At 35.0% G+C, this 72,089-nt stretch overlaps 1 protein-coding gene, 1 long non-coding RNA gene and 1 pseudogene across 3 annotated transcripts; 1 reads left to right on the forward strand and 2 right to left on the reverse strand.

The window, feature by feature from the left end:
• Nucleotides 1-15,961: 15,961 nt before the first annotated feature.
• On the reverse strand, nt 15,962-43,757 carry LOC141695893 (uncharacterized; annotated as a pseudogene).
• Nucleotides 43,758-46,616: 2,859 nt separating this feature from the next.
• LOC141695894 (uncharacterized) lies at nt 46,617-47,138 on the forward strand. The gene has a single exon (XM_074500100.1). It carries the CDS (start codon nt 46,617-46,619, stop codon nt 47,136-47,138), a length of 522 nt encoding a protein of 173 aa, XP_074356201.1.
• A 7,462-nt stretch (nt 47,139-54,600) lies between these two features.
• On the reverse strand, nt 54,601-56,584 carry LOC141698248 (uncharacterized). Of its 2 annotated transcripts, XR_012565019.1 has the most exons (5): nt 56,241-56,584; nt 55,919-56,033; nt 55,679-55,845; nt 55,509-55,578; nt 54,601-55,374 (listed from the first exon to the last, which is right to left on the reverse strand). It is a non-coding gene; the product is annotated as an uncharacterized LOC141698248 (long non-coding RNA). The 2 variants fall into 2 exon arrangements; XR_012565018.1 differs by having other exon boundaries at nt 55,679-56,033.
• Between the last annotated feature and the right edge of the window lie 15,505 nt (nt 56,585-72,089).

Consider the following 72,089-nt stretch of genomic DNA (forward strand, 5'->3'; position numbering starts at 1 on the left):
CACACAAATCTCCTTACCATTTCTGTAAATTTTAGCAATTCTCCTATTAAGCACTGAATCAGTTGGATCCTTGTAGAATGCAATAGACCTAGCCATCAGCTTCTTCTCATCTGGCCTAGGTGTTCCAAACACCGTATCCATAAGATTCTTGTCTGAAAACTTAGAGTAGTTCCTTTTGGCCTTCATGATGAGATCTTTCTTTGGAGATTTGATGCAGGAAGTTTGACCTCTTTCCAGATAGTTCATACTTATGTCATTCACAAAAATTTTCATGACTTTAGAGTGATGATTGAAGACTTTGTCTGGCTTCTGTGTTGGACCAAATATCTTCTAGATGTTCTCATCAATTTTCTTCCAGTTGATTGGACTCAATTGCTTCTTCTTAGCTGCTCTCAAATTGGTTGCTGCTTCTTTAATTAGATCTATGTTATCTTTAGCAGGTGGCTTTGTGAAAGAAATTTTTGGCACAATTGCTTTACTTATTTGAATATTGAGCACTTTTTGCTTCCCCTAACTCCTTGAACTCTCCTGACTGACTGGGATAATGGAGCTTTCTTTCTCCCCCTTTTTGTTATCAGCAAGTTGAGTAGAGGAAGAAGTCTGTGTAGCCACTAGCTTCTGAAGCAATTCTGTTTGTTGTGCTTGGTGTAGATGAATTGCTGTAAGAGAAGCTTCCATAGCAATCATTCTTTTGTCCAGGAAATCCACCTTGGTAGCAAGATCAGAGTTATTCCCTAGCTATCTTTTAATGTCTATCAGTGTAGTTTCTGGAAGTCTAGCTTCCAATCTCTCAAAAATGTCCTTCTTGAGTTGACCAACCTCATTTTTGATGGAAGTGACATTTTGACTTTGTTGATAGCCTTGAATTTTCTGTAGTTGGAGAGAAGCAAGATGTGCTTGCAGAAGCTTCTTGGTGCTAGCATTTTTGGATGATTGAAGAGCAGATTGTGTTTGATTGATAAGTTGGATGAGTGTGGTCTTGAAATGATGTTCATAACATTTCTTGGAGAAGGCCCATGATGGCATGCCTGATCTGGAACTGGGACCTACTGCCCCCTATGTCCAATGGCTCTTCTTCACTTTCTTCATTCTCACCACCAAAGAAATCTTCTGAACCACCAGTCTCATAGTCAATATCACCAGCTGTAGAGGGAAAAGCTGTGATTGTATCCTTTGCTCTTTGCATAGACTGTGTAGTGTTCACCACATTTAGCATCCTTTCTGCATTGTCATTGCCCTGTCCAGCTAGAAGTTGATATACTGGAACAGGGTGAGTAAATGTCTCAGCATCCAAAGAGGTAGAATCTATAACAGCTTGACTTTGCTGAGATAGTCCCTCCCTGTCTACATCCTGGACATTCATTAACTCACTTACAATGACATCCACCCTTATTTCTCCTATACCTGCATATCTCTCATTATCTCTCTTTTCTTGCATCAAGGTCTCACCTTGGCTTCCCACCCTCACACCCTCACTTTCACCATCTAAGGTGGGACTCCTCTCACTCACTTTTACCAGTCCTGAAGAAATGGACTATATTAGATTACTCTTTTCCTCTCCTTTTTCCTGGGAGCAACCCTGACTCTCACTCAAATCACTACCTTCCCTCAATCCTAAAAGTGATTGTACAATTACTAAGTCATCTGCACTTGTAACTATAGTTGAACTTTGAAGTTGTGCAGAGACTCCCGACGGATGAGAAATATCCATCGGGGTAGTAATTTGACAATCCGACGGATGACTGCAGTTAGGCACATCCGTTAGGATACAATCACTACTCCACGGATAAACAATATCCATCGAGTAAGTATAAATGAATGAGTGTGGAGTGGAGACTATTGTAGACTCTGTGCAGATTGATGAAAATTTTGGCACAGATGTCTCAACAGTCTCCGAAAGAAATGGCAAGTGAGTCAACAAATCATCTAGAAGATGATGCTCACTTGCATGGATTTTTGGCTTCTCTAACAGAGTTAAAGATGGAGAATTTGGTTGAGATGTATGAATCATATCAATATACAATGAGTGTGTGGGAGAATTTGGTGTTGCAGGTGCTTCAACTATGAGAGATTTTGGCTGTGACTCCACATTTATTGGAGCCACGTCAACTTGACTTTGAGAAGGTGTAGTGACTGTATCTTTTGCACCAGTTTGCACAGTGTGTGAGCCCTGTGCATCCCCAAGGGTTTTTGTTCTTTTCCTTCTAGCATAGGTTTGTGGTGAGCTAGTGTCCCTACCCCTCTTGGCCTGTGCTCCTGGTTGGGAGCTTGTTTCAATGGTAACATCCTTTTGGGAGGATGAAACCAGTAATGAGCTAATATCCTTATTAATAACCACAGTTTGTTAGGAAACTGTAGTGTGGCTAGGTTTGGGTACACTCTTCTCACCAACCTTATCCTTAGGGCTTCTTTGATTTTCACCCTGTCCCTCACCTTTCTTACCCTCCTTCACACTCCCCTCTTTAGGTTTAGTAGATTTTACAACTGATTTCTTTTGAAAGAAATCAGAGGGGGCTTTCTTAGCTTTGGATTTAGGAACTTTTGTTAGTTTAGTAGCTTGGGTAGGCAACTGTTGGGTCATTGACACAGTTTCCATAGCTACACTAGAAAGCAAAGAAATTTATGAGGTTGGAAGAGTGGAGACAGAAGAAATTACCTCACTTACCTAAGGTCCCTCCATTACTGGAAAGTAATATAAGGGAACCTCCTTGTGATGGTTTGCTCTGTTTAAATCTGCAATGATCCTTCTTTCTTGAACCAAACAATTTAACTTGTTGGTTGGGTTCTCAATCATAATATCTTCAATAAGATGGTTAGAAAGCATCATAAAGAATCTAGCATAATAGACACTTTTACCTCTCTTATTGATCTCTCCTAACTTAAAGCCTAACTCAAATAAAACCAAATCACTGAAATTAAAGTACTTATCAGTAACTAGCATGTAAAGCATGTTAAGCATAGAAATGTTTATAGAGTCAAAGTTACTAATTTTACCAGAAAACACCTTAGTTACTACATCACACAGATAACTCCATTATATCCTAAGACCCAACCTCCCAATTTCACTTAATTTAAAGGCAGTGAGTGCATAGCCCATGGAATTAAGCTTATTAACAATATCAGTGTCTGTGTGTTGAGCAGTTATAGTATTATCAGGAATCTTGAAGCATGTTTTAACAATATCACCATTTATGCAAAACTGCTTACCTTGTGGAGTGAATGTGATGGTCTTGTCTGTCGAGTTGTACACTGTAGTTGTCCATATCTCTTCAACAAACTCACAGTAAATAATGGGTGATTCCAGCATGGCATAATTGAGTTTGCAGTTCTTCACAAAATCCATCATTTTGTGATAGTCACTAGACTGTTAAATCTCCTTGTTCACCAAAGCTGAGAAGTTGTTTTTCTCATAGATATAACCGGTTTGAGACATGATTTTCACTATAGGTGCCATTGTTAGAGATTTGGAATTTGCAGAGAGAGAGTTTGCTTTTGAGAAGAAAGAAATTAGAGCAATTGAATCTTGAGAATGATAAAAGAGATGAATAAAAGTGAATTTGCTTTTATACTATCTCAGAAATTAACTGAAAAAAATAATAAAGTAACCAATAAAAATTGCCCAAAATAGCCGTTTAAAAATAAATAAACTGTAAAAATTCCGTCACTTATCTGTCGTGTCATGCTTACAAGATGTAAGTATACTCGGAGGATAATGTTCAGGGAATTAACGGCTATGATTTAGATAATTCGACGTATGAGGATAAATCAGTTATCCGTCGAGTTATAAAATATTCCGGAAAAATAATTGATTTTATTGAGAAATTGTATTCTGACGGATGATCAAACTCGATGGATAATGATCATCCGTCGGGATGTAAATTTTGACTTAGCCAAAATTTCATCCAAAACAGAAAAATCAAATTAAATTTCTGGCAACATAACAACTTTCAAAATATCTGAAATGATTCAAGAAAAAATTAGCAAACCTAATTCACTTACCAACCCTGAAAAGGTGGATTCATCCAGTGGCTTGGTAAATATATCTGCAAGCTGTTTTTCACTTGGAACAAAATGCAGTTCCACAGTACCATTCATCACATGTTCCCTTATGAAGTGGTACTTAATATCTATGTGCTTTGTTCTTGAATGCTGTACTGGATTTTCAGTGATGGCAATTGCACTTGTGTTATCACAGAAAATAGGAATCTGATCCACTTGTAGACCATAGTCCAACAATTGGTTTTTCATCCACAAAATCTGTGCACAGCAACTACCAGCAACAATATATTCAGCTTCAGCTGTAGAAGTAGAAATTGAATTTTGGTTTTTACTGAACTAAAACACAAGCTTGTTTTCTAGAAATTGACAGGTTCCTGTTGTACTTTTTATGTCTATTTTACAACCTGCATAATCTGCATATGAGTAACCAGTTAGATCAAAACTAGAATCTCTAGGGTACCAAATGCCAAGTTTTGGTGTTCCTTTGAGATATCTGAAAATTCTCTTAATAGCTACTAAATGAGATTCTCTAGGATCAGCCTGAAATATAGCACAAAGACAAGTAGCAAATATTATATCTGGCCTACTAGCTGTTAAGTACAGAAGTGAACCAACCATGCCCCTATTGAAAGAGATATGTCCTAAGTCCAATCATGTATGAGGATTTAGGAATAACTTTTATGTAATCTGTTTTGATTTCATTGATATTAATAAAAGACTTGTTTTGTTTTTATTACGGGCTCTATCTATTTAAATGTTTAAATAAGATATACCACAGTTTAGAGTAAAACTTTTTATGTATTGTGATTAGATCATAATAATGAGACCTAAAAGATGATAACTCTAAACTTAAATAGTTCCTGGTCGTAAGATTACTAACTGGTAATTAATAATCTGCAAAGATCGGTACATACTATGCTTGCTTCATTATGAAGGATGTCTGTTCTCATAGACATTTGTGTGGTGACACTATAGCTAGTATGTAGGTGCTTATTATAGAATAAGTTCACTGAACATGACTCACACAGCTGAACAACTGATGGAGTTCACTCACGTGTCAACAGTTGTTCACATAGTGATAGTTGTACAAGTATCTTTAGACTTGAGGTCATCATAGTCATCTTGTGTACAGTGAACTATGCTTTGGTTTAGTTCTTCGTCTCAAGGGACAATTATAAGGGCTCTACTGGGTATAGAAATTTGTACACGAAGATAGTGTATGATCAATAAAGGATCTACCCCTTCCAATGAAGGAAGAGAATGTTCAATGTTGATCCACTTATGCTAGTTCAGGAATCTCTAGCCAGAGTGAATGAAATTAGAAAGGAGTTTCTAATTTACATTAAATAGAACTAAGCATAGTGAATGGGAAAGCAAGTGATTAAATAAAATAGGCTTGACACAAGTTCCATGCCTTGTATTTAATCGTGATATTGCAGGGTAGAAAGAATTGATTGTACGGTAACTACTCACTGAATAGGTTCTTGGTATTCTAAGCAGTGAATTCGTATTATCCGGATAGTCGCGATATGCTGAGAAGTATCCCTCATGATGTAGAATAAATATGATTAATTAATTAATCATATTTAATGAATTAGAGAATTTATATAAATAATGATAAAATAGTTTTATTATTATTTACTTCTACTACCAGCTTAATATTGAACCTACAGGGTCACACCATAAAAGAGAATGATTTAATGGTGGAGGAATTAATTAATAATGGCTGATAATTATTTATTTATGAAATAAATAATTAATTGTAAAATTTAATAATTTATTAAATGAGATTTAATTGATTATAAATTAATTAAGAAAAGGTTCTTAATATTATTAATTAAGAATTTAATTTTTGGAAATTAAATCAAGTGAGAGAATTATTTCTAAAGAGTTTAGAAAAAGGATTAATAATTAAAAGGTATTTTAATTATTAGTGAGAATAATAAAGGGTTAATAATAATAATATTTTATGAGAAAATTTTCAGCTGAAAATTTTGCCTATAAATATACTATTATAGACCCTATTTTTGCCTCAACCAAAAAGATTTACAAAACCCTAATTCTCTCCATCTCCTCCTCCTTCATTACATCGTTTTCTTTGTGGATACCGGTGGAGTGCTTCATACTTGAGGAGCAGCTGCTAAGGATCCCCGTTCATCATTTTTGGATCGCCATTAAAGACCTCCATCTTTCCATTAACGTAAAGCTTCTTAAGGTAAACATACTGAACTAAGATTTAAATTTAAGTTTTCGCTGCATTTATGTGCTAAAAACCCTTCAATGGAATCAGAGCTACTTGCGAAAAGTTTTTAATTCGTTTATGTGTTAAACTGTTTTCAATATTTGCTGAAATCTGGGTCTGGTGTCCGATTTACACAAACGAATACCCTATTCCATAGGTAAACGATCGTCTGAACAAAACTGATAGCTTAAGCTATCAATAACTCGTCTGTAAGGCGTTTGACGTCGTTTACTGCTTGACGTCGTTTACTGCCCGTAAACAGTGATTCTTGTTTTTCTGATTTGATTCTGATTTTTCTGATTTTTGTCATATTTTCTTTTTATGATTAGATCATGGATAATATGATATGTTAAGATCAGGTTATGTGTTTTAACATGCTTTTATGTGTTGTATGAGCATGGTGGATGGTTACGGCCTTTCGACCTTAGTGTAATGGTTTTGGTTTTGGTTTTAAATACGACTTGCATGTCGTCAATCTTTGTAATCATAAATCTCGAATGTAACTCGAGTTATTCTTGTAAGTTCATTAGATTAGTTTTACTTTCAATCATGTAATGTAATTGAAGACTCAAGAAGGCTATTCAATGGAGGTGATCCAAAGAAGAAGACTTATGTAATAAGTAGTTGTATTTATTTCCATCACCATATTAGATTGACCTTGCTCATGATAAAGATCACATAGGATGGGGCCATAACCAAACACATTTACTTTATTGTACTTTACATTTACTTGTTTATTTAATTTTATATATGAGATATATGCCTATGTTTACCATGTGATGATAGATTTAGGTGAACTTAAATCAATATAAGGCGTGCTCTAGAAAATCTAGAATAGGAATCGTTTCTTGCCTTAAAAATAAATATTATGAATACGATCATGAGATTCTTGTGTTTATGAAACACGTAATTGAATATGAATTTTCAATATTGAGAGAAAGGATGATTCTGTCAACAACAGATTTCTATCTGTAAGAAAGGGTTATTAAGTGATGCCTCTTGACAATGCTCCACCCGATCTGGGAATCATCTGATTATCGATTATTGATTTGAAAAATTTAATTTAAAAGGAAGAATCTCTTTATAATATTATTATGATTGTAACGTAATATAATCCCTCTAAAATTAAATAATATCAAGTAGTAATTGGCCAATGACACAACGGGCTTGTGTCGGTCATAGCCTTCCAACATGGTAGAAAGTGGTTCTTATTTTTAAATCATTGTCGTTTCGTGCTACAGCCGAAGGGCTTTGATTTCGAAATAAGAAATACTTGTTTATTACATAGAGATGTGTACATTGAATTAGAATCTAAAGGTCGGTACGTGCTACAGCCGTGGGCCGTTGGAGACTAATTCAATTGTACGAAATGTTGGGTTAGACTTGACTTAGAATATTGAGTGTGTCGTGCCACAGCCGTGACTCAATTATTCAAGAGGCTAAACTTATATTAGGGAATAACATAAGATGTAATTGATAAGAGTTGTCTGCCTATTGAACATCACATGACGTTTCATGCCACAGTCGAGGTTGTGTGATGGAATGTAGGATCCCTATTCCCACAAGCATTATGAATGCTTAATTTTCACTTAGGGAGTTGAAAAAATTAGATAAACTACTGGGAGACACTTATGAATAAAGACCCGATTCATATAGTGTTTTGAAATGAAATTGAATATTTGCTAAGTGTTGTTATGTGTTTATCATTTACAGATTTACTATATTCGTCATGTCTTCTGCACTATCACTCTTGAGCATACTAGATACTCACAAGTTGACTGGTCCTAATTTAGTTGTTTGTTTTCACTGTAACAAGTTGGGGCACTGGAAGAGGAACTGCAAGGTTTACCTTGCAGAATTGAAGAAGAAGGGTAGTGAGACTACCGCTTCTGATTCAGGCATGTTCATGATCAAAGTTAATATATCACTAGGTCAAATTTCTACTTGGGTATTAGATACCGCCTGTGGTTCTCATATTTGCAATTCGTTGCAAGGACTAAAGGGAAGTAGGACTTTTGAAAAAGATGAGGTGATTCTACGTATGGGCAATGGAGCAAGGGTTGGGGCCATATCTGTAGGATCATTTAGTTTACATATGCCTACGGGCAAGACTATTATTTTGAATAATTGTTATTACATTCCCTCTATTGTGAGGAATATTGTTTCTATTCCTATGTTGGATGTGGATGGTTTTTCATTTATTATTAAGAATAATGAATGTTCTATCCGTAGAGATAATGTTCTTTTTGGACGTGCCATTTTAAATAATGGTCTGTATGTATGTGACGTAGAGCATGATTTACTTCAGATTAAACAAACTAATAAAAGAAAATGAGATGATGAAAATCTGACCTATTTATGGCACTGTAGGCTAGGTCATATTAGTGAAAATAGACTGCAGACATTGCATAAGGAAGGGTTACTTGACCCCTTTGATTTTGAATCATATCCTATATGTGAGTCTTGTCTATTAGGTAAAATGACCAAATCTCCATTTAGTGGACATGAAGAGAGGGCTGCAGATTTGCTAGGTTTGGTACACACAGATGTATGTGGACCAATATCTACGCAAGCCATGGGTGGATTTTCATACTTCATTACTTTCATATATGATAGATCTAGATTCAGATATGTGTATTTGATGAAACACAAGTCTGAAGCCTTTGAAAAGTTCAAAGAATATAAACATGAAGTGGAGAAACAAACCTAACACAGTATTATAACTCTTCGATCAGATCGAGGAGGTGAATACTTGAATGGAGAATTTCTAGACTATCTCAAATAAAATGGTATAGTCTCCCAGTGGACTCCTCCATATACTCCACAGTTAAATGGGGTATCTGAAAGGAGAAATCGAACTTTGTTAGACATGGTTCGGTTCATGATGAGCTATGCGAATCTTCCGGTATTCCTATAGGGTTATGCATTGGAAACCTCAACATATTTACTGAATAAGGTGCCTTCCAAATCTGTTCCTCAAACACCATATGAGATATGGAAATAAAGGAAACCGAGTCTTAAACACATTAAGATTTGGGGATGTTCAGCTTATGTCAAGAAAGTTGACCCAGATAAGCTGGAATCTCGATCCGTAAAATGTAATTTTGTGGGAAATCCTAAAGAGACTTTGGGGTATTACTTTTACACCGATCATCGGGTGTTTGTCTCCAGACATGCTACCTTCTTGGAAAAGGAGTTTATCCTTGAAGGAAACAGTAGGAGCAAAATTGAACTTGATGAAGTTCAAGAAGCACAAACTACTACGGATCAAGTGGAAACACCTATTCAGACTGAACAACCTTCTGTGGAACAGCCCATTCGTAGGACAGGGAGAGTGTCTCGCCAACCTGAGAGGTATTATGGCCTTGTTATTGAGAATGACAATGAGTTGTCAATCATTGATGATGATGACCCTGTGACCTATAATGAGGCTATGAGTAGTGTTGACTCAGAGAAATGGCATAGTGCCATGAAATCCGAAATGGAATCTATGTATACCAACCAAGTATGGACTCTGGTTGAGGCGCTTGAAGGTGTTAAGCCTATTGGGTGCAAGTGGGTATACAAAAGAAAGATTGGAGCAGATGGCCAGGTGGAGACCTATAAGGCCAGGATCGTGGCAAAAGGATTCAAACAAAGGCAAGGGATTGACTTTGATGAAACTTTTTCGCCTGTAGCCCTGTTAAAATCAATTCGGATTTTGCTTGCGATTGCTGCTTACTACGACTATGAGATCTGGAAAATGAACGTGAAAACGGCCTTCCTCAATGGGGAACTTGAGGAGGAAGTGTATATGACACAGCCAGAGGGTTTTCTTTCCAAGGGAAATGAACACCTAGTGTGTAAGCTGATGCGAACCATATATGGTTTAAGGCAAGCTTCTCGTAGATGGAACATCCGTTTTGATGAGACAATCAAAGAGTTTGGTTTTATCAAAAACATAGATGAACCATGTGTCTACAAGAAGGTTAGTGGGAGCGCGGTAACATTTCTTGTATTGTATGTGGATGACATACTTCTTATAGGAAATGATATACTGATGCTACAATCAGTCAAAGCATGGCTATCAAAGAACTTCACCATGAAGGACTTGGGAGAAGCATCCTACATTCTCGGTATGAAGATCTATAGAGATAGATCTGGAAGAATGATAGGTCTTACCCAGGGTACATACATCCAGAAAGTGCTTAAAAGGTTTAGCATGGAAAACTCCAAAAGAGGTCTCATACCGATAAGCCATGGAGTGTCCCTTTCCGAAAAAATGTCTCCTAAGACACCTGAGGAAAGAGAGCGTATGAGTAAGATTCCTTATGCTTCAGCAATAGGATCTATCATGTTCTCGATGTTGTGTACAAGGCCTGATGTTGCTTATTCAATTAGTGTGACGAGCATATATCAGTCCAATCTAGGTGAAGACCACTAGAAAGCAGTGAAAAACATCCTTAAGTACTTGCGAAGGACTCAGGACATTTTTCTTGTTTTTGGTGGTGAATCTGAGTTGAAAATAGAGGGTTATACTGACTCTAGTTTTCAATCAGAAAGTGATAGCAAATCCATGTCAGGGTACGTGTTTACTCTGAATGGTAGTGCGATTAGTTGGAAGAGTTCCAAACAGTCTACAACGGCTGACTCCACAGCGGAAGCAGAATATATAGCTGCAAGTGAGGCTGCAAAAGAAGCCGTTTGGATGAGGAAATTTTGTTCTGAGTTGGGAGTTGTTCCTAGTATTGAAGAGCCTATTGTGTTGTATTATGATAACAACGCAGCAATAGCACAAGCCAAGGAACCTAGGTCTCATAGAAATTCCAAACATGTCCTGCGGCGCTTTCATCTGATTAGGGAGATTATTGAAAGAGGAGATGTCAACATCGAGAGAGTTGACACACATAATAATGTAGCAGACCACTCACAAAGCCACTTTCTCAGAGTCACTTTGATCATCATAAAGACAAGATGGGTATTAGATACCAGAGTGATTGGCTTTAGTACAAGTGGGATATTGAAAGAGATATGTCCTAAGTCCATTCATGTATGAGGATTTAGGAATAACTTTTATGTAATCTGTTTTGATTTCATTGATATTAATAAAAGACTTATTTTGTTTTTATTCCGGGCTCTATCTATTTAAATGTTTAAATAAGATATACCACAGTTTAGAGTAAAGCTTTTTATGGATTGTGACGAGATCATAATAATGGGACCTAAAAGATGATAACTCTAAACTTAAATAGTTCCTGGTCGTAGGATTACTAACTGGTAATTAATAATCCGCAAAGATCGGTACATACTATGCTTGCTTCATTATGAAGGATGTCTGTTCTCATAGACATTTGTGTGGTGACACTATAGCTAGTATGTAGGTGCTTATTATAGAATAAGTTCACTGAACATGACTCACACAGCTGAACAACTGATGGAGTTCACTCACGTGTTAGCAGTTGTTCACATAGTGATAGTTGTACAAGTATCCTTAGACTTGAGGTCATCATAGTCATCTTGTGTACACTGAACTATGCTTTGGTTTAGTTCTTAGTCTCAAGGGACAATTATAAGAGCTCTACTGGGTATAGGAATTTGTACACGAAGATAGTGTATGATCAATAAAGGATCTACCCCTTCCAGTGAAGGAAGAGAATGTTCAATGCTGATCCACTTATGCTAGTTCAGGAATCTCTGGCCTGAGTGAATGAAATCAGAAAGGAGTTTCTACTTTACATTAAATAGAACTAAGCATAGTGAATGGGAAAGCAAGTGATTAAATAAGATAGGCTTGACACAAGTTCCATGCCTTGTATTTAATCGTGACATTGCAGGGTAGAAGGAATTGATTGTACGGTAACTACTCACTGAATAGATTCTTGGTATTCTAAGCAGTGAATTCGTATTATCCGGATAGTCGCTATATGCTGAGAAGTATCCCTCACGATATAGAATAAATATGATTAATTAATTAATCATATTTAATGAATTAGAGAATTTATATAAATAATAATAAAATAGTTTTATTATTATTTATTTCTACTACCGGCTTAATATTGAACCTACAGGGTCACACCATAAAAGAGAATGATTTAATGGTGGAGGAATTAATTAATAATGGCTGATAATTATTTATTTATGAAATAAATAATTAATTGGCAAATTTAATAATTGATTAAATGAGATTTAATTGATTATAAATTAATTAAGAAAAGGTTCTTAATATTATTAATTAAGAATTTAATTTTTGGAAATTAAATCAAGTGAGAGAATTATTTCTAAAGAGTTTAGAAAAAGGATTAATAATTAAAAGGTGTTTTAATTATTAGTGAGAATAATAAAGGGTTAATAATAATAATATTTTATGGGAAAATTTTCCGCTGAAAATTTTGCCTATAAATATACTATTATAGACCCTATTTTTGCCTCAACCAAAAAGATTTACAAAACCCTAATTCTCTCCATCTCCTCCTCCTTCATTACATCGTTTTCTTGGTGGATACCGGTGGAGTGCCTCACACTTGAGGAGCAGCTGCTAAGGATCCCCGTTCATCATTTTTGGATCGCCATTAAAGACCTCCATCTTTCCATTAACATAAAGTTTCTTAAGGTAAACATACTGAACTACGAATTAAATATTATTTTTCTCATGGATCCTGCGGAGGGTTTCAGTTTTTTTTAAGATTTAAATTTACGTTTTCGCTGCATTTATGTGCTAAAAACCCTTCACCTATAACTTGAAATATCCACAGACTTTTCAGTAGTGTTTAATTCAAGCTTAGTTTTAGTGGCTATGGGAGTTTCTGCAGATTTGCAATCCATTAGATCAAACTTCTTTAAAAGATCATGAATGTATATAGTTTGACTAATGAATATTCCATCACTAACTTGCTTAACTTGTAAACCAAGAAAGTAAGTTAGTTCTCCCATCATGCTCATTTCATACTTACTTTGCATCAATTTGGCAAACTTTTTGCAAAGTTTTTCATCTGTAGAGCCAAATATAATATCATCTACATAAATTTGAACAAGTATACTAGAGCCATTAACATTTCTAAAGAATAAAGTTTTATCAACAATATCTCTTGTGAAGTGATTTTCCAAAAAAAACTTTGATAAAGTGTCATACCAGGCTCTAGGTGCTTGCTTCGTTCCATAAAGTTCTTTCAAAAGATAGTAGACATGATTTGGGAAATTTGGATCTTAAAAACCAGGAGGCTGACTAACATAGAGTTCCTTCTCCAAATTTCCATTCAAAAATGTACTATTGACATCCATTTGATAGACCTTGAAATTGACATGAGCTGCATAGGCTAAGAAAATTCTGATAGCTTCAAGTTTTGTAACAGGAGCAAAAGTTTCATCAAAATATATTCCTTCTTGTTGACAATAACCCTTAGCAACCAATCTAGCTTTGTTCCTGACCACTATGCCATTTTCATCCATCTTATTTCTGAATACCCATTTGGTGTCAATTGGATTCTTTCCTTTAGGATTGGGTACCTGCTTCCATACTTTATTCCTTTCAAATTGGTTTAGCTCCTCCTGCATAGCTAAAATCCAATCAGAATCCAACAAAGCTTCTTTTACCTTCTTTGGTTCTTCCTTAGATAGGAAGCTGCTATATAGACATTCTTCTTGAGTTGCTCTCCTTGTTTGAACTCTAGAAGATACGTCACCAATGATGAGCTCAAATGGGTGATCTTTTATCCATTTTCTTTATTAGGTCACACACACTGTAGAAGGGGGTTGAATACAGTGTTTAGCACAATCAAATCGAATATAAGAACTTAAGTAACAAAAAACAGATTTTATTCAACACAATAAACTCTGTTACAATATGGAACTGTCCTCTCTCAGTGATGAACAAATTATCACGAGAGCTTCTAGAGTTACAAAGAATAATAACTTCGATAATCATAACACTTATAGTATAAACTCTATGCCTATGTTTATATACTACACAGTTACAAGATAATCTTCTAATTGATATGGAATATAATTCTGCATCCTAAAATATATCAACTAGTTATCTTTTCTTCCAAGTATTCTATTCTTCATAGAATTCCTTCTTCATGCATAATTCTTTCTGTCTTTGTCTCGATCTTCTTTCCTTTCAATCAGCCGCCTGCCTTATCTGAAAGTCATCTTAAGTCCTGATATTATCTCCTGATAAATATCTTCTGAACCTTAACTTCTGATAACTTAAGTTCTGATATCTTAAGTTCTGTCTTCAGTATAAGTGCTAATTTCCAGTTAAGTACTGATTTGTCCTGTTATGTAAGATCTGAAAACTAAACATAAATCATATTACACATGACATTATCAAATATATATAACAATCTCCCCCAACTTGTAAATTAGCATAGTATACAAGTTCAACAAATATTTGATGATGTCAAAAACATTAAGGACAAATGCATGAGAATTTGACTAGATAACTACAACTTACAGTCCTTTCAGCTTTACCATCTTTAACTTTTGATAACCGCTTCAGTCTTTATAAAATTCAGAATTTAAGTAGTTGTAGATCTTTGACTTAGCTTCAACTTTCAATTTCTTCTGATCTCTTTGATATCAGGAGTTGTCCTGAGATAGTTCTTCAACAAACATCTCTCTGCATATTCAAGTTCATTGACCATCCTCCTTTTAACATTTATCAATTCAGCTGTATCTTCTCCAGTTTGAAAAATAGCTGCTCTGAGATCATTTATCTTAACTTTTCTTATCTCCTCATCTAGTCTAATCAGATATGCCTTGTCAGACTCTAGATTGAATTCCACAGCCCTATAACCCAGAAAAGTAGTTATAATCCTAGAAGACACTACTAGAAATTTGTCAATAGACATCGTTTATTAGCCGATGTCTATTTAAAATCCGAGCGATGTCTTTGCATGTGATGAGAAAGGTAGGTGCATTACACATCGCTTATTAGCCGATGTCTATACACAGTTTAGACATCCTTTTCCTTAACAATGTGATGTATTTTTCTTCAATATATACCTTCACTATAGTTTCAGTTATTCATTCATATGTCATGTATATCATTTTAAACTTATCACATATAAAGCAATATGATACATTAACATCGAAAAACTTGTTAAACTGATGTGTAACTTAACATTTTACATCAGTCTTTTATCAGAAGCGATGTCGTACCTTTCTTTTTTTAATGAAACTGATGTCTTTGTGTGTGTTTAACATCAGTTCTTTCAAAATGTGATATCTATTATATTGTTTTACATCAGTCATTTCTTGTTAGCTGATATATGTGCCTGCTTATGACATCAATTTATTGTATGAAATGTCTTATTTGACTACATTTTACATCAGTTATTTTATTCATGAAGTGATGTTTGTTTATTTATTTATTATTCATGAATCCCCTGTTTCAATCAAATGCCCAAAACTCAAACAAGAGTCATCCAAAAACATACCAACTGCCATATTACCATTCCAAAACTAACCAAACCAAAACAAACGCAAAAACAAACACAAAACCAAACATACATTCATTCATTTACCATAGATTATACCAAGTACGTACATATATCCACCACAAACTAAACTACATAATCCAAACAAACTACATAACTGCAAAACCAAGTACTAGACATTTCTACCATCGATCATTTACATAGTTCATCCCAAACAGAAATTTACCAACTAAAGTTCCCCCATTTATCAACAAAAACCACTAGTAGCTCTTACAAATTTAGTCCACATAAAGGAGCTGCAGATTAGGCCTTTTTATAAGAAGGACTTGTTAAGGCTAAGAGTCTCACATCGAACCTCGTCCAGCTCAGCCTTGGGAACAGTCACCTTTCGATTCTTCGTCGACCACTGAAAAGTGTAACACACAGGAATTAGTAACAATGAATTCTACCACAAATTATATGTACACCAATTATATCAAGAATGAATTAAGAAAAAAAATATACCTTTTTGACAAATGTCATTTCATTATCCATGGCAATTTCTTTCATATACCACATAACAACATAGCCGCATTCAGTTCCACCGGGCTGTTTGGGGCATCCCTATTTAATAAAAAAAACTCAGACCAATTAATAAGTAAATTAATGCCCCTATCTAACCGAAAAAACTCTGATATCTGTTGATCAGAATGTTGTATGTGCTGAAATCTGTTGCATATGGTCTGTTTTCCATGACGCTCAAGACTTCTTCCATCTTTTCAAACTGGCCTGCACGGCCGTACAGGTTTAGCATACTATTGAGAATAAATGTATCTGGCTCCACACCAGATTTATGCATCTAGTTCACAATGTCTTCGCATTTGGGTACGTTGCCAACTTTCGAGTAGGCTGATAATAAAAGCATGTGGGACTTCATTGTCAGTGTCATTCCTAGCCTCTTCATTTGATCAAAAACAGATTTTGCATCTAAAACACAAAGAAAAAAATTACTAGGGAGAAGAATAAAATAGGCCAATGTATGGAAATTGGTCGGAAAAAGCTGCAACAATGATGCTAAATGCTGTCTTTTTCTATTTCAACTCGGTCTGTTCCCAAAATTTATCTTCTAGGGGTATTCAACTATGTAAATCTTAATTTGTGAACATTAAACTACAGAAGCTCTCTAGCATAACATTAGCCTGATGCTCTCTGATAGAGCACCACAGATGAAAATATGGAAAGACCGCAAAAGGGATTTTTGTTCACTAATTTTTTGAAATCATTTTACCACTCTGCAACTAGAGATTTAATTGATGTTTGCATTCACAAAACCAAAGTTGGTTTTCATAATTTCACTTTCTGGCCCATAGTATGAAATTATTGATTTTTGCACAACTTGATACAAATATTTTTTACTGAACATCAAGTATTCAATAATAAAATGAAAATGAAAAAGAGAGGGGTTTTACTTTAGTTCTTGGTTCTTACCTTCATGAAGACCAGCTCTTCCATATGCATCCATCATGATATTGTATGAAGCGCGGTCTGGTTCACACTCCATGCGCTGCATTAGAGAGAATACTTCTGCTGCGCCATAAGGAAAGCCCGCGCGACTGTTGGAAGTAAACATTAAGCTGTGCTGAGGGAAATTCTGCTTGACTGAAGAACTTGATCAAGCAAGAGAAGTCATATCTGATATTGATAATAACCTGTAAGCTTCCATGAGGGCATTATAAGCATAAACATCGGGTTCGTACCCAGCTTCCTGTAGCTGCTCGAATATTTCCTCTGTTTTTTCATAAAGTCCATCCCTAGCAAATGCATTCACTAGAGCAGTGTATGTGCAGATATCAGGCGTACACTTCTGACTTTTCATTTCGTGAAAAATCTTCAAGGCCATGTAGGACTTATTTGCCTAAAAATAAACAAGTAATGAATGAACAAATAAGGGCAAAATTGATCACAGTTGTAGTTTTCTATTTCTTGGTAGACCATATTTACAAGTCATAATTCATTTATATTTTATACATAATAGTACTCTAATTACAAGCAAGTACTACTGAATGCGTTTATATTTACTTTAATTTACTATATACTATAGTACATTTACTACCTAGTATAATCAATATAAAATTCCTAAATTCACTCTAATTAGGAAAAAAATGTAGAAACAATAGCTCAGTCTTAAGATTTCATCTAGTATTCACTCATAAACCATGCTACTTACAACGACAAGCCCCAAACACCTCCTTCGATAGCGTTCAGTGGCTTTTGTAATCTCTAATTTAGACCTAAAACAAACAATATGAAACACATAATACCTCTATATATTTACAAACTACACAAACACAAATATATACAAGCACTTGTTATTATATGTAAATCCGTATTTTAACTTCACAGGGGTCTATAAAACATAAAAAAATACAAAAATTTCTAAGAGGACAATTTGCAAACAGTTTTAGACAAATAACTACACATACAACTACACATGCAACAACTACACATTTCAATTTCACATGCATACATAGAACTACACAAATATATACATGCAGCCCAAACAAATATAAATAAATATGTAAAGAAGAATATACCTAACAAAGCAAGCTCCAAAATCCCAAAAAACTAACTCTGAAGCCCAAAATCCAACTTAACTCCAAGCTCCGAGCTTTAAGCTTTAACAAACCCTTAGCTCCAAGATTTAAGCTCCCACAAACTCAACTCCTCACCTTAAACTTCAATGAACACAGTTCACTCCTTAATCTTCGAATCTGTCACAAAAATTGAAACAAATGAGAAAAAAGAACATTTGAAAGAAAGACAGTAAGAAAGTAAGAGATGAGTTGAAGAAATTGAGAGCTTTAATTGGAGATTGAAGGTCTAATCGGAAATTGAATACATTTGATAGTTCTAGGTTTAGCTATGAGCAGTCGAGAGAAAGGGGGAATGAGGTGAGTGTTTTGTCTGAAAATGCAAAATCCATTTTGTTTTGTAATTTTTTGTTTTTGTTTTGATTTTGATTTATTTTTAATTTTATGTTATAATCTTCCTAAAGTAAATGAGTGATAGGCGGGAGGGGGAAATATACTAGGGGGGGGAAGGAAAATATTTAGCTAAGGGCGGGGAGCAAAAGGGAGAAGTAGCGGGCTCTAATTTTTTAAAATTGAGCTTAGACATCGGTTTATATGTCAACCGATGTTAAAAGTGAATTGAACATCGGTTTATATGTTAACTGATGTAACGTAGTTTTTAAAAGAACAACTTAGACATCGCTATACTGAAAAGCTGATGTAAACATACCAAAAAGACATCACTTATTTTTTATGTGATGTAAAAAACGCTTTTAACATCAGTGACCTTTCTGACTGATGTCTAATGTGCGATGTCTAATGCTGATTTTCTAGTAGTGAGAGTTTGGCTTCATATCGACAATATCACCCTTGTGATCTCTGTACTTGGGACAGTATGTGCTGTTAGACTTTACAGAACAAAGCTTCTTCTGTCTTTGAATTTGAGACTTTAAATATCCTGCAGCACTATCTGTTAATCTGTCTTTCACTTGAAGTAGGAATAGAACATGTTCCAGTTCTTCAAAATACTTCAGTGGTATAGCATTTTTCTTAATCTGGTATACCCTTCCATCTGTCATAAAATATAACAAGATATGTTCTTTCAAGAAGGTATGGTAAACCATTTGTACAGATTCAAGTCGATTCAATCTTTCAGGAGTTGCTCCAACACCTGGTTCATTTAAGGAAGTTGGATCATTGGTAGTGTTATGTACTCTTCTTTCATCAGAACTACCCAACCCAGATTTATCTCTTGCTTCCTTTCCTATAACAACTCTTGCTTCAAAACCACCTGTTGCAGTCTTCAAAGATTGAGTCTGTTTAACTTTAGTGAATCCTGGTAGGAGTATCTTTGAAAGTTTAACATGAGCAATGTCAGAGGTTTCCTTTTCCTTATCTTCTGATATCAAGCCAACTTGAGCTATGTCAGAGGTTGCTTCCTTCACTGTCATATAAGAACTTACTAAATCTTGACTCTGAACAACATGAGCTATGTTAGAGGTTGTTTGAAAAATCTTCTTATGCATCAGAGTAAGATTAGCATCTTTTTCATCATCAATTATTTCTTCATCCATGACTGGCATATAAACCTTTACAGGTTCATCAACCTTTTCTTTGCCCTTGGACCTTGGATCAATTTCCATTTGTGATTTGGCCTTGGTTGCCTCAGAACTTGTTCTTTCCTTTATCACAATACCCTTAAGCTTTGGAAATTTCTTTTCAACAACATAAGCTTCATATTTTGTCTTGACACCTTGTGCTTTGAGTCTAGCTTCTTCTCCCTTTAGAATCTCAAAGTCCATTCCTGGATTTTCTTTAAGAAATAACTGCTTTGAAATTTCTTCATCAAGTTCAAGATATCCACCAGAACTTATTCTTTTACCAGTATCAGAACTTATTCTTCTCCCAGTATCAGAACTTGTTCCTTGACTTGTAATTCTAGCTTTATTTGACGAAAGTCCTTTGCCTTGACCTTGACCTCTACCCTTATTAGAGTTTCCCTGGTCATCATTTCCATCATCCTTTCCTTTCAGTGCCTGAATAGATTTGCATTTGGACTTAATCACTTTCCCCCCTTTTTGGCATCAGCAGGTAATAGAAGAGAGACAAGCAATTCCACTGAGGATTGGATCTCATTGAGTTGACTTTGGTGAGAAGCCTGATTCTTCAGAATTTCTTCAATTTGAGCTTATTGCTTCTCCTGAGTTTTCTCAATGTAGGCAATTATGTCAAAGGCTGGCTTGAAAAATCTGTTCTTTTCAAGTTTCACATTCATATCTTGCTGGATTAGAGCTTCCTGAATTTTGTTCACCTTGTCATGAGTTATTGAGTGTTGACCTTGAAGGTGCCTTGTACTCAATGCAGTAACTCTCAGCTGTGCCTTGAAATCATCATTTATCAGCATTTTATCAGCTTTTGCAAGATGCTCAACAAGAATCTTTTCAGAAGGAACAAAACTAACTAAGTTCCATTCTTTAATCCATTCCTTTCCTCTAGGAGTTTCACTCTAAGGTACTGGTGCTTCCCCTGTAACAAACTTCTTGACTAAATCAGCTTTATGAACAGTTTGTTGAGGTGCATGTCCTGATGGACCAGCTGCATCAGCATCTAAATTACTAGCAGGTTCACCAGTAGTTTCTTTATTAACAGCATCAGAACTTGTAGATCCTGCAGTATCAGCATCCTATGATAAAATAACAGTATGTGAGGGTATAGAGGCTTCAACATTTTCCTCTAAATTCTGATCTGCAGCCAGGTTCTGATCAACATTCAAAAGTGATGTTGTTGGTGGAGTGAGTTGAACTAGTGAAGCTTTCAAGTACAAAACCTCAGGCATAATCAGGTTATGAATATCAATTTCAGCACTTGTACCTGGTTCTTCAGTATGTACTGGATCAACTATAGGTGACATAGAAGGTGTAGGTATTTTAGCTTGAGCAGTTTCATGTTGTGTAGAAGGAAGTAATTCAATAACAACTGGTTCTGTTGAGATCAGAGATTCCTGATCCCCTTCCTTAGCTGCTTCCACTACATCTTCTGAATCTGACTCAACTATGTCCCTATGAGCTCTCTGTTTCTTTAATTTCCTCAAAGGTGGAGACACTGTAGGAGCTTTATCATCAGAATTTAATTTTCTAAGCCTTTTGAGGGGCCTAGAATTTCCAGTTACATTATCTTTCTGAGAAGAAACCTTCTCAGCTTCTACAATAACAGGTTCTGATATTGGAACCTGTTCCTCAGTTGTTTTCTCAAATCAACAGAATTTAATCAAAACATTCATCACAAAATAAAGTTAAAAGTCGATGAAGTAAAGATTAATAAATTGCAATTCAACATGCACAGTCACATAATTTGAGAAACAAAGAACAAATTTTGCAATTTAAAGAAAATTTCATTAATATATCAGATGATTACATTCGATGAAATTTATCAATTACATGCAAAAATTACAAGATAGTCCTATTCTACGATTCCTAACATCAACAGCCTTAGTCCTAGTCTAAGAAGCCTTAATGACTAATTCCTTTTGCTGCTGACGAAGAGCACTGCATTACGGATGACCCGTTCTTGCTGATGGAGAGCTTCTCTCCTTTCCTCTTCCAACCTATCAAGAACAAGAGTTCTGTGTGAACCTCTTGTGGAAGTGAGTTACAAAGTTCGTCAGGAATGGCGGTGACATGCCACTCCTGTTGCCATTCATCACAACTCAACTCGATGTGAAAGGTTTCATAGTTCAGGAACATGTTGAAATGGACCATTTTTGTTGGTATGAATGAAAAGAGAGTGAGTTTGTGAGAAAATGAAAGATATTTTGGCTGGAATGAATGGTTGGTTTAAATAGCCAATAGAATACCATGGGACGCGAGAACAGGTTAAACTTTACAAGAAAAAAAACTGATCCCTCGACTCCCTAGACTGATGTGTAATAATAACAGTCTGTAAAAGATCTAAAGTCAGAGTTAATGGGCACGGGATATAATAATAATTACTGTGCGCATGAAGTTTTTTTAAGACATACACGTTAACCACTAACCCACAATGATTATGACTGTTTTATCTCACATTAACCAATATTCTGTAAAAATATTATCGTTCAAGTAATGACCAAAAATAAACCAAGTAAATAAATATTGTCACGTCAGCATCAAAACTTGATTATTATCAGGATTTAAAAGTCATCAGAATATGGCTCCTTAACTCGAAAAGTGAATGTGTATTCCTGTAATTTTTCACACAAATACTGATATGGTTTCATCAGAACTTAATCATCAGAACTTCCATCAGAACTTGTCCTCAGAATTTATGCAATCTGACACATAAACTATTCATCTAAAATAACATTGATCACCACAGTAATTTTCATTATTCATATGGAGTGTATGTGTGTGCATTAAGCTAAATATCAGACAAAGAGTAAAGTCTTATTCACTTCAGTACAACTTAGAAATAAGGCATAACTAAGAACTTTACTTAAAATCTGTCATTATTTTGAAGTCTACTTTAGAATGAGTTCATGCATGAGTCCACCTCAACTATTTTGTGCTCATTTTATGCATCTTTTGAAATTCTATTTTACAGTGGCTTCTCAGTGTAAGTGAGTCAAGACAACTTATCAGAATTTATGCTGTTATCAGAGTATTTCTCCAGTAATCATAGAGTGTGAAAAATCACCAAGAAAATTTTATTTTGCTTTTCTAATGCATATTACTTAATACCAGCAATGCACTTGGGTCTTCCCTTCCGCATTTGTACTCTAGATCTCAAAGGAGTACCTGATTTTTATTTCTTTTCTTTTCTTTTTCTTTTGATAAGTGAGGCTTATCAGCACTTAGTACATTCACCAGATTTACTAACATCAGAACTTACAAATAAGAAGCACTATTCTAGTTTTTGACTTAGTAATAAGATACACAAAGTAAACTTAACTAAGCTCAATATCAGAATTTGCTTGTGTTAAAAGATTTCCACATAAATAATTACTTCAAACATGAGATCTTTAGTATATTAAAGATTACCAGGTCAGCATCTAGCACAGTTATCCTCATTGGATTGAATAGTCACAGAAATATTCATATCACTATCAGAGTTTAGAAATTCACATCAGACAACAATCAACACTTAAGTAATTTTCAATTTAAGCATAGAATACACAAAGATAGTAATTTCTGTAAATACTGATCATAAAGTCTGATGTATCAGAACATAAACTAAGCAGATTTAGAGAAAGAACCTGAAACCATTCCAAGTTCATTTACCAATCTTGTAAAAGTAGCTTCACATAGTGGTTTTATGAAGATATCTGCTAGTTGTTGATCTGTGAGAACAAAATGCAATTCCATTGTACCTTCATCCACATGTTCCCTTATGAAGTGGTACCTAATGCTGATGTGCTTTGTCATTGAGTGCTGAACTGGATTACCTGTCATAGTAATAGCACTTTGATTATCACAGTAAATAGGGATTTTAGAAAATTCTAACCCATAATCCAGTAACTGATTCTTCATCCAAAGAATCTGTGCACAACAGCTTCCTGCAGCAATGTATTCTGCTTCTGCAGTTGATGTGGAAATTGACTTCTGTTTCTTGCTAAACCAAGAAACCAATCTGCCTCCAAGAAATTGGCAGCTTCCACTTGTGCTTTTCCTGTCAATTTTGCATCCTGCAAAATCTGCATCTGAGTAACCTATTAGCTTAAAGTTTGATTCTCTAGGATACCACAATCCCAGATCAGCTATACCCTTAAGGTACTTGAAAATTCTTTGCACAACTGTTAAGTGAGGTTCTCTTGGATCTGCTTGAAATCTTGCACAAAGATAGGTAGCATACATGATATCAGGTATACTTGCAGTTAGATAGAGTAGAGAGTCAATCATACCTCTGTAATCAGTAATATCTATTGATTTACCAGTATCCTTATCCAACTTAGTTGCAGTGGCCATAGGAGTGGATGCACTTGAACAATCCTGCATTCCAAATTTCTTCAACAAATTTCTGGTGTACTTAGATTGACAAATAAAAGTTCCTTCTTCATTCTGCTTGACTTGAAGGCCCAGAAAATAGTTAAGTTCTCCCATCATACTCATTTGATATCTTGACTGCATCAGTTTGGCAAACTTCTTACAAAATCTGTCATTTGTAGAACCAAAAATGATATCATCAACATATATTTGCACCAAAAGTAAGTCCTTTCCATGGTTGAGGTAGAACAGTATTTTGTCAATAGTTCCTCTGTTAAATCCATTTTCCAGAAGAAACTGAGCTAATGTCTCATACCATGCTCTTGGAGCTTGCTTAAGGCCATAAAGTGCTTTATCAAGCCTGTAGACATGATTGAGAAATTTGGGATCGACAAAGCCTGGAGGTTGTTTAACATATACTTCCTCTCTTAATTCTCCATTAAGAAAAGCACGTTTCACATCCATTTGAAAGACTTTAAACTTCTTGTGAGCAGCATAAGCCAAAAATATTGTTATGACTTCCAATCTAGTAACTGGTGCAAATGTTTCATCATAATCAATTCCCTCCTATTGAGAGTATCCTTTTACAACCAGCCTTGCTTTGTTCCTTGTTATTATGCCATCACTTCCAGTTTTGTTTCTGAACAACCATTTTGTACCAACAACTGATCTATTACTTGGTCTTGGCACTAGGGTCTAGACTTTATTTCTTTCAAATTCATTTAACACTTCTTGCATCGCTTGCACCCAATCAGCATATTGAAGAGCTTCTTCCACTTTCTTTGTTTCAGTATGAGAAAGAAAAGAATGATAAAGACATTCATTTGATGTAGCCGTTCTAGTTCTGACATCTGCATCAGGATTTCCAATAATTAAGTCAGGTGTATGTGCTTTAGTCCACTTCCTTGCAGATGGAAGGTTTTCTCTAGAACTGGATGCTCCCCCATGATCCATGCTGTCTCCATCAACATTTTCTAATGCTCCCCCTGAAATTATGCTCTCTGAGTTGGATCCTTTATTATTTGAGTGTCCAGAAATATCAGAACATGAGTTTCCAGAATTATCAGAAATTGGCCCATCAGAACTTGAAGAGCCTGTTGTAGGTTCTGATGCTTCTTGAGATGTGGTTGGATCTTCAGTATGCTCCCCCTACACAGGTGCATATTTCTTAGGCGTAGTCACCACAGTTTCAATAACATCAGAGTTTAATCCATTAGAGTTTGCAGTATCAGGATTTACAGAATCATAATTTAAAACATCATTCTCGAATCTCAGCTGATCATGATCATTGAAATCTTCAAGTCCAGTAATCTTCTTATCATCAAAAGAGACATTGATAGATTCCATGACAACCCTTGTTCTTAAATTGTAGACTCTAAAGGCTTTTGTAGAAAGTGGATATCCAACAAAAATTCTTTCATCAGCTTTTAGATCAAATTTGGATAGTTGTTCGGGATGAGTCTTAAGAACAAAACACTTGCATCCAAATACATGAAAATACTTCAAGTTTGGCTTCTTTTTCTTTACCATCTCATATGGTGTTTTTCCATGCTTGTTAATGAGTGTTGCATTCTGAGTAAAACAAGCAGTCTGCACAGCTTCAGCCCAAAAGTAGGTTGGCAACTTTGCTTCATCAAGCATAGTTCGTGCAGCTTCAATAAGAGTTCTATTCTTTCTTTCAACAACTTCATTCTGTTGTGGAGTTCCAGGAGCAGAAAATTCCTGCTTTATTCCATGGTCTTTGCATAACTCTTCCATGATCAAATTCTTGAACTCAGTGCCATTATCACTTCTTATGATCTTCACAGAATCTTTGACCAATTTATCCAGTTACTTAACATAATCAATCAAGATAGATGCAGTTTCACTTTTTGTGTGCAAGAAATACACCCATGTGTATCTGGTGAACTCATCCACTATGACCATAGCATACATCTTCTTTGCAATAGACATGACATTAACTAGACCAAATAGATCAACATGTAGTAGGTGATAAGGCCCAAGAATTGATGATTCAGTCTTGCTCTTGAATGAAGATTTTCTTTCTTTTTCCTTCTGACATGAATCACAAAGGCCATCAGGATCAAATACTGATTTTGGCAATCCTCTCACAAGATCTTTCTTGACTAGTTCATTTATATTGCTGAAATTTAAATGAGAGAGTTTCTTGTGCCAATCCCAGCTTTCTTCAATTGATGCTCTACTCAACAGACAGATTGCAGAACCATCAGTACTTGTTGAAAGCTTGGCTTCATAAATGTTACCATGCCTGTATCCTTTCAGAACAACTTTTCCTGTAGATTTCTTACAACTTCACAGTGTTCTTCAAAGAAATCCACATGATAACCTCTGTCACAGATTTGACTCACACTCAGCAGATTGTGTTTAAGTCCTGAGACCAGAGCTACTTTTTCAATAATGACATTCCCAAGATTGATATTTCCATATCCCAAAGTTTTTCCAATGTTGCCATCTCCATAAGAAACACCTGGGCCAGCTTTCTCCACAAAGTCTGATAGCAGAGCTTTATTTCCAGTCATATGTCCTGAACATCCACTGTCCAGAACTAGGATGTTCTTCCTGTTGCCCTGAAATCACAAAGACCACTAATGATTAGTTTTAAGGACCCAGACTTGCTTGGATCCTTTGGCCTTTTTAAGTTTGTTAACATTTACAGTGGATTTAGCATCAGAGTTTATGTTAACAGTCTTCTTATCAGAATTTGCAATATCAGACTTTGCATCAGAACTTATACTAGAAGAAATAATGCTAACTTTCCTTACAGAAGGTTTTATTTGATAATAATCATAGTAGAAACTATGATATTCCTTACAAGTATAAATGGAATACCATAAACTACCACAATGAAAACAGGGATTTTATGGCTTATATCTAACAGACTGACTCTTAACTCCTAATTTTGAAGGTTAGGAATTTATATTCTTATTCTTTCTGCAAAAAGAAGACAGATGGTTAGAATTTCCACAGTTATGATATGTTTTTCTAGGAGCATTAGGAACAGGCTTATAATTGTTACTTTTGTTCACACCTTCCTTTTCATTCCTATTTTTCTTAGGTGACTTTACCTTGTTTACATTCTTAACATCTTTCAGCTTATGCTTAAGCTGCTTCTTTGTCATTAAGCCTATGTTAACTTCAGTTGGTTTATCCTGTTTAGGTTTGTCAGAAGTTACTTTCTCCTTAACTTCTGATTTATCAATATCAGACTTTGCAGTTACAAACTTAACATGATTTACCTTTGGTTTTTGTTTAACAACTATAGGCTCAGTTTCTACAGTTCCCTTACTATTCTTACCATCTCCATAACCTAAGCCCTCTTTCCAGTTTCCACTACTAAGAATATCCTGAGTTGCTTTACCAGAGCTAGTCCAAGTCCTGATAATCTCTCTTTCCTTTTCTAACTCAGTTTTTAGAGATTTATTCATTTTTAACACTTCATCCCTAACATAAAAGGCAACATCTCTATCTTTCTATGTTTGATGGAACATGACTAACTCTTTTTCTAAATAATCATTCCTCTTTTTATAAGCAAGATTTTCAGAAGTTAATCTTTCACATGTTGAAGTTTGATCTTTATAACTAATGAACATGGTTTTAAGATATCTTCTTAACTCAGTAATATCATCAGTATGAAAGGCATAAGTAGTTTGAGGTACCTTTAAGTCAGCAGTATCAGAACTGCTATCAGCATTTGCTATCAAGGCATAGTTTTCCTCATTCTCAGAATCTGAAGCATCTGACCAGCTTTTCTTCTTTGTGACAAGAGCCTTGCCTTTGTCACTTTTCCCTTTTCTGCAATCTGGAGATATATGGCCTTTCTCACCATAGTTGTAGCATTTAACATTTGAGTAATCTCCTTTGTCAGACTTTCCTCCTTTGCCTTCAGATTTTCTGAAACCTTTCTTTTCAGAAATTGCACCTTTCCTGGAAAACTTCTTTCCTCTTCTGAATTTCCTGTATGCAATCTTTGTGATTCCTTTCACTATAAGAGCACACAACTTCATCATCTCCTCGTCATGGTCCATCTCAGGTATACTTTCAGTTTCTGAGTCATCATCCCTATGAAAACTTGATGACTCAGTATCAGACTTTGTGATGAGAGCTTTTTCCTTGCCTTTTCTTGAGGCGGCTACTTTGGGACTTTCCTCCTCAGCCACAAAGGCAACTGTTCTTGACTTTCTTCCATTCCTCTTGCTTCTTTATTCCATCTCAAGTACATGAGTCTTGAGCATCCCATAAATTTCATCAAGAGTTGTTTCATCAAGATTATAGTTGTCTCTTATTATTGTGGCCTTCAAATCCCATCTTTCAGGAAGAGCTAACATGAACTTAAGATTTGAATCTTCAATATCATACTCTTTGTCAACTAGTGACAAATCATTCAAGAGTTTGACAAATCTATCATATAAATCAGTTAATGACTCATCAGGATTTGAGTCAAAGTGCTCATACTCTTGAGTGAGTATTGTCTTCCTGTTCTTCTTGATTGAATCAGTTCCCTGACACCTTATTTCCAAAGCATCCCATATCTCTTTTGTAGTCTTGCAGTTAATTACCATGTTTGACATGACATTATCAATGGCACTATGCAGCAAGTATCTTACCTTTGCATCCTTTGCAATCGATGAGATATCTTCAGCAGTGTAATCACTTTTCTCCTTTGGTACAGACTTTGCTGGCTGTCCTGTAACTTCCACAGAGAGTTTGGTTGGCATATGTGGTCCTTCATAAATCATGTCGAGATATTCTGGATCTGTAGCTTCCAGAAACATAGCCATCTTCACTTTCCATATGGAATACTCAGAAGGTTTCAACATGGGAACTCTTATAGTCTCATATCGACTATGAGTTACAGTTTTTGGAGGTTCTTCATTTTTGGTGGGCTTGGTTGGAGTTTCTTCTTCAGACATGATTGATTTTGGATCTTAAACTGTTTGTGTGTTAACAGAAGGCTCTGATACCACTTGTTAGGTCACACACACTGTAGAAGGGGGTTGAATACAGTGTTTAGCACAATCAAATCGAATATAAGATCTTAAGTAACAGAAAACATATTTTATTCAACATAATAAACTCTGTTACAATATGGAACTGTCCTCTCTCAGTGATGAAAAAATTATCACGAGAGCTGCTAGAGTTACAAAGAATAATAACTTCGATAATCGTACCACTTATAGTGTAAACCCTATGCCTGTGTTTATATACTACACAGTTACAAGATAATCTTCTAATTGATATGGAATATAATTCTGCTTCCTAAAATATATCAACTAGTTATCTTTTCTTCCAAGTATTCTATTCTTCATAGAATTCCTTCTTCATGCATAATTCTTTCTGTCTTAGTCTCTATCTTCTTTCCTTTCAATCAGCCGCCTGCCTTATCTGAGTCATCTTAAGTCCTGATATTATCTCCTGATAAATATCTTCTGAACCTTAAGTTCTGATAACTTAAGTTCTGATATCTTAAGTTCTGTCTTCAGTATAAGTGCTGATTTCTAGTTAAGTACTGATTTGTCCTGTTATGTAAGATCTGAAAACTAAACACAAATCATATTACACATGACATTATCAAATATATCTAACATTCTTTGTTGAGGTAGATTAGCTCTAGATGAAGAGGCCTCATTGTTATCTTGATGTGTAACTGAGTTTTGATTATTGGAAACTCCCCCTGAGTTTATAGATCTTTGATTTGAGAAAGGGGAACTTTCTATAAGTGATATATTCTGACTTTCAACTTTTTTTGATGACCCGACGGATGGTGTATTTTGAGTTCTGACGGATGAAGCTGATTGTCTCGCGACGGATAAAGCAGATTGTCTCCCGACAGATGAAGCATTTTGCAACTCGACAGATGTTGAATTTTGTACTTCATTAATAGCAGATTTTTCTGCATTATCCTTTGATAATGTTTCCAGATCACTTTCATCATCACTGTCATCACTAACCATCTCCACATTATCAAATTTGAGACTCTCATGAAAATCTTCATCTTGTAGTCCTTCAATCTTTTTATCATCAAACACAACATATATTGATTCCATAACAATGTTGGTTCTTAGATTGTAGACTCTATATGCTTTTCCCACACCATATCCAACAAAAATTCCTTCATCTGCTTTAGCATCAAACTTCCCATGTTGATCAGTCTAATTTTTCAATATATAACATTTGTAGCCAAAGACATGAAGAAAATTTAGAGTTGGTTTCTTGTTCTTGAACAATTGATATGGTGTCATGCACTTTGCTTGATTAACCAAAGAAATATTCTGAGTGTAGCAGGCAGTATTCGCAGCTTCAACCCAGAAATATGTTGGTAACTTTGATTCTTCAAGCATTGTCCTTGCAGCCTCAATAAGAGATCTATTTTTCCCTTCTACCACTCTATTTTGTTGTGGAGTTCTTGTTGCAGAAAACTCATGCATTATCCCATTTTCTTCACAAAATAATCTTATCACAGAATTCTTGAACTTAGTTCCATTGTGTGATGGCCTCAACCCCGGGGTCAGGAGTTGACGTCACTAAACACAACTACCAACAAATATAAACAACAGAATTATTATTAAAATATACTAATTTGACCCCAAAACCAAGATCCGATCCAGGTTCAAGTATAATTCAGGTTTTTACTATTACAAACTCTTTATTCAACATCTAACACACACTAACTTTATTCAACAACTCCTCAGACCTCATGGCCTGATACAAACTACCTCAGAGGAGCCGGGTCCAGAAGGGGCGGGAACGTGGGTCGGTCTGACTGGTCTTCTAAGCATCTGCGAGATATACATAACAATTTGCAAGGGTGAGCATAATCGCTCAGCAGTACCAAGATATGAATAACAGGATAAAACAATAATGTAACAATAATAGGAACAGAGTTATAATCATGGTATCAATATTTCATAATGAAAATCAGAGATAACTGGATATCACTAACTAGCATGCTTTGTTAAAACAACATAGTAGTGTTGAAAGGAATATGTCCTAAGTCCAATCGTGTATTAGGATTTAGGAATAACTTTTATGTAATCTATTTTGATTTCATTGATATTAATAAAGACTTGTTTTGTTTTTATTACGGGCTTTATCTATTTAATTGTTTAAATAAGATATACCATAGTTTAGAGTAAAGCTTTTTATGGATTATGATGAGATCATAATAGTGAGACCTAAAAAGATGATAACTCTAAACTTAAATAGTTCCTGGTCATAGGATTACTAACTGGTAATTAATAATTCACAAAGATCGGTACATACTATGCTTGCTTCATTATGAAGGATGTCTGTTCTCATAGACATTTGTGTGGTGACACTATAGCTAGTATGTAGGTGCTTATTATGGAATAAGTTCACTGAACATGACTCGCCCAGCTGAACAACTGATGGAGTTCACTCACGTGTCAGCAGTTGTTCGCTTAGTGATAGTTGTACAAGTATCCTTAGACTTGAGGTCATCATAGTCATCTTGTGTACACTGAACTATGCTTTGGTTTAGTTCTTAGTCTCCAGGGACAATTATTAGGGCTCTTCTGGGTATAGGAATTTCTACACGAAGATAGTGTATGATCAATAAAGGATCTACCCCTTCCAGTGAAGGAAGCGAATGTTCAAGGCTGATCCACTTATGCTAGTTCAGGAATCTCTGCCCAGAGTGAATGAAATTAGAAAGGAGTTTCTAATTTGCATAGAACTACGCATAGTAAATGGTAAGCAAGTGATTGAATTAGATAGGCTTGACACGAGATCCATGCCTTGTATTTAATCGAAACATTGTAGGGTAGAAGGAGTTTATTGTACGGTAACTATTCACTGACAGGTTCTTGGTATTCTAAGCAGTGAATTCATATTATCCGGATAGTCGCGATATGTTGAGAAACATCACTCACGATGTAGAATAAATGTGATTAATTAATTAATCATATTTAATAAATTAGAGAATTTATATAAATAATGATAAAATAGTTTTATTATTATTTATTTCTACTACCGGCTTAATATTGAACCTACAGGGTCACACCATAAAAAGAGAATGATTTAATGGTGGAGGAATTAATTAATAATGGCTAATAATTATTTATTTATGAAATAAATAATTAATTGGAAAATTTAATATAATTGATTAAATGAGATTTAATTGATTATAAAATAATTAAGAAAAGTTCTTAATATTATTAATTAAAGGATTTAATTTTTGGAAATTAAATCAAGAGAGAGAATTATTTCTAAAGTGTTTAGAAAAAGGATTAATGATTAAAAGGTGTTTTAATTATTAATGAGAATAATAAATGGGATAATAATAATAATATTTTATGGGAAAATTTCAGCTGAAAATTTTGCCTATAAATACACTATTATAGACCCTAATTTTATTCCAACCCCATCGAAACCCGAAAACCCAAAAAGTTTGGAAAACCCAATTCTCTCCACCTCCTTCCTCCTCCTTAACATCGTTTTCTTGGTGGATACCGGTGGAGTGCTTCACACTTGAGGAGCAACTGCTAAGGATCTCTGATCGTTGTCTCCGAATTATTTTAAAAGGTTAGATTCGATCCCTCGAATTTCTATTCACGATTTATATGCTTTTATATGGATTTTATATGTGTAAAAGTGTTTTGCCATGACCCCGCTACGTTAAAAATCCAACAATGGTATCAGAGCGTAGGTTGTATGCATATAGATCTGTGGTAAAAATTTCAGAATTTTATGTGCTTGTATGAATTAATTATGATTTTTACAAGTTATATTATGGATTAATTTTGTCTGATGAGAAATCGTTTCTCAGAATAATTTTGAATGTTGATCTGGGTTCTACAAGTGTTGTAGATCGTCTGGGTATTTTTTTCATAATTTTAGGATGTATAGATTTTTTATTATGAATTTTTGAAGTTATTACAATTAAATTCGTAATTAAATAATTATATATATATGTATTGTATGTATATATATATGTACTGCATCTGCAAGTGCTTCTGTTGCTATCTGTTGTGCTGCTGTGCACGGAAGTAGAAACATATCTGTCATGCACGCTATTCGAGAGGAGGAAAAGGACTGCGGCGGCTGAAAAATAAAAACAAATATATATATAGGGGTGTAACGCATTCCGGGAAAGAGCAAACTGTATAGCGAATGGTTACAGAACAGAAATTGAGACAGCTTGCCTCTTACTGATCTAAATCTTCCAATCATTGCCAAACAAAGGAAGACAAAGGAAAGAGTAGTCAAAACAGTCAAGCCTTCCAAGCTAAAATCCAAGCAAGTGGCCAAACCCAAACCTAATGTCAACAAGGGAGATCAACTCTACATATGTGACATCAAAGAATTTCATACATAAACCTCTATTTGGATGAGCTAGAAGAAGTTAGATCTATTGATGCCTACAAGCATCTTCCAGAGAGACTTATCTTCAGGTACAAAGGTGGTAAAGAGTTTACATGGCCACTTCACATAATTCTCAGTAAAGGTTATTCCACTCTAGTAACCATCTTTTCTGCAATCAAGAAAAACTTTGGATTCAATATAGTTGCCAAGAAAATGGTTCTAAACAAGATTGAGGAGATAAGTAATAACTAGAGAGGACCAAATGTACTCACAAAAGTATTGACAATTCCTTTTACTGGAGATAGGGTGCATTTCAGGCCCAACTGGATTATGGAGTTCAAGGATGAAAAATATATTAGAAGATTCTTCAGATTGGAAGACCAACTAAAGATTGCAAGCAATGAAACTCTCAAGGAAATGTAAGAAAAGATGGATCTGACAAATGAGGATGAATCAAAAAATTTCAGACAACTCCAATATTAGATTGAAGAGAATGATGTGAAGCTGGGAAAGAAGTCAAGGCCATCAAGGAAATGATCTAAATTTGCTCAGTCTAGAGGAGCACCTTGAAAATGATTTGTAAGACACTCTACAAATCTTTCTTTATGAGATTTTTCAATAAACTGCAACACTAGTAAATTTTAATCTACTTTATCTCAGTCAGTAATTATAGAGTGTTTTGTTATCATCAAGTTTCTCTTAATTTATGGCTACAATTCCAGTAGACATAAATTACGGGAGATTGTTAGGAATATGTTGTGTATTTGATGATAAATTGAACAACACACTTAGTAGATTTTATTTAAGTGAAATTGTAGCTTTCAAGGAATGATCATTTCAACATATGTTGAAAGAGTAGGTTATGTAACAATAAGACTAATAGCACATTTTTGCATACTTAAGTAACTTAGTGAACTACATGTTGTAGAATGTTTAAGTCATAATTGACTACTAGATTGATATGCAAGATAGGATGGTTAATTGTGAATATTAGATGCCTTGTAATCTTGTATAAATGAAATGGAGTCAAATGGCAAGAAGACAGTTTCAACGGATTATACAAAAAGTTTCAACGGATGATCAACATAAGTCTTGACGGATGATCAATCTGAGTTTCAACGGATGATCAACTAAAGTTTCAACGGATGATCAGATTCAAAAGAGCAGTTGATAGTGCCTTGACAGTCATATGCGTTAGTTGTATGTAAATGGAATGTGGCAGCCTAATTCAGGTTATAGAGAACAAAAGAAGCATTTCCATTTCCATGCTAAACATAAGATATTCATAGATGCTGCAAAAAGAAGTGTAACAACATGTTATTAGACTAGAAATAGTTTGTCTTATTATCTTATCTTTTTATCATGTAACTTGGTGATATATAAACCAAGGGTAGCAAGTTGAAAAGTATCTAAATAAGAAAGCATTTTATCAGAGAAATAGATAAGGCAAAATCTGTAAAAATTTCTCTGTTCTTGTTTTTTAACTTGTAAGCAGTTGTGTACATTTTGTAACACAGAGTTCTCTACTTAATATATATCTCTGGTGGAAAAGTTTAGTCCACCAAAAATTTTTTAAATACTTGTATCTAAATGCTTTGTGTTTTGATTTCTATTTTACTCTCATTCCGCACTATTGCAAAATCAAACACCGTAATTTATTTGTAGAAGAGCTGTTCTTAAAATTCAAAAAAGCCAGAATTCCATTCAACCCCCCTTCAGTAATTCTTTTTTAGATTGTTTGGGAATGTGTGGTCTACTTGCAGTTAAGTACAACACAGATCCAATCATTCCTCTATAACCTGAGATGTCTATACTTTTTCTTTTTTTATCCTAATCCAATTTTGTAGCTGTAGACATATGTGTCGAAGCAGGTGAACAAACAACCATTCCAAATTTCTTCAATAAGTCTTTAACATACTTGGTTGGGATGATGAAAATGCCATCACTTTTTTGGCTGACTTGAAGTCCAAAAAAGTAACTTAATTCTCCCATCATGCTCATATCATCACTTTGCATGAGTCTTGCAAATCTTTGACATAATTTTTCATTTGTAGAACCAAAAATCATATCATCCACATAGATTTGAACTAGGATCATATCACCACCATGCTGCTTGTAGAATAGAGTTTTGTCAATTATTCCTCTAAAGAATCCATGTTTGAACAAAAATTCTGACAGTGTGTCATACCAATCTCTAGGTGCTTGCTTCAATCCATAAAGAGCCTTTAGCGGTTGATAGACAAAATTTGGAAATTCTAGATGTTAAAGGCCAGGTGGCTGTTGCACATAAACCTCTTCTTCCAACTCAGCATTAAGGAATGCACTCTTTACATCCATTTGATACACTTTAAAATTTGAGTGTACATCAAATGCAAGGAATATCCTTATTGCTTCAAGTCTTGCAACTGGACCAAAAGTTTTATCATAATCAATTTCTTCTTCTTGTGAGTAGCCTTTTACAACGAACTTTGCTTTGTTCCTTATTACAATTCCATTTTCATCCATTTTTATTCTTGTACACCAACTTTTTTGCAATTATGCTTCTATTCTTTGGGGCAGGAACCAACTTCCAAACTTCATTTCTTTCAAATTGATTTAGCTCTTCTTACATGGTAGATATCCAGTCAGTATGAAGTAGAGCTTCCTCAGTTTTCTTAGGCTCAATTTGTGAAAGAAAGTATGCATGCAGACATTCATTTGCAGTTGCATTTCTAGTCCTCACTCCAGCATTTGGATCACAAATAATTGCATCTCTTGTGTGACTTCTATCCCATTTCCTGGTGTGATTTTGTTGACTTGAATTTTCTACATTTTCTTCACCATTGGCATGACTTGTAGAACTTTCTCCTCTTTCTCCCCTTGAGTTTGTGCAAGGTATCTTGATACTGCTTATCTTTTGTGCACTCATTCTTCCAAGATCTTTATCTATTTATTTTCATATTTTGCTCCGATACCACTTGTTAGATATTGAATGCAGCACAAGGGGGGATGAATGTATTTCTTAGATTTTTAGCCTTTTTGCACTTGTTTGGATTTTAGATGAACAAAGCAGTTTAGTTTTTGGAGAGATATTGTGTTTACAGAAATAAATCAACAAGCACAGTATTTTCAAAACTTACTTAATTTGTATTAACTAAGTTGGTCTTGCTACAAATTCTGAGTTCTTAAGAAAATAAGAACTCAGTTTCTATCTTAAGAGAATAGAAGAAAATCTGAATCTTTTTGTTACTTGCGAACTAAGGACGAGTGCATACTTTATAGACTAGTAGCATCGATTTACAAAACTTGCACTAAACGTACTAAACTACTTTCTAAAGCAAACTTTTTCTATTTCCATTTCTAGCTTAACGAATCTGTGCAGAATCTTGCAAGTATATGACCAGTCTTTGTCAAGTTAATCTTGGCCCTTGGTCTTTATTCTTCCAGCTACTTTATAGACTTTTCGATCTAGTGAATAGATCGTTGGTTGACTAATAAACTTGAATCTTGAACTTGTCTGCATTCTGTGTTTGTGAAGTATGTCGAGATCTCCAGTTTGTTCTATAGAGAAGTGACATCTCGAAAACTATACTTGACTGGTCGAGATCTCTAGTTACTTGCATGTGAAATAACTTGTCGATATGTCTAAGATCTCTACATGTAAAAATGGCTTGTCGATATCTATGAGATCTATATATATACATTTTGACTTGTCGATATCTCTGAGATCTCTTAATGAAGAATTGACTTGTTGATATCTCCAATTCTTAACATCTTCATTTTACTTGTCGATATCTCTGAGATCTCTATATGAGAAATTAACTTGTTGATATCTCCAATTCTTAACATCTTCATTTGACTTGTCGATATCTCTGAGACTTCTCTATAAGCCATTTTGGACTTCTCTATAAGTCATTATGGGCTTCTCGATATGACTTGATCTGTGACTTGTCGATATCTTGACTTAGAACATTTTTTATTGAACAGTTTTATTCAACTCCAAACTTCTACACTTTTCTCTGAGGCATGATCATGGCTTGATCTTCTTCCAAAGTTTATTCCTTAGCTTGAATTTGTTCACAGAAAAATCCTCCAGTCTAATCCCGAACCATTTTACAGACTTCAGAAATACAATACAAAATATAATATTGATTATCAAACAACTAAATCGTAGGGTTGTCAATGTGACTTAGTCTTGTTATTATACAGGCATGTCTTGCACAACAGTGTTAGAGGTCATAATCGGTTACCAATTTTTTTTCAACATGATGTGACAGAAGTAACGTGACAATATTAATAATACTAATTTGTGCTTTTAATGTAAATACATTAGGTCAATTTTATAAATTGCTTCATATCCAATTAGAGAATGACATGTGACTTTTAGAACCATTTTATGATCTAATTTGGGTACTCTAGCATTTTTCAATCATAAAATTATAGCTAACCTTTAAGATCCGTAGTCGTAAGTATGCATAAATTTTTATCATAAGCCTTCTTGTGGAGCACATCAAAAGTTTCATATAATCATCCCTGCAAAGTGTTGATGCAGTGGTCGAACTCATTTACCCCATTACGGGTGGTTAAGAGTTCCCAAAATATATTTCAAAAATATTTACAAAAATACGGGTTGCAATCAAAATCAATTGAAGATACAACATTTTTTTACTTCTTCCTAAAAAACATTAAAATTTAATTTAGTTGAATTCGAGATTTTATTTAATTACATTCTAGGTTGGTTGCATCGAGGTGCAAAAATTTATTTTCAAAAAAATTTGGAAATCGTATTCTTTACAAATAAAAAAAGACTAATTAGCAGTTTGCATCCCAAAATTTTGGCTGAATCTCACTTTGGTACATTATTGTTAACCTTAAAAGTTTGCATCCTAAACTTAAAATGGTGATTTTTTGCATCCCTTTGGTAGTTTTGACGTTAACTCAAACGTTAACGTTAATTGTCAGAAGGGCATTTTTGGTAAACTTTTTATATGTCAGTTTGCATGCTATAATTTTCCTCAATTCTTACGTTGCATCCTAGAATTTTGTAATTCACGTTATAAAAAAATAATGGTAATTTCATATTATCAAAAAAAATCGAGTTATATTATTTTATATGTTCACGTTAGGATTTTAAAACTGGACCGTTAGTTAATTTGGTCTAGTGTATATACTTTTTTGACGCGGAATCTTTACTATTTCGGTTGTATATTAAGTTCTAAAAATCATAAAATTTTATGACTCACACAAAACTCACAAAATAATAAATAATTCAGTGATGTTTTCACAATTATAATATAACTAGAATCATAAACAAAATAGAATGAAAGATGATTAAGAATCTATATTACTTTATTTATAAAATTTACAAATAATAAAAGTATAAGTTATTTATGATATTAAGTATATATTTTAAGTATTGTAAAAGTAGATATCATATAATATTATATAATCTTGACCTTTTACGCTTATTATATTTATTTAATGATTGATTACTCTTTTTTCTTAATATAATACCCACTCTTATAATCAAGACTAATATACATTATAGTTCCATAATTAATTTTATTTTTTTATATGAAAATTGAGCAATAAACTTTTCATTTAAAGGAAAGGAAATTAAAAAAATGAGGCAACTATATTTTATAAGAGTTTTAAAATATGTGTCGAGCCTCCGTCGCATAATGTAAAAGATTGGGAGGGACAGATGGAATATTATACTTCGACTTATTCTACTTTATTTTAAATTATACCTAAACTTGGAAAAAGGAAATTTAATTATTTTAGCTAAATTTATTTATTTGCTTAAAATAATCGTGGGATGCAAACTGTTACAATATAAAGTTGTAGACCTAAAATGAGATTCATGATAAAATATAGGATGCAGACTGTAATTTACGTTTGCATAAATATTTTGGAAAATATACATTACCATAAATACCCCTCTGACAATAACGTTAACGTCGTCAGAAATGTTAAATGGAAGCTTATTGACGGAGTTTCTAAACTCTGGGGTGCAAACTGTTTTAGTTTAAAATTTTAATCTTGACGTGAGATTCAGCCGAAGTTTTTAGTCAAAAAAAATTAACAAATTTTTATTTAACATATCATATTTTATAAATACCTCTAAAAGATGAAGCCCCAAAATCATAAAATTTTTTTGATGAAAAACCGTTAAATATTTAATTATTGAATCCTAGAATTAAGTAAATGGATATTTTTAAAATTTAATTAAACAATACTAATTTTCACGCATAATGATTTGATGAAAGGGATAAATCAGTTTTTGTTGTCTTGTGCTGCCATTCACATACACATGCACACATCTTAGTAATAGACCAAATTGCCCTACTTTTTGGCACCTTTTTTACATCTCACAAACGGCGTCAACACAAATTTAACCGAAATATGCTAATTGCATCATTCTTGCAACTCTAGAATGCTTTTTGCTAGATATTAAAATACAGGTACACAAAGTGCAGTTTTAGCAAACTCCAGGAACATTAACTGCAGTTTACTCAAATATAAAATCGTATCTACACTCACTTGGTGCACTGCTTCATGGTTAGTAACTCTCCCTCACTCTCTCTCTCCCCCCTCTCTCTAATGTCAGTGTCCATGTCTGTTAAAAACCAACTTTCATAGTCCGTCTTGGTCAACTACAACACAACCCGAACTGGGGGCAAGAAAGATCAAAAAATTTCTATTAAAGACCAATATTCTGCTTCCTCATCCATAAAATCTTCATAAGGAAGTGGGAGGCAAATTATAGGATATAAAGCCCTCACTGAACCCGGGTATGGACACCACTTACTTCTGGTCCGGATAGGTCCAGCTCATGCGCCAACCTAGGTTGTCCACTTAGCCCAGGACCGGGTAAGTCCAGCTCCGGCCCAGTCCAGGACCAAATGGGCCCAGGTCATGCATGACCAAGACCAAGTATCCTTATACCCATGTCTCAGAAGGCCCAACTAAAGCACATCATGTGAGGCACGAGCCCAGATACGTGACAACGACATCTATTAATGATAAATAACGGGAATAATCAAGGCACATGTTAGAGCATCCTTGGAACATTCCTCAACAATCCTTACTGGGACACATGTAATGCATCCATTTGTGCTAGGCATCCTCCGCTCCCAGCAACGAACAACCCTGATTGAAAGGTACTATTCCCTAAACCCTACCCTTGGTCTATAAAAAGTCTAAGGAATTGAGGTTTCAGGGTTAATCACTATCTTCTATACATACTCATATACGCACACACAACCACCTTATATTTATACCTTCATCATTCAAAAGCAAGTTCTTACTCTCAAACCGGAGGCGCCGTGGGGCTCAAATCCCCCTCCAGTGTTGTTTTACAGAAATCCAACCACAGGTACACCGCAAGAAAGGTACATGCACAGCGTCGGAAGGACCAGACTGTGGATTAGAGTTAACATTTGGTGCTGGAAGGAGTGGTTGAATCTCCATCCTTAGGTCTCGGTGCCCCTGGACTCTTCTTCCTCAACAAGCTCTGAAAATTGTCCTTGACATCATACGTAAGAATTTAAGTACCCAGCTCAGTCATAACTATGAATGCTCTTGATTTAAGTTACATTTGTGTGTGCTCTTCATTTTAAGCCATGTTTATATGAGCTTTGTTTTGTTTAGTTTAATCCAAGTTTGTGTGAGCTATAGCTAGATTTGCTTATTTACGAACTCAGATTTACTTCACTCTTGAATACTCAGTTGCTAGCTTAAACCCAGATATAGTTGTTCTTGACCCCGCAACCTGATTGTTATTGTGTTGGTTGGTATTAATTCATGTTGAAAGCAACCGTAGATCTATTTTTAAAGCTCATAATTTGGTGTTAGTTGGTACTTGCAAAACCTATTTCTCTTAGAATGTTGTAGTTTACAAGTATGTACTCTTTCGAGTTGTTGAAAAATGGCTAGATGAGGTAAATCTCCAGCTAGAAGGCCTTTTGTAAGCACGTAGAGACAGGACCAAGATCCAATCAGGACCCGGATCCCAAACAGGATCTGCCCTAGGATCAGCCACCCGGAACCCAGACCCTGGAAAGGATAGTCCCACCCATTTGTACCGGGCTATCATTGAATTTAATCAATAGAAATATGCCAATGTTCCTATTGGTGCCGAACACATGGAAAACATGACCAGTAACGACTTGACAGAAGCCATCCGGCTCTTTCAAGAAAAGCAAATCTGAGCCCAAGAAGAAGCTGAATAGGTGGAAGACTCCTGGGTGGAGCTCTCACCAACCCCGTGGCTCAGTGTTGGACCGAATTAGAGACCAAGAAAAGAAAGCTCAAAGTAAAGATAAAGGCACTGAAGCATCCAGACAAAAGAAGTTGAAAGAGAAGAGAAACAGATCCATAGGAAAGAGAAAGCAAAGCTCGAACTCAAAATTCAGAAGAGAATGTAACTAGAAGAAGAAAAGCTACTAGCTAAGGCCAGAACCAAAAGAACCCAGAGAGACCGGACCCTGGAAGCCATATTTAATGATGATGAGGAGAAGCAGGATCTCAAGGACATGATTTATGAGATCCAATTAAAAATGGATTAAGACTCTCTAATGGAAGTTAGGAAAACCCTAACACCCTTCAGCCATTCGTCGAGGCCATTTCTCGGCAAATAGGCCTCAAACACTACAAATTTGACTCATTTGACGAAATAAGAGACCCAGAAGAACACCTAAATTATTTTGAACAAATAGCCCAGATATAGTACTACAATGAGTTAACCAAGTCCAGATTCTTCGCATCAATTGTCAAGAGAGGGGCCTAGAGATGGTTCATCCGGATCCCTTCCCAAAGCATCCATAACTGGAAGGAATTCTGGGAAGATTTCCTGAGGAGGTTCCGGGCCAACAAAACACATGAGCTACATATATGTCATTTAGAAACTATCCGGAAATATGCCAATAAACCCCTCTCAGCCTACATAAGGCTTTTCCATAAAGTAATCAATAAGATATCTAACTTGGATGAAAGGGAAACATTGAGCATCTTTCGGAGGAACTTGGACTCGGAGCGTAATGAAAGATATCTCATGGAGCTCATCAACAAGAAGCCCCAGAGCCTGGTTGCAGCCTATGCCATGGATGCCAGGTTCACCAAGGAGACGGATGTGCTCCAAGCTATGAGATGACCTGGAATGGGGGATCCGAGAGCAAATATTCTGATGACCGACCGAAAGGGGGTTACCATCAGGATAAAAAATTCAAGCAAAGCCAGCAAACTCATTTTATTCAAAATACTCCAATATTCTAGAGGCTCGGTCCCAGGATAGAATCTAAAAGTGACCCAAGGCCGACTAGACCAACAAGGGAGCCGAAGCCAAAGCCGGATGAGACTCCACTGAGTCCGACTCGGGTAGAAATACTTAAGGAAATCCGAGACAAGCCATTATATTACCCAACAAAGGCAATGCAAACTCCCCCGAAAAGCCGGCCCTACAATCGACAATGTGATTATCATGAAACATATGGACACAAGATATAGAACAATCTCTCTCAAATACTTCATCGAAGATCAAATCAATAAGGGGAACCTGGGCTAATACATAGCCCAGGATAACAAAAAAAAAGGAGATGGATCAAGGAAGAACAAAAATGTGGTTAACATGATCCTGGGAGGCTGTCATTCACCTCCCCGGGGTCCGTATACAGGGGACAAGGTCCTATCTATTCAATCCTTCCCCGAGATGATCATCTCCTTCAGCAACAAAGATTATGGGGGAGTCAACCCCAATCAAAACGATGCTCTGGTCGTAACATTAGATATCCTATTTAATGAGAATGAAGTCAAGAGATTGATAATTGACAATGACTCCTCGGTGAATATCCTATTTAAATATACTGTGGATCGTATGTAGCTGAGGAGTGTGTGTTCGAATGATTGTCGAGATGATCCACTCTATGGTTTCGGGAACAACTTGGTCTCGATCCAAAGAACCCTATACCTACATGTTCTATTTGGAACTGCTACAAACCAAGTCACCCATATCATAAAATTCTATGTGACCAACACCCCTTCCTCCCATAATGGAATGATTGACCGCCCGACTCTAACTCAGATGCAAGTAATAACCTCTATTTCTCATTTAAAGATCAAGTTCCCAACCCCAAGTGAAGTCGGAGAAGTCAAAGGAGATTATGAGGTCGCAGAATGATGCTATAGTTCGGCCCTAGTCATGGGCGAAACTCACCTGGATAACAAGAGGAAATCCATCATCCTCCAAAAATAGCAAAGTCACAAAAAATACCATCCTAGATCAAAGAAAGGATATAGGAAAGAGGTCTAGGTTATTGAATCCATCCCGAACCTGGGAGCAACCAAACCAAGTTCAAAAGAACTTGAGCCAAGCAACCAAGTCATGGTGGTAACTAACTCAAAACCGTCCCCGACCATGCAAACAACAAACCCCAGGATAAGAGTTCCTAAAGAAAGCAACCAAGAGAGAGTTGAAGCCCAGGCTCAAGGCTACATGAAAAAGAATGCTGAGGCCCGGATCGAGCAGTTGATCTCCGTCCAGGACTAAGAAAAAGTTGAAGCTGCAGTCGAGACAGAAATAATCATTATTAATCAAAGCAACCCGACCAAGAAATTCAAAATAGGGTCCGGACTAGAGATGGTTTTCAAAGAAGAACTGATATCATTACTCCGGGATTATGTAGATTTTTTCTCCTGGAGTCCTAAAGATATGCCCGGGTTACATGAATCCGTGGCCATGCATATTCTAGATGTGAATCCGGACAAAAAGCCAGTCAAGTTGAAAAGAAGGAACTTCACCCTAAAAAGATAAAAAAAGATAGACGAAAATGTTGAAAAGTTTCTCAGAGCCGATATCATATATAAAATCAAGTACCCGGAGTGGCTAACCAATGTGGTCATGGTCAAGAAGCTTAATGGAAAATGAAAGATGTGTGTGGATTACACAAATCTAAATGATGCATGTCCAAAAGACCCCAACCTTCTACCAAATATAGACACTCCAATAGATGCCACCTTCTAATACCTTATGTTAAGCTTCATGGACGCCTTCTCTGGATACAAAGATTAGAATAAACCCAGTAGATGTTCCCAAAACAGCCTCTCACCCAGAGAGCGGTCGATGCATATATTATGCTACCTTTCGGACTAACCAATGCGAGATCGACTTACCAAAGGGTTATGAACAAATTTTTCAAGTCCCAGCTCGGAAGGAATCTATAGTCCTATGTCGATGACATGATCGAAAAATCTACAACTATCTCAGGTCACATTGCAGACCTCAAAGAATGTATTAAAAATCTAAGGAGATATCAACTAAAGTTAAATCCAGAAAAATGCACCTTCACAGTAGAAGCCGCCAAGTTCCTAGGATTCATGATAAAAACCGGGGAATTGAAGCTTATCCTGAAAAGATAAAGGTAATCCAAGAAATGTAAGCTCCAAGGACCCAGCAAGATGTACAGAAGCTAGCGAGGTCACTCGCCGCACTCAGACGGTTCGTGTCCAAGCTAGCTGAGAGATGCCTACCTTTCTTTGACTTATTGAAAGAAGCCAAGAACAAGAATGAAGTAAAATAGAGTTCAGACTACCAAAAAGCTTTCAAAGAAATCAAGAGTTACCTATCCTAGCCACCAATTCTAACTAAAGCCCAACTTGGGGAGCCCCTTTATCTCTACCTATCTGCCGGGACTCCGGCAGTTGGTGCAGCCCTAGTCCGGGAGGAACCGGACAATAGAAGCCATTCTATTATATGAACCAAGTTCTGAAGGACGCGGAAACCAGGTATCCCATTCTTCAAAATTTAACTTTTTTAGTTATTGCATCCAGAAAGCTCAGACACTACTTCCAAGAAAGGGAAATGCGGATCATCACTGATGAACTTTTGAGGAAAATAATCCACAAACCAGATGTCTCGGGAAGGCTTGTGAATTGGGCAGTCGAACTTAGCGAATTCAATTTTGCCTTCATCCTCATGACTGCTATTATGACCCAGTCACTTGCTGATTTTATCATCTAATATAACTTCCTAGACTTCAGATCTGGACCCATGGAAATTGAGCCGGAAAAAACCCTAACCATCAATCCAGAAGCATACACTCTAAATATCGACGAATCTTCAATAAATGAAAGGTCGGAAGGTGGACTCATCTTAAAACATCCCGAAGTTTTATAATTCGAATTGTAATCTCCTTCCGATTCCCCAAAACAAACAACCAAGCAGAATATGAGGTCTTGGTTGCAGGACTAAAGCTTGCCAAGACTCGAGGGTCTAGGACCTGAATATCTACATCGACTCGCAGATTATTGTCAAACAAACAAATGAGAAATATATCATAAAAGATCCTATCTTGGCTAAGTACCAAGCTCTATTATAAAGCTACTTGGCCTTAGTGCCTCGCTATTAAATCCTACAAATTTGCAGAGAAAAGAATTCAGAAGCCGATATCCTATCCAAGCTAGTCCGAAACTCATCAGACCAGGAGTGCTCTATTTACTTCAAAGAATTACAAAATCCGACTATAGACATCGAAGAAATCTTGGAAATTGATATACTCCGAACTGGATGACTCATGTCATCAATTACGTAGAAAAAGGGGAGCTTCCAAATGACAAAGGGAAAGCACATAGATTGAAAGTAAAAGTATCTAAATTATTCCTTGAAGAAAGTTTACTCTATCATTGGACTTACTCTTCCCTAATCCTGAAGTGTGTTGGCCCGGGGGAGGCTAATTACCGTTTAAGAGAACTCCATGAAGCGATTTACGGGGACCACATGTTCGTGAAGGCCCCTGCTCACAAGATCATCCGATAAGGCTATTACTATTCCACCAAGATGCAATTGAGTTTGTGAAAAAGTGCAAGCAATGCTAGTTCTTCAGCAATGTCCCTCGAATTAGGCAAGTTCTTCCATCTTCATTTCTATCTCCCATAAATTATGCAGTCTGGAGCATAGATATCATGGGACCCTTTCCCCAGGCCAAAGGCGATCTAAGGCAACTGCTAGTCTCAATTGATTACATGACTAAGTGGGTGGAAGTAAAAGTAATGAGGATAATAAACCAGCAAGATTGCATCAAATTTATGAACAACATGCTCATGAGGTTCGGAGTACCAAGAGTTCTAATCTTAGATAATGGACCTCAGTTTTTGGGTCAGAATTCGAGTCCTATCTCCAAGAAAGAACATCAAGCATGAGAAATCATCAGTAGTATATGCCCAGGGCAATGGGCAAGTAGAAGTAACCAACAGTGTCCTACTAAAAGAAATTGAAAAAAGATTGAGACAAAGCAAAAATAAATGGCCAGAGGAACTACCCATCTTACTATGGGCTTATGGTCCCCAAACCAGAACAGGAGAAACATCTTTCAACCTGGCTTATGGAATAGAAGCCATGCTACCTATTGATATAGAATTCCCCTCTTATCGGGTAATAAAATTTGATGAAATGGTAAATAAAGAAGGATTCCGCACTTATATGGAACTCGTTGATGAGGTATGGGATAAAGCTTTTAAAAAGATGGAGAAATATAAAGAGAAAACAAGGGAGTATTTCAGCAAGAAGTCCTGGGTCAAGAACTTTCAAGTTGGAGACCTGGATCTTCGAGACACAGATGCCTCAGATCTTACTAATACGGGGAAGCTGATGCCTAAATAGGAAGGGCCATACAAGGTGAAAGAAGCCCTAAGGCCAGGGTCCTACAAGCTGATTAACCCAGATGAATCTGAGATCCCCAATACCTAGCATGGATTCAGGCTCCAAAAATTCTATCAATAAGAAAAATAAAAGCAATCAAAGCAATCATCCATTGTAACCTATGACAGGCTATCCCCTTGTTATTCAATCTATTGTATGGAAGAAAGATTTATATCAACGAAAGAAAATTCGCATTTGCCCAAGTGTTATTTACATTTAAAATTATTTTCTAAGGCACAAAGCCAATTCTAACCCGGAGCCATACATGGACCCGAGCTAGAAGCAAATTTTCCATTTAGAAATATTTTTCTAAAGTAAAAAGCTAAGATTTATTGAGCCGATAAGCGGGATTGACTGTCTAACTCGGGGCCATACATGAACATGGGCTGAAAGCACAATTTACACTTAGAAATATTTAGAAATATTTTTCTAAAGCAAAGAGCTAAGTCTAACCCGGGGCCATACATGAACCCGGGATAGAAGCACAATTTACACTTAGAAATATTTTTCTAAGGAAAAATCTAAGTCTAACCCGGGGACATACATGAACCTGTGCTAGAAGCACAATTTACAGTGAAAAATATTTTTCTAAGGCAAAGAGCTAAGTCTAACTGGGGCCATACATAAACCCGGGCTAGAAGCACAATTTACACTTAGAAATGTTTTTCTAAGGCAAAGAGCTAAGTCTAACCTGGGGCCATACATGAACCTAGACTAGAAGCACAATTTATACTTAGAAATATTTCCCTAAAGTAAAAAACTAAGTCTAACCTGGGGCCATTCATAAGCCTGAGCTAGAAGCATAATTTACACTTAAATTTTTTTTCTAAGGTAAAGAGCTGTCTAGCCCGGGGCCATACTTGAACCCGGGATGGAAGCACAATTTACACTTAGAAATATTTTTCTAAGGCAAAGAGCTAAGTCTAACCTGGTGCCATACATGAACCCGGGCTAGAAGCACAAATTTACACATAGAAATAGTTTTTAAGGCAAAAAGCTAATTCTATCCGGGGCCATATTGTTAGTGTTTGTGCCCTAGAGACAATACTATGATATTTTAGTTTCAGACATTAGGATTATTAATGTTTATGTTCTATCGATTATTCCCTTTATAGTTTATTAATTCCTAATTTAATGTGATATAAATGTTAGATTAATAAATATCCTTGAAATATGGTATGCAATTATATATCTCTAAGTACGTAACTTAAAAATGAGATTATAAGAATAATATAAATATCCTTGCAAAAAGTGTTTGATTCATTTATGTGTTTACTGGTTTTATGATGATAACATGTATACAATATGCTATGACTGATAAGCATGCGATTTGTATGTTATGTTTGATGTCTGGTTTATATTAAGTGATATAAATTGGTGTTCAGATGATGTATTGACATGATCTGTTAAACGGAGAATGATTAGTATGTATATGATACATGCTTCTGAAACTACATATGATGTAGTAGCGGCAGAGACTGGTTCAGATATGATCTGTAGTCCTGAAATTGAGATTTATGTACAAGACAGGTCTTCTGTTGATGCACAAAACTGATTATCCGTTGATGGAATTATCCGTTGAGGGATTTATCCATTGATGGATTTATCCGTTGAAGTATGATTTATCCGTTGATGGATTTATCCGTTGAAGTATAATGTGCATTATCCGTTGAAAATTATATGCGTATGTATGTATATATTTTGAATATATGATACTCATGAGAGTTGTATAATAATATGATGATTATATAATCTGTATATAAACATATATATATATATATGTTTTGTTTTTGTTCTTATTCTATGAATCGTATTTGATACGATTCTGAATCGGATGTAGCGGATTTGCTGAAATCTGGGTCTGGTGTCCGATTTTGGTGAACGAATAAGCTATTTCATATGGAATCAAGCGTCTGAATGAAGCTGATAGAAAAAGCTATCATCGACTGATCTTTAAGGATTTTGACGTCATTAAGACCCTGTAATCAGCGATTTAATTTTTTTAGAATTTGATTCTGATTTTTCTGATTTTTTCCATATTTTATTTTTATGATTAGATCATGATGGGTATGATATGTTAAGATCGTATTATGTGTTCTAACATGTCATTATGTGTTAATTGAGCATGGTGGATGGTTATGGCTTATGACCTTAGCTTAATGGTTTTGGTTTTTTAAATACGGCTTGCATGTCGTTTAGTTTTGTAATTTTTAAATCTCGAATATAATTTGAATTCATCTTGTAAGTTCATTATATTAGTTTTTATATTTTATTCTTGGAATTTACATGAAGAAATGAAGATATGAAGATTTGAAGATCAAGGGTAATCCCACATGGAAGTCATCCAAGGAAGCAATACAAGAGAAAACATGTAATAGTTAGCTTATATTTATTTTTCACCTTAGATTGACTTAGATCTTTGTCATTAGCTTAATGAAGATCAAATAGGATAAAGCCATAACCAACCACGTTTATTTATTGCACTTTACATATATATGCGCATATGATGAATGTATATGTAGAGTAGTTTATAAAGATGCATGCTTAATTAGATTAAGGATGTATGTATTAGATACGACACCCATGTCATGCTTGCTAAACAAGATAAAATCTGTAATGACTCAAGATTTTAAAATGAACAAACGATTATGAGATTCTCGTGTTTATGAAACACGAAATAAAATACTAATCTTCTTTATCTCCGACATGGGGCGATTTTGTCAAAAAGCGAGTTCATTGAACTTGTAAGGTTGTGGGTTTTAAGCGAGACCGTTGTGACTCCCTCACTACCTGAAAATCAAACCATTGACGAATATTGATTTGAAGTATTTTATTCATGGAAAAATTGGGAATCTTTTTATGATGGGATCATGATCGTTTTAAAAATAACAAAACCCTAAAGTTAATATTAAGTTGATCAGATGCCTTCCAATGAGTCGAATGCGTCTACCCCTAGATCGATAAGGAGTGGGTTCACCAAAGCGAAGTACTCCCATCTATCAAGGAAGATGTGTTGAAGTATATTGATACTTTTTGACTACTGGGTTTGACTTACCACAATAAGATTGTGAACTTAGAGGCATAGAGTTTGGCGAGATTTATTAGATAAATATGAACAAATGTCGTTCCATCAAGCTATCCAAGAGTTCTATAGTTGATATAATTGACAAATGTTGTCTACCTAAATAATCATGTTTTAAGAGAAAAGCTAAAGCTGACCTAACGCATGGTAAAATATGGATCTTGGCTCACTATAAAGGATATATAGGATATTATTTCCGAATTAATAGTTAGGGCTATTGATTTGATAAAAATAGTGGGAGATATATATTGTGAATATATATATATATGAATAATCACTTGAATATAATTTAATGATCATTTGTAGACTAAATCATTTTATGTACTTTAATATTATAGATATCAAATGACAAATAACACATATAACTTCTCTATGTAATAGTCCTTGAGAAGGACAAGCTGACATGAAATAATTTCCTCGATTGATATGGGAAGTTGAGGATTGTCCTCAGGTTCAAGGATGTCACTCAAACCCCTCCCTTATTTCTTCTAGATGAGAATGAAACATGTGCTGAACAAAATGCTTACCATAAGCAAATTGATTATGCAACTGATATTTCATATCTCATGCTTGTAATTATGAGTACTGAGCTTTAGGAGCAATAAGAGCATAACGATGCTTATGATATGATTGAGCACCTTCAAAGGATGTTTGAAGAATAGGCTCATCAGAAAGATTTAACAATAATAAGGCACCATACTTTTGCATTAATGGGAGAATGATATCCGATTGGACCACATATTCTAAAGATGATAGGTATATGTACCTTCATATTTTGGGTTTCAAGAATAGTCTAGAGACTCAGCTTGATTTGATCAAATAATCTTTGAATAACTTCTATTCTTAGTTTTCTAAGAATAAAAGGAATGAGATAGATAGAACATCACCGAGTTATTAAGCATGTTTAGAACTGCTGAAAATAACACGGTAAAGGAATGAATTACGTCTATATTGATGGTGTACACATGGAATGCAAATGGGAAAGGAAAGTGGACATGCAAGGAGAAGATTTGATCTTATTCGGTGCCAAACCAAAGTCCAATCCCAAAGGGATTTTGAAGCCTGATAGTGGTGTTGCTAAAGGAGATGATTGTCATTTCTGTGGAAACAACTGGATGATTGGAAGTTAAATTATCGAGCTTGTTTGGAAGATCTAAAGAAGAAGACCAACAATAGTCAAGCTTCAGGTATCGGGTTAGAATTGGAGCAAAAGTTGTTGCTCTAGTTGAAGGAACTCGATACCTAATTTTGTCCATAAGACGAGATTGAGAACTTGATAAATTGTTATTACGCGCCTTCCTTTAGCGGATACATTAAATCATTTTTTTATCAGGACAAGAAAGATTTTCATTTTAAATAAATAAATATTAGTTGTTTATTCTATTTCAATGATAAGACTTATAATGTTGCACAATTAGTTAACAATTTATACGTTCTAAGATGATTCAAATCAAACATTACCTCTAGCATTGTCGTTAAGCCATATTAATGAGAAATGCATTTCTGAGTTACATATAGATGGATACTTGGATAAGTTTGATTTTAATCATACGAAAGATATGAACTTTGTCTCATTGAAAAAATGACTAAGGCTCTGTTTGGGATTGCTGTTAAAAATTGTTGTGCTGTTAGAAAAAGTGCTGCTGAAAAAAGTGCTGTTGTAAAAATCAGATGACTGTTTGGTAATTTTTTTGATACGTATATATGTTGATGCAAAAAATTAAAAATAATGATGCTTTTGGTAAGGTTTGATGGTGAAATCAGCATCTGCTTCCTGCAACAGCTGAAAAGCAGCTTTTTCTAAAAGCATGGGGGGGCTTGCTTTCTCTAACAGCAGCTTTTAGGCCAAAAGCACTTTTCCGAAAAGCAGCTTTTAAATTTTACCAAACAGTTTTTTAACTGCTTTTCAGCAAAAAGCTGCTGTTGCTGTCTGCAACAGCAATACCAAACATACCCTAAAGCTTCTTTTACCGGATCAGGTGAACGGGCCACCACACGATTAAGACTTATACGTAATGATGTATGTGGTCGAATGCATATGATGGCAATGGGTGGCTTTTACTACTTCATAACATTTACTGTTGACTTCAGTAGGTATGAAAATGTATATCTTATGAAGAACAAATCTGATTCTTTTGAAATGTTCAAAGAATATAAGGCTAAAGTAGAAAAGCAAACAGAGGAAAGTATAAAAAATTTACGATCAAATCGTGGAGGAGAATACTTAAGCCTCAATTTCAAGAGTTTCTTGAAGGAGTGTGATAGTGTATCACAACTTACTCCTTCTGAAACACCTCAATGGAATAGAGATTCTGAGAGGAAAAATCATACCTTGTTGGACATAGTGCGATCGATGATGAGTCAAGCAGATCTTTCATTCAGTTTTTGGGGTTATGCTCTAGAAACGACTGCATATACAATTAACCAAGTTCCGACTAAAGCGGTTCAAAATACTCCGTATGAGATATAGAGTGATAAATGTAATAGCATATCATTTATGAAAATTTGGGGACGTGAAGCGTTTCTAAAACGTTTAGCCTCTGACAAGCTTGGACCAAAATTAGATATATTCTATTTTGTGGGATACCCAAGTGAGACTACGGTATAGTTTTTATAATCCTTCCAAGAACAAAGTGTTTGTTGCTCGGGCCGCTGTATTTCTTGAGGGAGAACTACTTTCTAAGAAAATCAGTGGGAGGATAATACGTCTCGATGAAGATCGAGAACCACATGATAACATTGAACCAGAGTTGGAATAAGATCAGGATGTACATCAAAATGTTGAAAGTAATCATGTTCAAGAAACACAGGTTATTCGCAGATCTAGTAGGATTCACCATGAGTCCGGGAGAAATTATGGATTTCTTTTGACTCAAGATGGTGATATGATGCTTACGAATAATGATAAGCCTCTCACCTACCAAGATGCTATAAACAATCTAAACTTCGAGAGATGGCTGGAGGCCAAGAAATCCGAGATGGAATCCATGTATCAAAATAAATTATTGACTTTAGTTGATCCACTAGAAGGGTTAAAACCTATAGGGTGCAAGTGGGTTTTCAAAAAGAAAACTCACATGGATGGTAAAGTACAAACCTATAAGGTGCGACTAGTGGCAAAAGATTTCAAACAAATTCATGGTATAGACTATGATGAGACTTTTTCACCAGTTGCTATGGTCAATTCCATCAGGATTTTGTTAGCAATAGTTGCTTACTTTGACTATGAGATTTGACAAAAGAATGTGTTTTCAAGAAGGTTAGTGGGAGCCATGTGACATTCCTAGTATTATATGTAGATGACATATAATAGATATGGAATGCCTTACCTTCTCTACAGGCTATTAAGACTTGGTTGAGAAATAGTTTCTCGATGAAAAACTTAGGCGATGCTACCTATATATTAGGGATCAAGATCCATAGAGATAGATTGAAGAGATTAATCAACCTAGTCGGAGTACATACATTGATAAAGTATTTTATGATGTAAGAGACAAAGAAAGGATATGTTTCGATGTCTCATGAGATAGTGATCTCATAGGATAACTACCCTAAATCATTAAATGATAAAGGCCGTCTTAGAAAAGCTCTATATGCTTCGACAATTGGATCTATAATGTATGCAATGATATGTACTTGTCCTGATATTTCGTATGCTTTGAGCATGACGAACATATACCAGTCTAATCCAGGTGAGGGTCACTGGATAGTTGTCAAGAATATTCTTAAGTACTTAAAGATGACTAAAGATTTATTTTTTGTGTAAGGAGAAGATAGGGAACTAGTTGTAAGGGGTTACACAGATACTAGTTTCTTAACCTAATTTATGGATAGAAAAGGATAATTATGTGTCTATGCCTGGTTTGTGTTTTGTCTAAATATAATTGATGTTAGCTTGGATAGTTCACAGCAAGAACATTCACTACGTCATAGATTGCTTTAAGAAACACCCAAACTGTGTTGCTATAGACCCGAAAAAATATTGCTAAAGGCCCAAAAAGGGCTAAGACAACATCAGTGCTATGTTGACTCGTAGCTAGTTAGTATAGGTATCTATAGCAACACAGCAGTTATTCTATTGCAACACAACATATCCTGTTATAATATAAATCAATAGCAACATACTCTGGTCACTGTAGTAACATACTAAGTGTGTTGCAATAGACCTTATAATTTCTTTCAGAAATGTGAGCCCTACATGTGGGGCCCACATGTAGGGCCCCCACAGATGGGCCCCACATGAAAAATTATCCTTTAATTTTCATAAATATAATAATAAATAGACAAACATTTAAATTCAAAATATTAATAAAAAATATTTTAAACATAATTAAAGTAACAACTTAAATTAAATTAGTTAATGTAAACTCATAAATTATGACAAAGAGATGAATCGAAGTGCTATAAAAACTAGGTTCTAGTGTCAACACGTCCTTCTCTTATCTCATTATGTCAATAATAACAAACATTCATCTTACGCTATCAAAACCAATACTAATCTGTTTGTATAGTATTAATGTGCAGATTTAGGCTTCTGTATATCTTTTCCATCACAAAAGCAGCGCTACAAGAAGTCAGGTCCCGATCTCCCAACAACATTCTTTTATCAACAAAGAAAATAGCATGCCTGAAACAAGCATATGTTCAAATCATTATATTATTTGCTCACATTGTTACAGGATATATAATTCCATAAAGTATTATAATATTGTTACCTAAAATTTTGTGGTGCAGGCCAAAGACATAATTTTAATACGAGTAAAAAGAAAATATCTCCTTTTAGTGTAACTATAAGTGGTGCCCTGGTTTATAAGCACTCATTTGGAAGAAATTTGAGAATTAATAACTTCTAAATCCAAAACAGATAGCTAACATGATGCATATCACCTTTAGGCAGACATAATACAATTACCTACTTGCCCGAGTGACTGAATGTAGAAGTCCGTGTATACCTGTTGCAGATCCTCTAGCCCAGAAGGATTATCATGCTCTATCCATGAAAAGTCAAAACTCCCCGATCTAGGAGTATTTGTGGAGGATGTTGATGTCATCCTTTCAGCAAAGAAGGGTGGACCCTAGATTTACTTAAATCATGAGTGTCCCCTGATATTCATTCTGGACAAATTATATAGATCGAAGGACCAAACAAGTCACAAATGGCTTAGTCTGGATTAGTTTAGAATCCCTGTCTTCCAAAATTTACTAGAGACCAAAGACGGATAAGTCAATAAAATTTTAACATACGGTACCTCCCGTTCAACTGGATTGTTTGAATTTTCTTGCCAGCACCTCAAGTCATCTACTTACAATTACCATAACCTGAAACCCAGATAAAAAATTACATCAATATTGAAGATAAAAACAAGAAAAGAAAATGCACAAAATGTGCATTCGAAGGAATAAATTTAAAGCTACTTACTTGGATCATTGATTGTAATGACACCAGTGCCAGAGAAATCACAGTTGAATGCATTTCGTCCATTGGTCTGGTAGTAAGAGTTCATGATGAACTGAGCAAGAGCCATAAAATTATTTGGATCAAAACAAGCACCACCGGCCTGAATGGGTTTACAATCAGCTCCTTTGCTGCACACATAGTAAATGTTAGCTTGTAATGCTGCATCAGATGCGTCTGGTTTTTCTACACAAAATTTCACACCCGTTCCAGCTGGTGTGGTAGGTTTTGGTGTAGGCTGCGGCTGCGGATTTAGCTTTGGTTGCTGCGGCTGCGGCTACGACTGCGGATTTGGCTTTGGCTGCGGTTGGGGATTTGGCTGAGAGAACAAGAAACAATTAGGCTCTCTAAACAATACGCCTTTAGTTTCATCCACTGATTAGAAATAGTGAAACAGATTACTCTTTTGCACTAGTACTTATTTTAAAATGTACTTTGGTATAATGAGGACAAAAGATGGGGGCCTGATTTAAAAGACTCATCATATACAGTAGTAAGAGCTAAATATGGAAGGACAGGGCAATACCAACTTGTGTCTTGACAGATAAAATCACCACATCATTGTCTTGAACAACCTGAGTAATGTGATGCCCATTGAAACGAATGTTAAAGAAATAAACACATATACAATGTTACGGTTAGCTTCTAATATCTAAAATGAGACTAAACAAAATACAACCACGCTGCTTCTTCCCAAGTAGACCTTCTAAGTTCCAATCATATCAAAAAAGTAATAACCACGATTCGTACTAAAGTTTCACTTAGTTACAAAATTGAGTATAAACTAAATTGACTCTACTCCTAGTTAATTCTTCTTCAAAGATTATAAATTTAAGACAATAACACACCATTTATCAATCTATCCGTATACAAAATGAGTGTGGTATTCGGAAACCATAGGAATAAACATAAACTGATATATATATATATATATATATATACATAAATAATAAGAATAGAATAGGGAGACTTGATGATTGTGATCGAAAACGGTGACACATAAGGATTGAAAAGCGGAAGATGAATTGAGATGAGCGATTCAGATGCTAGTAAGGGGTAAAAGACCAGATTGAACAACGCCTTTGGCAATACTCTCAGCCATTTTTCCAGCTCCGTTAAACCCTAGCTTTCATGTATCCATCAGAATTGGTTTAATATCCGCGATATATCATATCATTATTTTGCTATTAAATAATTATTATGTGAGTTCAGTATTTATTCTATGAGTTAATTGTTAAATGTTATATGTACTTGGATATTCAAAAATAATATTAATTGAGTATTTTAATTTTTATATGTCCAGAATAAAACATAGATAATTGTCATATCTTCCTAATTATTTTTATGTTGATATATGGATTTATAAGGATCATATGAAATTTATAAAATCTTTTTCCGAGTATTTAAAATCTATTTTATAAAAACGGGAACCAACCGACGTCAACCGTTGTTACGTTTTTGGAACCCGAAACTCTTCCGAGAACTCCTTCCTAACCTAATTGTAATATTCCGAGCATATTCCATGTTTCGACTTTTTCGATCCGGCGTACGGTTTGTCCTGCGCGGGTCCCGGCGCAACATTTTCGATACAATATTCGTTTCGGTAAATCAATAAAACCCGTATTTTCGATAAACGGGAGCTTTTATTAAACTGTCACAATTATCACTTCGTAATACGTATAACCAGGCGCTGAGACCAAGACCGCAGTAAAAATTGTACTGATTTGGATAATTATCCCGAAAACCGATACCGTTTGGATAAGTTTTTACAAATAAATGTACCGTTTTATATCCGGAATGATCCAACGGGATACTGATATTCCGCAAATATAAATAGCCTTTTTCCGTATTTTATTTCGTATCAAAATCATTTACAGATAGTTAATTCTATAATTTTCAGAGAAAAACCCTAATTACATAAACTATTCTGAGAATCAAACAGCAAAACGAAGGCGTTACCGATCTCTGTTTTCAAAGCTTGAGTAACCAAAACGAAGGATTTGAAGTGTTCTATCAGATTTCGAGCTTTGTTTCACTGCATAATCAAAGGTTTATTTTCTGGAAATTTATTTATTTTCGAATTAAATTTATTAAAAATATGAATTTTTGTTCGGATGATTGTTTGTATGATTTGATGATTGCATGTTGTAGAGCTTGTTTTCCTGATGATTTTGATATATTATACGTCTGACTTGGAGTTCAATAACATGTTCAAATTTGAGTTTGATTTTCGAATTTTAAAATTAGGGTTTATAACCCGTATGAATGTTCTTAATTGAAATTTGGGGGTTTCTTATTCTGAAATAGATTGATGTTGTGGTATAGTGTATTGTATTCTCTGTGAAATTTGCAATCTAGTCGTACAAGTTTCATGAATCAACGAGGTCTGTAGAGAAGGGAGTTGTGTTTTGAAGTTTACGTCGAACCCGCCGGAAACCGGCGAGTTTCTTGATCAAATTTCGGCCAAGTCTGGGGTTATTGATGAATTTTGATGGCGGATATAGGTTCATGGTGTTGTGTAGTTTAATTCTGGAGGTGATGGTGGTGGGAGGATGCCGGAGGTGAGTTCTCCGGCCACCCCCGATTTTCCGGCGACTGAAACTGCAAAATTGTAATTTAGTCCCTGTATTTTTGAAGATGGTGAAGTTTAGTCCCTATAGTTTGCAAAGTTTTCAAAAATAGGATTCCTGTTTATAAAATGTTTAAAAATCATATTTCCTATTTATTTTTATTATAAAAATTCATTTTCAATTTCTGAAAATTCTGAAAATTATTATTTTAATTCCGAAAATTATTTTTAATTTAAAAATAGATCTAAATTAATTAGTTAATTAATTTCAGTTAATTTTTAATTAATTAATTGGTCAATTAATTCAAAAATTAATTGATTAATTGATTTAATTAATTATTAATTGATTTTAATCAATTATTTAATTAGATTTAATTATTTAAAAATGATTTAAAAATTCCAAAAAATAGTTTCGAGCTTTAAAATATTATTCTAAATTATTTCCAAAGCTCGATAATTAGTATAAAATTGTTTCGGAGCTAGAATTGGCCTACCGAACCCTGTTTATTAACCCGAAATTGATCCAACGACCCGTTTTAATTCCGAAAAATGTTTTAAAAACTATTTTAAATATCAGAAAGCCTATTTATGACCCGAGACTTCTTTATTAATAATATATCATTGACTAGGTGATGTATTATGTGCTATATGTGACTTGTTGATTGACTATCAGTCTATATATTCAGTGTTTACTTGATTATTGCATAACTTTCAATCCGTTAATCGGATTTGGGTAAAACGAAGGGTAAATAGAAGTATGTGTTGAATAGAACTCTATGAGTCGATTATTGATAGATGCTTATGATATGTGAGCAGAAGAGGCAAGGCGTAGGAAAGGGAAACAGGTAGTTGAGGAGTAAGACGATTGTGATTGGAAGCGAGTGCAGTGTAGTAAGCTAATACCAGGCAAGTGTTTTGAACTTTCTCGAGATATTATAGTGATTGATAGTCCTGTTTTATATTGCAAGTGCTTTGAAGCACTGAACCCTAACCATGAATCCAGTTATTGATCTTGAGCCGTAACCTGATTCTTTCTAGACCATTGATTGTTGTATACCCAAACACGAACCTCAAGTATACGATCCTACTCCACAAATACATACAAACTAAATATTAAACACTGAACCAGATTGCTTACATACAAACTAAATATTGAACACTGAACCAGATTCCTTTGTTATCCAATTCTTTCATTGCCGAGCATCCAAGCTTTGAAATTACCTTATTGATCCTTATAAAGATTGAAACCCTTTCATTGTTAAACACTCATTATTGTTAATGATTCCGATTATTGATTATTATTGCTTATTCAGTTATTATGTTAGAATTAGATTGTTTTTATAAAATTGTGGACCAGATTTGTGGTCAGACCATATAATGGTCAAGTTAGGCCAATGTGTGCCTTGGATCCAGTAGTTAGAGCAGTGCTGTGTGCTTTGCTCGGGGTTAGTGCGTGACTGATCAGCAGCCTAACCTTGGTTTTTAACATGAAAATATAATATCCAATTCTAAATCATAATCCATTGTTCACTTGATATCATAATCATGTTCACTTGATGATCATTATTCTCAGTTTTGTCATTGTGACTTGCTGAGCTAGTTAGCTCATTTGTGCGATTTTATTTCTGTTCTTTTCCAGTTAAGAAGGAACCAGTTGGTACCGCGGATCCCCAGTCCAGCGCGAGAGCTAGGGGTTTCGGTTGATCGAGCTAAGCTAGTAGGTTTCTTTTGGGATAATTTAAGTCTGTAAAAGTTTGTAATAATGTTTAATACTCAGTTTTGAGTTTGGAATAGTTGGGATTTGAACAGTATGTAATATAAGTAGATGTGTGGCTTGTGTGCATACTTTAACCTGTTGCGATCCGTGGTAGTTGATAATTAGGGTCACTGCATATTATTGTTATCTTTATTATTATTATAAGCAGGTTATAAATAAGGCGTGTGTGTGTGTGGACCCTAAACTTCTGACCCGGGTTCGTAGGGCGCCACAATTGGAATCGGAGCGGTCGATATACTTGTGATTACTACTTGCGCGCTTTATGACGGAAACAAAAATCTTCCTATCCCAATTGAAATAAAAACCCTAATTGAACCCAAACATATTTGAACCCCATTTGAAATGAACTCATCTGCTCATATCCTAATTAAACCCGAAACCCTTGAATCCAACCAATATTCGTTGTTTGAAGGTGTTTTAATCTTTTAATATTTTGACAGTAAGAAAAAAAGAGATCGAGAGGGCGTGGAGACAAAGAAAAGGAGATAAAACTGATTTCCCCTTTCATTTAGTCCAAAAATTTCATTTCCCGCTTGATCAAAATTTATCCGCCCAATCCAAATTTGATCAGGCCGGCCAAATTCATTTTTTAGTTTAGTAAATATTATTATTTTTTAAATTTAATATTTTAGTGATTTAAATATAATTTAATTATTATTTTATTATATTAAATAAAATATATTAATCTTAAATTTATATAAAATATTAAAATATTTATAATATATATAATTTATTTATTTGGAGAACCGTAACTTTTGAAGAAAATTCATAAGTATTAATCTAACATTAATTAGTTTTAACGAATTATTAATTTAATTAATTTATAAAAATTTAAAAATAATATGGGATATTATTTTTTATAAATAAATAAATATATATATATATATATATTAATCATTTTAATCAAAATTTATCATTTTATATTAAACTAATGATTAAAATCTTTTCATTTAATTTTAAATCAAAAACTATTTAATATTTAAATTTTAAATATATCATTTATTGGTTATGCTTTTACTTTCACATAAAAAATTATAAATTATTTTTATTCAAATCAATTATTTTAAAAAAATAATTTTTGGTTATCCAAATCAAATAATTATAAAAATAAATTATATTTTTAATTTAAATTTAATTTTTTTTATTCTTAGTCTATAGCAACACATTGTATCACGTTAGCTCTTCTTAACACCTCAGTGGCCTATGACAACACAGTCATATAGCTTTAGTAACCCGCATAGTGTAGGTGTTGTGATAGGGTGAAAATTTCACTTCTATTATAACATAATCTAAGGTAACACCCCTACTGAAATTTTCAGTTAGCCATCTATGGCGTAGTGATTTATGATTCTATGGAAGCCGAATATATTGATGTTTTCGAAACAGCCAAGGAGACTGTTTAGGCATGTCCTTAAGCGATGTCACCTTATTAATGAGATTAATGATCAAGAAGATATAAATGTAAAGTGCATAGTAATGATAGTGTTGCAGACCCATTGACTAAGGCTTTGTTGCAGCATAAGCATGATGGTCATACTAGTTCCATGAGTATTAGATATATGGGTGATTGACTCTAGTGCAAGTGGGAGATTGTTAGTGTTTGTGCCCTAGAGACAACACTATGATGTTTTAGTTTAAGACATTATGATTATTAATGTTTATGTTCTATCGATTATTCCCTTTATAGTTTATTAATTCTTAATTTACTGCGATATAAATGTTAGATTACTAAATGTCCTTGGAATATGATATGCAATTCTATATCTTTAAGTACGTGACATAGAAATGAGATTATGAGAATAGTATCAATATTCCTGAAGGTCCCTAGTCGAGTATTATTATTAAGGGACAATAATAATGCATTAAGACTAATGTATTTGTTCACTGATGATCACATCTCATTGATCATAGATATAGTGATACTAAAGTAAAAAACAAAGGCAGATGTATATGTACATGGTGGTGGACAGACCCAATGTGAGATTCTACATGTCTGTTGTGTCATAAGTAATTCTGACGGTGATAATAATGTAATGGTCCTTACACCTGAAGTCATTATATTTCTATACGAGAATTAATACACATTGATTCCATTAAAAGTTATCCTTGACCGGGTAATGATAAAAGTGGACACTGAGTATATTATGAATCATATGAGAAATATGAATGATCTAGATGGGATTTAACCCTCCTATTTTAAGAGTGATATTATTGGCCTCTTCTGTGAGCTAGACTATGAAAAGCGTGGCCACGCTCAAATGTTGATTTGATATGATACCCTACTCATTGATCAAGGAAACTTGGATTAAACTATGATGAGGATGACACATTACATGTCTCTAGTTTAATCTATAATATTTGGTTAAAGGAATTATATTATATTGTACATTATTCACGAAAGGTTTAATCGATCATCGATTTAATTATTATTACTTGGGTAGCAATGATGTATTATTAGATACCACTCTTTGTTTATAATTTAAATATGAGATATTTAAATTATTACCAATGTAATAATAACCTATAGGGTCGCATAAAGAAAGCATGGAGGAATATTTAATTTAAATTCAGATTTGAATTGAAAAAAGGAAATTTAAAATATTTATTATTAATTAAATTGGACTTAATTAATGGGATAAATGAATATAGAATTCGTATATTATTAAATCCAAAATTCAGTTGTTATTTAGTAATTGAGTTAAACTTAACTATTAAATAAATAGAATTTCAGATTTTAATAAACTTTAATGTGGATTAGGATTGTTGTTGGCCTCTCTATATAAACATCCTTAAGGCTAAAATTAAGGTTACATTTTTGTTAGATAAAAACATAAAACCCTAGCAGCTAAAGGTGAGAGAGTGGGAGAGGGGAAAACAGGTCCGTTCTTGGTGCTAGTACACGCCTCCTCCGTACCAGTTTTCGTGTGGATACCTCTACGGCGTAGATCGTTAAGGCGGGATATGTGGTGTTCGGTTAAAGCTAGGATCTCATTTTGACAACCATAATCGTAAAGCTTCTTAAGGTAAACAATCTGATCTAGGGATTAAATATCTATTTTTCGTATGGATCCTGCGGCGGGTTTTGAAAAACTCTGATTTTTCACATTTTAATTACTATTTTCGTTGCGTTTATGTTCTCGAAACCCAACACATACATGAACTCGGGCTACAGACATAAATTACACTTAGAAATAATTTTCAAAGGCAAAAAGCCAATTCTACCCCGGGGCAATACATGAACCTGTGCTAGAAGCACAATCCAAACTTAGAAATATCTTTCTAAGAGCCATAAAGCTTAACTTAATCCGGGGCCAGTCACCAACCCGGGCCCGTGGCAACTTCTAACCACTTAGAAAATTTTCTAAGACAAAGATCTTAAAGCAAAATAAAAGAGCAAAGAAATACAAAGAATAAAACAACCATTAATCAGAAGCAAAATACAGCACAACAAATATGGGCCAACAAATCATAGTTTACAACATTTTAGAAAATGAAAAGTCAAATACAAAACCCAAATCATGCGTCAGGAGCAGCAGGGAGGAAGCTAGGGTATGAACCATCAAACAGCTCCAGTTCACCAAGTCCGGCTCCGATAGCTTTCTTTGCCTTAATGAATTCCTGGAAAAAGCTATACCAGTCGGCCTTGGGATCAGTCTTCATGTGCATTTCGGCAACCACCCAACTACAAGCAATTCTCGGAGCACCTGTCCTAGCAATTTCCAGGTCAAACTTCGAGGACTTCTTATAGTCTTGAGTAACCTTCTCTACCGACTTCCACTCAGAAAGCTGCTTTTTCAACTCAACAATCTCGCTCTGGAAGTCCCGGACCTCCTTCTCAGCATTCTCTGCCCGGGTAGTCACGTCATTGAGATGCTTGTTCAACCCGGACAAATATGTATCCCTATAAGTCACGCTGGATCTCAACTCCTGGATCTTAGTATTTTTCTCCACAATAAGCTCACGTGTTGTCACACCCCCGACTTAACAATATATAATATATAACTATTACAATATTTAAAAGAAAGTAAATACACTGAATCCAAGATCTTACAGTTTAGGGTTTGGAACAGCCCAACACTACTAACTACTACAACTGGTTTTAATATCGAGTCCTCACACAAAACTATCTCTTATTCTACCTGAGCTCGGACATACGCATCGGCATCACAAGTCTTACGTGCTGTCTGCTTGAATCTAACCATAGCTGCTAGCTGTAATATCAGGGTTAAAGCAAGTAGTGAGCCAAATGCTCAACAAGTGCTAAATAATACGATACAAAATATAAATCGAGATATATATTAAAGAATGACAATGTGAAGATATAACTAATAATAACAAGAGATGAACTTTTGGGTGATTGTAACACCCCCAAATCTGGGATCGGGGATCCGGGTTGTCACGAGTTCCATTTCCCTTAATAACACCCAATCTTAATAAATAATCAACTACTCTGTACTGTGACCCCACCATAAACACACACACCACAAGTTATAGTCTCAGAGATGAATATCCAAAAATAATCACAAGTCGTTTTATTCCACAATTATCTGCCAATACACCTTAAAAGGTTTTCTGAATAAATTTACATTTCTTTGCCATTATTACAATTCATAAATATACATAAATCTGGTACATCAAAAGTTGAAAACCTAGCCTATTGGTAGTTCCTACCTCAGCTACAGCGACATCAACGCCTATAGGAAACTGCGGAACGTTTCCTATCCGCTCGCGAATTGGGAGCTTGGTCCTGTTCATCTTGTCTATCTGATGTTGTGTGATGAAAGAAGAAAGCAAGGGTGAGCAACAAGCCCACCGAAATAATATGTATAATAATTAACAATATATGAGCATTCTCATAGTACTCATGAAAGTCTTGGTCCAGAAGAAATGAACCAAGCTGATATCTTAACGCGACCAAGTCGCAAAATATTCAGTATATATATACATATATACTTTTCACAATCTTTGAAATCCTCTGACATGTATAATATACACAGAGTTCCAGTTTATAACTGTATAAAAATATCGTTTCAAGGTGATCTCATCTATCTAACCTTGTCTCAAGGTTTTTCTGAAAATCTTTGACATGCACAAGATAATCATTTACTAGATATAAGTTTAAAAGATGAAGTTACAAGATACTCCAATATACTTATATCTTTTCCGAATACTACTTGAACTACCACAGTTTAATGTATAAATAGTTCATCCCATAGATTAAGCTACAAGACAAAACTTGTATAGAATCAATCTTTAAAATATCTTCAAAATAAAATGAAGTTACGAGATACTTCATTTGATGCAAACATCATTTTGAAAACTCGACCCTGCCAACACTCAACAATCGCCCAACTGTAGCCTTTCTATCGAAGTGCTCTGGGTAGTGTTGCAGAAATATCCAATTGGATGATGAACTCATTACGGGAGTTTGCCGCGCCAGGAAGACCACTTACGATGATCAGTCGTAGTAGTGCAACCCCACCATTTTCTACATGTAGAGGAGAACCTGTCGGATTTACTTGTAAACCGAACACTGAACTCCTAAGGAATGGACCGTCTTAGCGGAACTTCCAGGCCATTTGGGCCAATATAATTAGGCCGGGCCGGCGCCACTCGACCACTTACGCCACTCCTAGTTCAGATGAAATCCATGACTCTGAAACGTAAAGCTCGTCCCCACTTTCCCCTAGTAGAAACTTGTTGATACGGCTCCACCAAGAAGTCGTATCTAGTTGGAAAGAAAAACTCACCGATATTTCCCAGGCGATGCCTGTTAATGGATTAACTTGTTCCAAGAATTTTACTTCCCGAGTATTGGGTAAGTAATCAAAAACTCTTTTATCAAAATAGCAAGCTTGTTGCGAATATAAAACACACCACAGAGCCGGATCCCTCAGGTTTTGAGCGAATATTTAAATCCACTTTGAAAGGAAGATCTTAAATATATAAAAAAATGAGTTTTGGATCCGCTCTAACTTTTAAAATCATTTTGAAGACTCGCAAACATTTTAAAGAATGTTTGGAGTAATGCTGATTTAATGAAATAAATCAGTCCCAATTTATTAGAAAATATCCGAATGTTATTATTTAAATAATATTCTCATAAAGAATAATCTTTATAAAAATAATTGAAGTAGAAGTTTTAAAACTTATACTTGCAATGTATATTAAATAACCAAAGATATACTTATACAAAAGTACTATCTTTATTTGAATAATCAAAAGTGAGTTTGATTATCGACACATTATTCTTTAATAAAATTAAGAATAATAATTTGTAAATAATCGGAGTCATAAGTCCTCGAATGAATATTCAAATAATAATATTCATTAATAAAATAAACGGGGTCATAAGCCCTCGAATGAATATTCAAAATAATATTCAATAATAAAATAAACGGGGTCATAAGCCCTCGAATGAATATTCAAAATAATATTCAATAATAAAATAAACGGGGTCATAAGCCCTCGAATGAATATTCAAAATAATATTCAATAATTAAAATAAACGGGGTCATAAGCCCTCGAATGAATATTCAAAATAATATTCAATAATAAAATAAAGTTATCGAATAAACCTTATTTGATTCATAGTTTTAAAAACTATTCATATATATATAAATATATATATATATATATATAATATACTCGGGAACATCGTCTCCCGGTTTAGAAAATATGTTCACCTTTGGGTCCCCTATACTAAGGGTATACGCAACTACTGCTTATCTCTAGCATAGGTATTAGGCAACTTATAAGCAATTGAATCAACAATTAGATATCAAGATTATGAAACAGACATGCATATATACCATATCAGCATGCTCCAATATATCGCAAAATTTGCTAATAACAATTATGCACTTATCACAAGATAATGCATATACATATATTTACATCACAACAACAATATAACGGGTAGAAAACTTGCCTGAGCGACTGGGGGTTACGAATGGCTCGGGACGAGTCTGGTAACCTATAAGCAACAAGTAAGTTGGAATTAAACCAAAGTCACTTGTAAATCTATACTCTAACCAACTCAGACTCTAACGCTCGTTTTGCGTTTAACAATTTACTTAAGTCGCTCGAGTACCCTCGGCTCCACCATTTTTAATAATTTACCCATTACGAGTTTTAAGGCGATTCTTTCGCGAGTGTCTTATCAACTGCCTACCACACTCTACATAAATGTTTCATGCTCAATTAGTCATTTAAGGGCCTTAACCAAGGTTTCAAAGTAAGGCGAGGGGTAAAGGTTCGTTCGCGAAACACCGTTACTTAAAACGGTCGTTTCTCCTAAACCGCACATCGGATTCAAGCAAACCACATATCAAAACGAAGCTTGAAACATAACCTATCTAAGCATGGAAATGGTTAGTTTATAGAAGTGGGTGTTCGGGTCCAACAGTTAATCACAAAACAGTTTATAGAAAATCGGGCATTACGACGGCTATAACCTAACGATTTCCAAAGTTTAAACTACACCAAATCATCACCAATTCAACAACAATCCAACATCCATCAACATCAAACTAAACCCATTCATCTAAGCACTATTATCATCCAAACAAACCAAACTTAAAACTAAGGGTTCAAGAGTTTATACCTTCCTTGGAGAGTGGGTAGTCACTAACAAGCCTCTAGGAACCTTGATCTATGCTTAATCAACCTTAAGCTTTCATGAAAATCAAGAAAATCAAAGTAAGTTACTATTCACTACTATTCATCATCATCTTTGATGAGTGGATTAGCTATGCAAACCATGGAATCTTGATCTTAAACTCATGGTATAACTAAGTTATGAAATATAGGATCCAAGGAAACAAACCTTGTAATTTTCCATGGCCTAGAACTTGAGTTTTGAAAATCTATTTCTTCATTTCTTGAAAAGGCCGAATGGAAGAAGAAAGAAATGGGGGAGAGCTTTTGCTTGCTTGTCTTGCCTTGATATTTGTGCAAAGAATGCATGGTTGTGGTTAATTATTGGCTAAATATCTTGTTTTCACTTGCTTATGTCATTGCTTGCATCACTACTTTGCCACATGTCTCATTCTTGTGGTGTGATGATGTCACCTTGCTTCTAACCACATGTTTTAGCTTATATTAGAAGCTTCCTTCTCATGTTACTTGCATGTGCTTGCCCCTTGGACGTTTATTTGTTTTACGGTTCGCTTAACTCTCTTTCTCGTTGATCGTTTGAGGGATCATACCCGGGATCTTATTACTTGGGTTCCCTTAACCTTTCTCAATACATTATATTCCTTTTTATAATCCTCTCTTATAATCCTTGAATTTAAATCCCTTTAATCATGTTACCTTATACTCAATTCTTTCGGTATCTGGTGGATTTTCGAGAAAAATCAAAGTGTTCGGAATTGGATTCTGACGATCTTTACATACACTTATTTACTTTATGGAATACTAATACGATCTTAGAATATCCATAACAGTACTCCTTTATAGCGTGGTCTGATAATTTTTCTTAATCAGCATAGTCAGCAAAAGTTACTATTCATCAAGGTTTCAAAAATTCCAAAAATTGGGGTTATTACAGTCTCCCCTCCTTAAAAGGATTCCATCCCGAAATCAGATAGAAAATGAATGGGGATACTTTCTTAGCATTGCACTTTCTAACTCTCAAGTCAATTTTCCCACATTGTGGTTGTGCCGCAAACTCTGACTAGCATGATAACCCTTCTTCTAAGCACTCGTTCCTTTTTGATCTATAACCCTTCCTGGTTGCTCCATATAGGTTACGTCTGGTTGCATGTCTATGCGCTCATATGCCCCTATTATCTGGCATCCGGATTACACTTCCTTAACATTGATACGTGGAACACGTTATGAACTTGCTACATGTTCAGGGGTAGGGCTAGCTCATATGCTAACTTCCCAATACGTCTTAATATATCCAAGGGTCCAACAATTCGTGGGCTTAGCTTTCCTTTCTTTCCGAACCTCATCCATCATTTCCAAGGGAATACCTATAACAACACTAGGTCCCCTACTTCTAATTCTTTGTCCTTTCGTGTCAAATCAATATACTTCTTATGTCCATCTTGGGCTATTACCAGCCGTCTTCTGATTAGATCTATTATATCCTTGGTCCTTTGGACCACTGCTGGTCCGAGCATCTTGCGCTCTGCAACTTCATCCTAACATAAGGGAGATCGACATCGTCTTCCCTCAAGGATCTCATAAGGCGACATCTCGATAATGACATATGATCTATTGTCGTAAGAAAACTCAATCCGCGTTAAGTGATCATTCTAAATTCTTTCAAGTCTATTGCACAGACTCTCATCATAGCTTCTAGCATTATAGCTTTTGCTTCTCAATACCCATTCTTTTCCAGCTCGTAATCGCTACTACCTTCCGTTCCTAATATTATACTGGTTATACTTTTGCTTGTTACCGCTCTATAACCTTTTAATAACCACGTCAACCTTAGTATCACGAATGTGCTTCCATTCTGAATACCACCATAACTTTACTACTCCTTTTTCAGATGTTTATATTTCCCAAAGTTTGATCAATCATATAGAAGTAAAGGAATTTGTTGAGAGATCACTATGATCATGAACACTTGTTATATCGCATAGTTAGTACAGAAGGTGGCCAGCCTTTAGTACTTGACAAGCAATTAAACAATAGATGGTATCCTACTAGGCTTCTATCACACAGATAGATAGTCATTCGACAATACCTCCCCTTTCTGGATAGGTTGTTCTTCTCAGCTTACATGAAATGAAAAGAAGAGAAAAGAACGAATTGAAGAGATTTGTATATATGAAAAAAAATATACTGCCACAAAATATCTGGCTTGGAACCTACCTCTGAACTATAGAGGTTTGTCATAGGAGAACAAAACATATGAGTATTTATATCAACATCAAGTATTATAGCATCGTATTTCACATGCCTAAATATTTGCTATTCCATCCATCATTCTATGGACCCATGCTCTTCCTCGAGCTTATACACAATCACCTTTGAAACTCCCTCGATTTCGAAAATCGAACCTGGGATCTCATTCTAGACATCATCGTTACTAGAATTCTATGCTTGCATCACAACCTTCCTCGTATAGTAATACGACTCTCTATTGATAAGAAGGAATAGATATTCAATAGGTAAATAATTGACCTAGTTTTTTTATCAAAGATAACTTATACGTCAACATGACCCGATTAGTGGTACTCAATCTCAACATCCATTCCAATACAACTCTCACGGTTGTAATCAGCTCATTACTCGCAGAATCATTGTTGCATTACTATGGTCCCCCACTAACCTACTGTCGTCATTCACTTTCCATGAAATCTTAATATCTAACCATACGGAGTCCATACATGTCGTATAGAATTCTTCTAAGGAGTTAACATAATCACCATTCATAATTCATGAAGAACACTCCAAATTCTGACGTACTTTCATGACATGAAGCAGATAAAATTGCAGAAGAGTTTTAATCAAAGCAACGATAGCAGGTTAATACCATTCTTAATCTTATGCCTTAAATAGAAGACTTAACTCAAAGGTTCGTCTAGTCCTTTTTGAAATATGGTCCTGGCTTATCTCAAGATAGTACCTTCTGAGATAGATAGCCCGCTCATGGCGATTACACGAATTAAACCTTTACCAACTACTATTACGGTTGGGTATTGCACAGTCATCAAAAGGAATGTCAATCTTCTAAACCATAATACAACCTTCACAGCTTTAACCATCATCACTGTATTCTTTTGGCACAAGCGCCTATAATTATCCTCTTACCTTTAAAGTGTCGGCCACCTCTTTGGCCTTTTCTGATAGTAAAATTTCCTTACAGTCAATGTCATTTAACCACCTCCAAATAAATTTTCTACCTCATTTCAATCACTGTTTATGTGAACATGTTTTCCTTAAAATCTGATGAGTAAAAAAAATATCACCATTTTTCCATAAGTTATTGCCTCAGTCTTTAGAGGTTAATCACTGTCACGACTGACTCTCAATCATACTTAGAACATCTTTTATCTTAGGCCCTAATTGCCCTGAACAACTTCGACCTTTACTGGTTCGATCCATACTTTCTCGTGGTTTAACACGTGCCCCACTTGGCATCATTATAATTACGTCATATTTCCTTTATCAACATTTTTATTCTTGAGAATTTTGAATATTACCTTTCTCCTTGTTAAACCTCTAAGGTTATCCTTGAATCGCTCCTCCTGTATTCTCTATATACAGGGCATATCAAGATACCATTTATTAATACTAGAATCATTGTCTATATACTTCTGAAAAATTTCTCCACTGATTCTTAAAGGTTGTTATTACCTTAATCCTTTCCAATTCATACTGTCAAAACTCATACTATCCCTATTAAGGGTGAAATGCCAACCTTTATGCATTCCCCTAGGATTCATTTTAAGTTACCGATGTTCTATCCTTAATTCCACCTTTAAAAGGTACACGCATCCTTCCATGGATAAATCAAGTCATATATCCCTGATAAGGGTGTCTTATTCAATCATTCCCACCTCGATAGTATATGCCTAATTTCACAATAACATTTGTATTCAAAATGAGGTCAATCAATATGGCCTCCAAAAGATAACTACGGTTATCTACTTTTCTTGCTTGATTTGGTAACGATAACAAGGATGTTCTAGAAGATATTGGTCGTGTTCAATGTGAACTTCTTCTTAATAATTCTGTATTTACTTTTGTTGTTTATCTCAACAGTCATCTCAATGTTGGGATATCTCTCATACCTGGCATCTCCCTTCCTGGGTATCAAGCCACCGGTCTTACACTTCACATTCTTGAAGGTCACTTCCTTCATCCAATTTTCCTAATTTCTTACTTCCTTGTCTCCTCAGTCTATCTGCGTCTCAATATTTATCCTTCGAACTATCTCAAGGTTTCCTCAAATCCTCCCAACTTACAGGGGATAAAATATATGTATCTCTTATGCGTTCAACCATCAATTTAACTCATGGTGAATCACCCTCATCCTGACGATTACATACTTTTCTATTTCT

Source organism: Apium graveolens, chromosome 11 (assembly GCF_009905375.1).
Source record: "Apium graveolens cultivar Ventura chromosome 11, ASM990537v1, whole genome shotgun sequence".
NCBI classification, from domain to species: Eukaryota; Viridiplantae; Streptophyta; class Magnoliopsida; order Apiales; family Apiaceae; genus Apium; species Apium graveolens.

Excerpts from the sequence above, each read along its gene's own strand:
- LOC141695894 (XM_074500100.1), top strand. The coding sequence starts at position 46,617 with ATGGACCTCAGTTTTTGGGTCAGAATTCGAGTCCTATCTCCAAGAAAG.